The 72,089-nt window shown below is 49.9% G+C and overlaps 2 long non-coding RNA genes across 2 annotated transcripts; one reads left to right on the forward strand and one right to left on the reverse strand.

Annotated features, from left to right (window-relative positions):
* Positions 1-49,190: 49,190 nt before the first annotated feature.
* LOC117438616 (uncharacterized) lies at positions 49,191-50,739 on the reverse strand. Its single transcript, XR_004550914.1, has 3 exons — positions 50,596-50,739; positions 49,777-49,914; positions 49,191-49,467 (listed from the first exon to the last, which is right to left on the reverse strand). It is a non-coding gene; the product is annotated as an uncharacterized lncRNA (long non-coding RNA).
* Positions 50,740-51,541: 802 nt separating this feature from the next.
* LOC117438615 (uncharacterized) lies at positions 51,542-57,272 on the forward strand. The gene is made up of 3 exons (XR_004550913.1): positions 51,542-51,602; positions 54,495-54,617; positions 56,878-57,272. It is a non-coding gene; the product is annotated as an uncharacterized lncRNA (long non-coding RNA).
* Positions 57,273-72,089: the final 14,817 nt, after the last annotated feature.

The following is a 72,089-nucleotide window of genomic DNA, read 5'->3' on the forward strand; positions in this document are numbered from 1 at the left end:
ACCAACCTAGGGTTAAACTCATTCTAGTTCCAGTCCAATTCCATGGATACAAAGAGCAAAAACAGCAGAAGAGACTGAAAAGAGCCACGTATCAAACACATTAGAATCCCCTCAACAAACACTGTGAAGGAGGCCATGCTGCTGCCTTCCAAGGTCTTTGCATTTGGGAGGATGTGCAGGACAGGGCTTCAGCAGCCTGGGCTGTGTAGATTCTGCTCAGTGTTCACACAGAGAAATTCAATACCACTAACATTCTAGATGCCACATCACAGGATGAGTAGCTCTGGGAGAAGCCCACCAGGCAAACTCTCCCAGGTCCATGCTCACAGGATTTCAGCACACACCTCCAAGACAGTCCAGTGAGCCTTTACATTCTCTCACATTGTCCTAGAAATGGCTTAGTTGATGCAGTTCTGTCAGCTTTGCTGCAGCTACAGGGCTTGGGGAACATACCTTGCTGTGCGTTCTGGAAACTTGAGCATCCATCTCTGACAAAATAACCTCAATTTGCAGTCCATGGGAAGTTCTATACAGTGAAGTTTCCCATGAACTGGAAACTCTACTTTTGGGCCAGGAATAATATTTTATTATTTATTACACATGCTTATCACTGAGGAATTAAAGTTGATTTCTCCATTTTGACTACTATCTTACGCATCTATTTCTGCCAAGACAAATCTATTTTTTACTTGAAAAACTGAAGGACTTCACAATATTGCTGGATAACATAAGCATCTGACTTCCATGTTTTTCCCATTGGTACTTCAAAAAGGTGGAAAGATGCTACCATTTGTAATCCCCACCTTAAGAGCAAGTTCCATAAGGCAAAACAGGAAGGCTGCCACAAGGAAAACAACTGAAGATGGGCAATTTTGAAGTCAATTGTTTAGATCAAGAGATTTAAACTCTGACAATGCTGTATCACTGTAAACATTATGCTAACTTAGGAGTATGAGATCATGCATGGGCTGTTGTTGCTTTGTACAGTTTGAAGAATGTGATTAATTTGCAAATCGACAGAGGTACTCTAAGATAATTAGAGCCTTGGATAACCCTTAGTTTGAATATATTAGCCCTTCCTTTTTTCCAAGGTGGAATATATTGCCATCATTGTATTAAACCACAAGCAAAGTCTGCTGATGATAAGTGTAGTTAATAGCTTTAAACAGTAGCTGTAATTTATTTGATTTTGTAAAGTTTGCAAATAAACTCAAACCTACAATCAGCTGTCGTTTTGTAACTCTCATAGTTGTTTTCAACATAGGGTAAACACAATAAAAGTTTATAAATGTTCCCAGTTGTCAAAGTAGATGTTCCATCCCCATTAATGCAAGTTGTTTCTCTTTATCACATAGCTTCTTAGGCTTCAGCTCCACCCTCACACAAATGCTTATATATGGAAATATACCTACATCTTTAGTCAAGGATGAATTGCAAGGTTGGGTTTTTTTTTAACCAAATATTGGTTGTAATCATATTTGTCAGTATCTAGTCAGCCTCCCATTTAAAGCTGTCCTGATTCTGCTTTGGTGCTACCCATGAAATAAATGTTTCATAACTAACCTTTCAGGGTGATTCGATGGAGCCACATGGCTGTAAATGAGAAACTAATCATGAATAGCTCAATTTAAAAAAAAAAAAAAAGAAAACTACAAATAATCCAAATGCACAATGAACTTGGCAGCACCAACTCCAGCCTCTCAAAAATCCTAAGGGATGGCTGTGCTATTAACTACAAAACACCAGTGAGCCCTTCTTTGTTCAGTCTGCTATTTCTTGTAATAGAATTAGGATGTGCATTTTTCATGCTTAATGCTCCCAGGTTATTATGCATTCTCCAAATACTTACCTGTTGACATATTTTCTCTTAAGAACGATGCTGTTTGGCCTTTTCCTATTTCATCAAAACGGATCCTCAAGTGGTTAAAACCTGTTACGCTCAGCAGGCCACGCGATCTTTTAACTTCCTTAAGCACACCACACTTGCTGTATGATGAAGAGGCTTCGAGCAGCAGTGAGACCCAACAAATAACTCATTGTTTCAAGTTCTTTGCAGAACTAAAAATAAATTAACACTAAAACACTGACAATTTTTGTCACCTTTGCTTTATTACTTACAATGAATGGCAACTCCGGAGCTGGGGAACTGTAACAAAACCCAAAACTCATACTTCAGGAAAAAAAAAAGAGTTTCTCCTTCCTTGAATGGATTTCTTTGGTAGGAAACAACTGACCTGCTCCTTAATTCCTTTTTCACCATACAAAGTGCGATTCTTATAATTGGTGGGAAGAGTAACTACAGCAACTGACAAGAATTCAGCTTTCCTAACTTAAAAGAGAGATAGCTGCTTCTCCACTTTGCTAAAATATCAAATCACTTCAAAGAGTAAGAACGAAAGCAGGAAAAGATGGTGAGGGAATGGGGGGAATCAAGGCATGAGCTGCAAAGTAATAAAACCACTTAACTGAGAAGTAATGAGAATGTTTTAGGAAAGTAATATTACTAATCCCATCTTCCATTCTTGACCTTATGCTTTTATAGCCAGATTACTAACAGGGGGTCATGCTGGGTAGGCCACCAGCAGGCAGAAAGCTGCTGGGGCAGAGAAGTTGGGCAGGGAAATGGCCCTCCCCTGCTTACAGGGTGGCCTGGGGGTCCAGAGAGCTCCATTTCCCCCTCGGGTGCGGAGACGCTGGCTCTCACCCTCCTTACAGGGTTGCCACGCTCTCTGGGCAGCCAAAGGAGCAAGACGGCCAAAGGCCAAAACCAACAGTAGCAAAGACCTGAGCCCTGCTTACAGGGAGGTCGCCCAGCACACAACATTCCTCACGGCACCCCAAAGGTGCCATCATGCTCTTACGTGACCTCCCCCTGTGCCCACAGGGGGTCCCTTTGCCCAGGGTGCCTTTCTCGTGCCCCCTCTTCTGCCCCACGCCGCTCCTCGCCTCGCCGTTCCACACGACGCCTCTTCTCTCTTCTCTTGACACGCCGCCTCTTCTCTCTTGACACGCAGCCTCTTCTCTCTTCTCTTGACACGACGCCTCTTCTCTCTTCTCTGACAGTTTCTGCCAAGGAAGGAAAATGTCATTAGCTCTGGGAAGGGCCAACTCTTCTCCCTGAAGGAAACGTGGATCCATAGCCCTGGAGGGAGCTCCTCAAGGCACCACCAGCCCACCCACTCACCCACCCGCCCGCACACCCTCCCTCAATTTCAGCCTGGCTCACCGCACTGATGCGCCGCAGAGTTCTGGCCGGGGCTAGAGCCGGGCTCGCAGGCGGGCACCCTGGGCAAATCCGCTGGGCATGCAAAGCAACGGCCACAGAGGCTGCGCACCCCTGCTCACAGGGGGCCCGAGCCGTGGCCTGCACTGTAAAGCGCCCAGGACTCATGGCCGGGCCCTGACTTACAGGGTGGCCCTGGTCCTTAAGGCATTCGGAGGCTCCTTCTCTCCGACTGAGGGGCACCTTCACCCTCACCCCACTAGCGGGGCGGTCACCCCACACAGGCTGCCAGCTGAGGGAGCACAAAGGCTCCCAGACCCAGGACCTGCTTACAGGCTGGTCCACACCCAGGGAGCCGCAGAGCTCGGCCTTCCCCCTGCACCAACAGGAACGAGACTCCACAGCCAGGTACCGGAGCTTCAGAGCTAAAGGCCGGGGGACTGGCGGATACAGCCCCGAGCCTCTCAAAGACTAGGGCCAGACATTCCCAAATAAGCTCCAGGGAGCCCAAGGCTCCGACCTGCGTCCGAGTTACGGGCGGGCCTCCTGGCTGCACCACACCATCAACATTACCATTATCATTATCATTATCATTGTCATTATCATTGTCATTATCATTATCATCATTATCATCATCATCATCATCATCATTATCATTGTCATTATCATCATCATCATTTTCATCACGTTGTCCTTCAGGAGCCCAGCGCACAACCTCGACCCCAACCAGGGGGAGGTCAGCCCAGCCAAAGGTGGGCCTGCAACCTGTGGCACTGCATTTCCTCAACCTGCACCCTCTAAAGGGCGAGGGAGGGCTCGTTCCTGTGGGCTGGCTAAGAACAGCCTCCCATGCCCTGCTTAAAGCAGGCTGGGGCTGCTCCAGGGAACAAAGGGCTCCACAGATTGGGACTGTGCGTGGAAGCTGGAGACCTTCAACACGCCAAGGGGAAAATACTGCGACACACCCTGACAACAGGGGGTCACGCTGGCAGGTCACCAGCAGGACAGGCAGCCATGCAGGCAGAGACCCAGGTCCTGACTACAGGCAGGTCGCATTGCCTGCACCACAACTAAGTGGCTTGGCACCGTCCTTGGAAAGAAGGGGCGAGTCCAGACCGTCCCTCCGCTCATGGACTTAGAGGGGACCCCCCTGTTACTGCACAGATCCCTGCTCTCCCTCCAGGGAGGTTTAAGCTAAGCTGCAGCAATTAAAACAGGGGCCTAAAGGATAAGCTCACTCACTCCCTCACCACTCACACACATTGATTGACAAGGACAAGACACACAAAACAGAACGTCCCAAAAAGGGAGACGGTCTCTGTGCAGCCAATGTCTGGGGTTTCACCCTACTCACCAGCAAGAGAGGAAAGCCTCAGACCATGCCCAGGCCTGTGTGGAAGCCAGAGAACTTCAACAGGCCAAGGGGCAAATGCTGTGACACGCCCTGACAACAGGGGGTCACGCTGGGTAGGCCACCAGCAGGCAGAAAGCTGCTGGGGCAGAGAAGTTGGGCAGGGAAATGGCCCTCCCCTGCTTACAGGGTGGCCTGGGGGTCCAGAGAGCTCCATTTCCCCCTCGGGTGCGGAGACGCTGGCTCTCACCCTCCTTACAGGGTTGCCACGCTCTCCGGGCAGCCAAAGGAGCAACACGGCCAAAGGCCAAAACCAACAGTAGCAAAGACCTGAGCCCTGCTTACAGGGAGGTCGCCCAGCACACAACATTCCTCACGGCACCCCAAAGGTGCCATCATGCTCTTACGTGACCTCCCCCTGTGCCCACAGGGGGTCCCTTTGCCCAGGGTGCCTTTCTCGTGCCCCCTCTTCTGCCCCACGCCGCTCCTCGCCTCGCCGTTCCACACGACGCCTCTTCTCTCTTCTCTTGACACGACGCCTCTTCTCTCTTCTCTGACAGCTTCTGCCAAGGAAGGAAAATGTCATTAGCTCTGGGAAGGGCCAACTCTTCTCCCTGAAGGAAACGTGGATCCATAGCCCTGGAGGGAGCTCCTCAAGGCACCACCAGCCCACCCACTCACCCACCCGCCCGCACACCCTCCCTCAATTTCAGCCTGGCTCACCGCACTGATGCGCCGCAGAGTTCTGGCCGGGGCTAGAGCCGGGCTCGCAGGCGGGCACCCTGGGCAAATCCGCTGGGCATGCAAAGCAACGGCCACAGAGGCTGCGCACCCCTGCTCACAGGGGGCCCGAGCCGTGGCCTGCACTGTAAAGCGCCCAGGACTCATGGCCGGGCCCTGACTTACAGGGTGGCCCTGGTCCTTAAGGCATTCGGAGGCTCCTTCTCTCCGACTGAGGGGCACCTTCACCCTCACCCCACTAGCGGGGAGGTCACACCACACAGGCTGCCAGCTGAGGGAGCACAAAGGCTCCCAGACCCAGGACCTGCTTACAGGCTGGTCCACACCCAGGGAGCCGCAGAGCTCGGCCTTCCCCCTGCACCAACAGGAACGAGACTCCACAGCCAGGTACCGGAGCTTCAGAGCTAAAGGCCGGGGGACTGGCGGATACAGCCCCGAGCCTCTCAAAGACTAGGGCCAGACATTCCCAAATAAGCTCCAGGGAGCCCAAGGCTCCGACCTGCGTCCGAGTTACGGGCGGGCCTCCTGGCTGCACCACACCATCAACATTACCATTATCATTATCATTGTCATTATCATTGTCATTATCATTATCATCATCATCATCATCATTATCATTGTCATTATCATTATCATCATCATCATTTTCATCACGTAGTCCTTCAGGAGCCCAGCGCACAACCTCGACCCCAACCAGGGGGAGGTCAGCCCAGCCAAAGGTGGGCCTGCAACCTGTGGCACTGCATTTCCTCAACCTGCACCCTCTAAAGGGCGAGGGAGGGCTCGTTCCTGTGGGCTGGCTAAGAACAGCCTCCCATGCCCTGCTTAAAGCAGGCTGGGGCTGCTCCAGGGAACAAAGGGCTCCACAGATTGGGACTGTGCGTGGAAGCTGGAGACCTTCAATACGCCAAGGGGAAAATACTGCGACACACCCTGACAACAGGGGGTCACGCTGGCAGGTCACCAGCAGGACAGGCAGCCATGCAGGCAGAGACCCAGGTCCTGACTACAGGCAGGTCGCATTGCCTGCACCACAACTAAGTGGCTTGGCACCGTCCTTGGAAAGAAGGGGCGAGTCCAGACCGTCCCTCCGCTCATGGACTTAGAGGGGACCCCCCTGTTACTGCACAGATCCCTGCTCTCCCTCCAGGGAGGTTTAAGCTAAGCTGCAGCAATTAAAACAGGGGCCTAAAGGATAAGCTCGCTCACTCCCTCACCACTCACACACATTGATTGACAAGGACAAGACACACAAAACAGAACGTCCCAAAAAGGGAGACGGTCTCTGTGCAGCCAATGTCTGGGGTTTCACCCTACTCACCAGCAAGAGAGGAAAGCCTCAGACCATGCCCAGGCCTGTGTGGAAGCCAGAGAACTTCAACAGGCCAAGGGGCAAATGCTGTGACACGCCCTGACAACAGGGGGTCACGCTGGGTAGGCCACCAGCAGGCAGAAAGCTGCTGGGGCAGAGAAGTTGGGCAGGGAAATGGCCCTCCCCTGCTTACAGGGTGGCCTGGGGGTCCAGAGAGCTCCATTTCCCCCTCGGGTGCGGAGACGCTGGCTCTCACCCTCCTTACAGGGTTGCCACGCTCTCCGGGCAGCCAAAGGAGCAACACGGCCAAAGGCGAAAACCAACAGTAGCAAAGACCTGAGCCCTGCTTACAGGGAGGTCGCCCAGCACACAACATTCCTCACGGCACCCCAAAGGTGCCATCATGCTCTTACGTGACCTCCCCCTGTGCCCACAGGGGGTCCCTTTGCCCAGGGTGCCTTTCTCGTGCCCCCTCTTCTGCCCCACGCCGCTCCTCGCCTCGCCGTTCCACACGACGCCTCTTCTCTCTTCTCTTGACACGCCGCCTCTTCTCTCTTGACACGCAGCCTCTTCTCTCTTCTCTTGACACGACGCCTCTTCTCTCTTCTCTGACAGCTTCTGCCAAGGAAGGAAAATGTCATTAGCTCTGGGAAGGGCCAACTCTTCTCCCTGAAGGAAACGTGGATCCATAGCCCTGGAGGGAGCTCCTCAAGGCACCACCAGCCCACCCACTCACCCACCCCCCCCCACACCCACCCGCAATTTCAGCCTGGCTCACCGCACTGATGCGCCGCAGAGTTCTGGCCGGGGCTAGAGCCGGGCTCGCAGGCGGGCACCCTGGGCAAATCCGCTGGGCATGCAAAGCAACGGCCACAGAGGCTGCGCACCCCTGCTCACAGGGGGCCCGAGCCGTGGCCTGCACTGTAAACCGCCCAGGACTCACGGCCGGGCCCTGACTTACAGGGTGGCCCTGGTCCTTAAGGCATTCGGAGGCTCCTTCTCTCCGACTGAGGGGCACCTTCACCCTCACCCCACTAGCGGGGCGGTCACACCACACAGGCTGCCAGCTGAGGGAGCACAAAGGCTCCCAGGCCCAGGACCTGCTTACAGGCTGGTCCACACCCAGGGAGCCGCAGAGCTCGGCCTTCCCCCTGCACCAACAGGAACGAGACTCCACAGCCAGGTACCGGAGCTTCAGAGCTAAAGGCCGGGGGACTGGCGGATACAGCCCCGAGCCTCTCAAAGACTAGGGCCAGACATTCCCAAATAAGCTCCAGGGAGCCCAAGGCTCCAACCTGCGTCCGAGTTACGGGCGGGCCTCCTGGCTGCACCACACCATCAACATTACCATTATCATTATCATTGTCATTATCATTATCATCATTGTCATTATCATTATCATCATCATTATCATTGTCATTATCATTATCATCATCATCATCATCATTTTCATCACGTAGTCCTTCAGGAGCCCAGCGCACAACCTCGACCCCAACCAGGGGGAGGTCAGCCCAGCCAAAGGTGGGCCTGCAACCTGTGGCACTGCATTTCCTCAACCTGCACCCTCTAAAGGGCGAGGGAGGGCTCGTTCCTGTGGGCTGGCTAAGAACAGCCTCCCATGCCCTGCTTAAAGCAGGCTGGGGCTGCTCCAGGGAACAAAGGGCTCCACAGATTGGGACTGTGCGTGGAAGCTGGAGACCTTCAACACGCCAAGGGGAAAATACTGCGACACACCCTGACAACAGGGGGTCGCGCTGGCAGGTCACCAGCAGGACAGGCAGTCATGCAGGCAGAGACCCAGGTCCTGACTACAGGCAGGTCGCATTGCCTGCACCACAACTAAGTGGCTTGGCACCGTCCTTGGAAAGAAGGGGCGAGTCCAGACCGTCCCTCCGCTCATGGACTTAGAGGGGACCCCCCTGTTACTGCACAGATCCCTGCTCTCCCTCCAGGGAGGTTTAAGCTAAGCTGCAGCAATTAAAACAGGGGCCTAAAGGATAAGCTCGCTCACTCCCTCACCACTCACACACATTGATTGACAAGGACAAGACACACAAAACAGAACGTCCCAAAAAGGGAGACGGTCTCTGTGCAGCCAATGTCTGGGGTTTCACCCTACTCACCAGCAAGAGAGGAAAGCCTCAGACCATGCCCAGGCCTGTGTGGAAGCCAGAGAACTTCAACAGGCCAAGGGGCAAAAGCTGTGACACGCCCTGACAACAGGGGGTCACGCTGGGTAGGCCACCAGCAGGCAGAAAGCTGCTGGGGCAGAGAAGTTGGGCAGGGAAATGGCCCTCCCCTGCTTACAGGGTGGCCTGGGGGTCCAGAGAGCTCCATTTCCCCCTCGGGTGCGGAGACGCTGGCTCTCACCCTCCTTACAGGGTTGCCACGCTCTCCGGGCAGCCAAAGGAGCAACACGGCCAAAGGCCAAAACCAACAGTAGCAAAGACCTGAGCCCTGCTTACAGGGAGGTCGCCCAGCACACAACATTCCTCACGGCACCCCAAAGGTGCCATCATGCTCTTACGTGACCTCCCCCTGTGGGCACAGGGGGACCCTTTGCCCAGGGTGCCTTTCTCGTGCCCCCTCTTCTGCCCCACGCCGCTCCTCGCCTCGCCGTTCCACACGACGCCTCTTCTCTCTTCTCTTGACACGCCGCCTCTTCTCTCTTGACACGCAGCCTCTTCTCTCTTCTCTTGACACGACGCCTCTTCTCTCTTCTCTGACAGCTTCTGCCAAGGAAGGAAAATGTCATTAGCTCTGGGAAGGGCCAACTCTTCTCCCTGAAGGAAACGTGGATCCATAGCCCTGGAGGGAGCTCCTCAAGGCACCACCAGCCCACCCACTCACCCACCCGCCCGCACACCCTCCCTCAATTTCAGCCTGGCTCACCGCACTGATGCGCCGCAGAGTTCTGGCCGGGGCTAGAGCCGGGCTCGCAGGCGGGCACCCTGGGCAAATCCGCTGGGCATGCAAAGCAACGGCCACAGAGGCTGCGCACCCCTGCTCACAGGGGGCCCGAGCCGTGGCCTGCACTGTAAACCGCCCAGGACTCACGGCCGGGCCCTGACTTACAGGGTGGCCCTGGTCCTTAAGGCATTCGGAGGCTCCTTCTCTCCGACTGAGGGGCACCTTCACCCTCACCCCACTAGCGGGGCGGTCACACCACACAGGCTGCCAGCTGAGGGAGCACAAAGGCTCCCAGACCCAGGACCTGCTTACAGGCTGGTCCACACCCAGGGAGCCGCAGAGCTCGGCCTTCCCCCTGCACCAACAGGAACGAGACTCCACAGCCAGGTACCGGAGCTTCAGAGCTAAAGGCCGGGGGACTGGCGGATACAGCCCCGAGCCTCTCAAAGACTAGGGCCAGACATTCCCAAATAAGCTCCAGGGAGCCCAAGGCTCCGACCTGCGTCCGAGTTACGGGCGGGCCTCCTGGCTGCACCACACCATCAACATTACCATTATCATTATCATTGTCATTATCATTATCATCATTATCATCATCATCATCATCATCATTATCATTGTCATTATCATTATCATCATCATCATCATCATTTTCATCACGTTGTCCTTCAGGAGCCCAGCGCACAACCTCGACCCCAACCAGGGGGAGGTCAGCCCAGCCAAAGGTGGGCCTGCAACCTGTGGCACTGCATTTCCTCAACCTGCACCCTCTAAAGGGCGAGGGAGGGCTCGTTCCTGTGGGCTGGCTAAGAACAGCCTCCCATGCCCTGCTTAAAGCAGGCTGGGGCTGCTCCAGGGAACAAAGGGCTCCACAGATTGGGACTGTGCGTGTAAGCTGGAGACCTTCAACACGCCAAGGGGAAAATACTGCGACACACCCTGACAACAGGGGGTCACGCTGGCAGGTCACCAGCAGGACAGGCAGCCATGCAGGCAGAGACCCAGGTCCTGACTACAGGCAGGTCGCATTGCCTGCACCACAACTAAGTGGCTTGGCACCGTCCTTGGAAAGAAGGGGCGAGTCCAGGCCGTCCCTCCGCTCATGGACTTAGAGGGGACCCCCCTGTTACTGCACAGATCCCTGCTCTCCCTCCAGGGAGGTTTAAGCTAAGCTGCAGCAATTAAAACAGGGGCCTAAAGGATAAGCTCGCTCACTCACTCCCTCACCACTCACACACATTGATTGACAAGGACAAGACACACAAAACAGAACGTCCCAAAAAGGGAGACGGTCTCTGTGCAGCCAATGTCTGGGGTTTCACCCTACTCACCAGCAAGAGAGGAAAGCCTCAGACCATGCCCAGGCCTGTGTGGAAGCCAGAGAACGTCAACAGGCCAAGGGGCAAATGCTGTGACACACCCTGACAACAGGGGGTCACGCTGGGTAGGCCACCAGCAGGCAGAAAGCTGCTGGGGCAGAGAAGTTGGGCAGGGAAATGGCCCTCCCCTGCTTACAGGGTGGCCTGGGGGTCCAGAGAGCTCCATTTCCCCCTCGGGTGCGGAGACGCTGGCTCTCACCCTCCTTACAGGGTTGCCACGCTCTCCGGGCAGCCAAAGGAGCAACACGGCCAAAGGCCAAAACCAACAGTAGCAAAGACCTGAGCCCTGCTTACAGGGAGGTCGCCCAGCACACAACATTCCTCACGGCACCCCAAAGGTGCCATCATGCTCTTACGTGACCTCCCCCTGTGCCCACAGGGGGTCCCTTTGCCCAGGGTGCCTTTCTCGTGCCCCCTCTTCTGCCCCACGCCGCTCCTCGCCTCGCCGTTCCACACGACGCCTCTTCTCTCTTCTCTTGACACGCCGCCTCTTCTCTCTTGACACGCAGCCTCTTCTCTCTTCTCTTGACATGACGCCTCTTCTCTCTTCTCTGACAGCTTCTGCCAAGGAAGGAAAATGTCATTAGCTCTGGGAAGGGCCAACTCTTCTCCCTGAAGGAAACGTGGATCCATAGCCCTGGAGGGAGCTCCTCAAGGCACCACCAGCCCACCCACACACCCACCCGCCCGCACACCCACCCTCAATTTCAGCCTGGCTCACCGCACTGATGCGCCGCAGAGTTCTGGCCGGGGCTAGAGCCGGGCTCGCAGGCGGGCACCCTGGGCAAATCCGCTGGGCATGCAAAGCAACGGCCACAGAGGCTGCGCACCCCTGCTCACAGGGGGCCCGAGCCGTGGCCTGCACTGTAAAGCGCCCAGGACTCATGGCCGGGCCCTGACTTACAGGGTGGCCCTGGTCCTTAAGGCATTCGGAGGCTCCTTCTCTCCGACTGAGGGGCACCTTCACCCTCACCCCACTAGCGGGGCGGTCACCCCACACAGGCTGCCAGCTGAGGGAGCACAAAGGCTCCCAGACCCAGGACCTGCTTACAGGCTGGTCCACACCCAGGGAGCCGCAGAGCTCGGCCTTCCCCCTGCACCAACAGGAACGAGACTCCACAGCCAGGTACCGGAGCTTCAGAGCTAAAGGCCGGGGGACTGGCGGATACAGCCCCGAGCCTCTCAAAGACTAGGGCCAGACATTCCCAAATAAGCTCCAGGGAGCCCAAGGCTCCGACCTGCGTCCGAGTTACGGGCGGGCCTCCTGGCTGCACCACACCATCAACATTACCATTATCATTATCATTGTCATTATCATTGTCATTATCATTATCATCATCATTATCATTGTCATTATCATTATCATCATCATCATCATCATTTTCATCATTTTCATCACGTAGTCCTTCAGGAGCCCAGCGCACAACCTCGACCCCAACCAGGGGGAGGTCAGCCCAGCCAAAGGTGGGCCTGCAACCTGTGGCACTGCATTTCCTCAACCTGCACCCTCTAAAGGGCGAGGGAGGGCTCGTTCCTGTGGGCTGGCTAAGAACAGCCTCCCATGCCCTGCTTAAAGCAGGCTGGGGCTGCTCCAGGGAACAAAGGGCTCCACAGATTGGGACTGTGCGTGGAAGCTGGAGACCTTCAACACGCCAAGGGGAAAATACTGCGACACACCCTGACAACAGGGGGTCACGCTGGCAGGTCACCAGCAGGACAGGCAGCCATGCAGGCAGAGACCCAGGTCCTGACTACAGGCAGGTCGCATTGCCTGCACCACAACTAAGTGGCTTGGCACCGTTCTTGGAAAGAAGGGGCGAGTCCAGACCGTCCCTCCGCTCATGGACTTAGAGGGGACCCCCCTGTTACTGCACAGATCCCTGCTCTCCCTCCAGGGAGGTTTAAGCTAAGCTGCAGCAATTAAAACAGGGGCCTAAAGGATAAGCTCACTCACTCCCTCACCACTCACACACATTGATTGACAAGGACAAGACACACAAAACAGAACGTCCCAAAAAGGGAGACGGTCTCTGTGCAGCCAATGTCTGGGGTTTCACCCTACTCACCAGCAAGAGAGGAAAGCCTCAGACCATGCCCAGGCCTGTGTGGAAGCCAGAGAACTTCAACAGGCCAAGGGGCAAAAGCTGTGACACGCCCTGACAACAGGGGGTCACGCTGGGTAGGCCACCAGCAGGCAGAAAGCTGCTGGGGCAGAGAAGTTGGGCAGGGAAATGGCCCTCCCCTGCTTACAGGGTGGCCTGGGGGTCCAGAGAGCTCCATTTCCCCCTCGGGTGCGGAGACGCTGGCTCTCACCCTCCTTACAGGGTTGCCACGCTCTCCGGGCAGCCAAAGGAGCAACACGGCCAAAGGCCAAAACCAACAGTAGCAAAGACCTGAGCCCTGCTTACAGGGAGGTCGCCCAGCACACAACATTCCTCACGGCACCCCAAAGGTGCCATCATGCTCTTACGTGACCTCCCCCTGTGCCCACAGGGGGTCCCTTTGCCCAGGGTGCCTTTCTCGTGCCCCCTCTTCTGCCCCACGCCGCTCCTCGCCTCGCCGTTCCACACGACGCCTCTTCTCTCTTCTCTTGACACGCCGCCTCTTCTCTCTTGACACGCAGCCTCTTCTCTCTTCTCTTGACACGCTGCCTCTTCTCTCTTCTCTGACAGTTTCTGCCAAGGAAGGAAAATGTCATTAGCTCTGGGAAGGGCCAACTCTTCTCCCTGAAGGAAACGTGGATCCATAGCCCTGGAGGGAGCTCCTCAAGGCACCACCAGCCCACCCACTCACCCACCCGCCCGCACACCCTCCCTCAATTTCAGCCTGGCTCACCGCACTGATGCGCCGCAGAGTTCTGGCCGGGGCTAGAGCCGGGCTCGCAGGCGGGCACCCTGGGCAAATCCGCTGGGCATGCAAAGCAACGGCCACAGAGGCTGCGCACCCCTGCTCACAGGGGGCCCGAGCCGTGGCCTGCACTGTAAACCGCCCAGGACTCATGGCCGGGCCCTGACTTACAGGGTGGCCCTGGTCCTTAAGGCATTCGGAGGCTCCTTCTCTCCGACTGAGGGGCACCTTCACCCTCACCCCACTAGCGGGGCGGTCACCCCACACAGGCTGCCAGCTGAGGGAGCACAAAGGCTCCCAGACCCAGGACCTGCTTACAGGCTGGTCCACACCCAGGGAGCCGCAGAGCTCGGCCTTCCCCCTGCACCAACAGGAACGAGACTCCACAGCCAGGTACCGGAGCTTCAGAGCTAAAGGCCGGGGGACTGGCGGATACAGCCCCGAGCCTCTCAAAGACTAGGGCCAGACATTCCCAAATAAGCTCCAGGGAGCCCAAGGCTCCGACCTGCGTCCGAGTTACGGGCGGGCCTCCTGGCTGCACCACACCATCAACATTACCATTATCATTATCATTGTCATTATCATTGTCATTATCATTATCATCATCATTATCATTGTCATTATCATTATCATCATCATCATCATCATTTTCATCATTTTCATCACGTAGTCCTTCAGGAGCCCAGCGCACAACCTCGACCCCAACCAGGGGGAGGTCAGCCCAGCCAAAGGTGGGCCTGCAACCTGTGGCACTGCATTTCCTCAACCTGCACCCTCTAAAGGGCGAGGGAGGGCTCGTTCCTGTGGGCTGGCTAAGAACAGCCTCCCATGCCCTGCTTAAAGCAGGCTGGGGCTGCTCCAGGGAACAAAGGGCTCCACAGATTGGGACTGTGCGTGGAAGCTGGAGACCTTCAACACGCCAAGGGGAAAATACTGCGACACACCCTGACAACAGGGGGTCACGCTGGCAGGTCACCAGCAGGACAGGCAGCCATGCAGGCAGAGACCCAGGTCCTGACTACAGGCAGGTCGCATTGCCTGCACCACAACTAAGTGGCTTGGCACCGTTCTTGGAAAGAAGGGGCGAGTCCAGACCGTCCCTCCGCTCATGGACTTAGAGGGGACCCCCCTGTTACTGCACAGATCCCTGCTCTCCCTCCAGGGAGGTTTAAGCTAAGCTGCAGCAATTAAAACAGGGGCCTAAAGGATAAGCTCACTCACTCCCTCACCACTCACACACATTGATTGACAAGGACAAGACACACAAAACAGAACGTCCCAAAAAGGGAGACGGTCTCTGTGCAGCCAATGTCTGGGGTTTCACCCTACTCACCAGCAAGAGAGGAAAGCCTCAGACCATGCCCAGGCCTGTGTGGAAGCCAGAGAACTTCAACAGGCCAAGGGGCAAAAGCTGTGACACGCCCTGACAACAGGGGGTCACGCTGGGTAGGCCACCAGCAGGCAGAAAGCTGCTGGGGCAGAGAAGTTGGGCAGGGAAATGGCCCTCCCCTGCTTACAGGGTGGCCTGGGGGTCCAGAGAGCTCCATTTCCCCCTCGGGTGCGGAGACGCTGGCTCTCACCCTCCTTACAGGGTTGCCACGCTCTCCGGGCAGCCAAAGGAGCAACACGGCCAAAGGCCAAAACCAACAGTAGCAAAGACCTGAGCCCTGCTTACAGGGAGGTCGCCCAGCACACAACATTCCTCACGGCACCCCAAAGGTGCCATCATGCTCTTACGTGACCTCCCCCTGTGCCCACAGGGGGTCCCTTTGCCCAGGGTGCCTTTCTCGTGCCCCCTCTTCTGCCCCACGCCGCTCCTCGCCTCGCCGTTCCACACGACGCCTCTTCTCTCTTCTCTTGACACGCCGCCTCTTCTCTCTTGACACGCAGCCTCTTCTCTCTTCTCTTGACACGCTGCCTCTTCTCTCTTCTCTGACAGTTTCTGCCAAGGAAGGAAAATGTCATTAGCTCTGGGAAGGGCCAACTCTTCTCCCTGAAGGAAACGTGGATCCATAGCCCTGGAGGGAGCTCCTCAAGGCACCACCAGCCCACCCACTCACCCACCCGCCCGCACACCCTCCCTCAATTTCAGCCTGGCTCACCGCACTGATGCGCCGCAGAGTTCTGGCCGGGGCTAGAGCCGGGCTCGCAGGCGGGCACCCTGGGCAAATCCGCTGGGCATGCAAAGCAACGGCCACAGAGGCTGCGCACCCCTGCTCACAGGGGGCCCGAGCCGTGGCCTGCACTGTAAAGCGCCCAGGACTCATGGCCGGGCCCTGACTTACAGGGTGGCCCTGGTCCTTAAGGCATTCGGAGGCTCCTTCTCTCCGACTGAGGGGCACCTTCACCCTCACCCCACTAGCGGGGCGGTCACACCACACAGGCTGCCAGCTGAGGGAGCACAAAGGCTCCCAGACCCAGGACCTGCTTACAGGCTGGTCCACACCCAGGGAGCCGCAGAGCTCGGCCTTCCCCCTGCACCAACAGGAACGAGACTCCACAGCCAGGTACCGGAGCTTCAGAGCTAAAGGCCGGGGGACTGGCGGATACAGCCCCGAGCCTCTCAAAGACTAGGGCCAGACATTCCCAAATAAGCTCCAGGGAGCCCAAGGCTCCGACCTGCGTCCGAGTTACGGGCGGGCCTCCTGGCTGCACCACACCATCAACATTACCATTATTATTATCATTGTCATTATCATTGTCATTATCATTATCATCATCATTATCATTGTCATTATCATTATCATCATCATCATCATCATTTTCATCACGTAGTCCTTCAGGAGCCCAGCGCACAACCTCGACCCCAACCAGGGGGAGGTCAGCCCAGCCAAAGGTGGGCCTGCAACCTGTGGCACTGCATTTCCTCAACCTGCACCCTCTAAAGGGCGAGGCAGGGCTCGTTCCTGTGGGCTGGCTAAGAACAGCCTCCCATGCCCTGCTTAAAGCAGGCTGGGGCTGCTCCAGGGAACAAAGGGCTCCACAGATTGGGACTGTGCGTGGAAGCTGGAGACCTTCAACACGCCAAGGGGAAAATACTGCGACACACCCTGACAACAGGGGGTCACGCTGGCAGGTCACCAGCAGGACAGGCAGCCATGCAGGCAGAGACCCAGGTCCTGACTACAGGCAGGTCGCATTGCCTGCACCACAACTAAGTGGCTTGGCACCGTCCTTGGAAAGAAGGGGCGAGTCCAGACCGTCCCTCCGCTCATGGACTTAGAGGGGACCCCCCTGTTACTGCACAGATCCCTGCTCTCCCTCCAGGGAGGTTTAAGCTAAGCTGCAGCAATTAAAACAGGGGCCTAAAGGATAAGCTCACTCACTCCCTCACCACTCACACACATTGATTGACAAGGACAAGACACACAAAACAGAACGTCCCAAAAAGGGAGACGGTCTCTGTGCAGCCAATGTCTGGGGTTTCACCCTACTCACCAGCAAGAGAGGAAAGCCTCAGACCATGCCCAGGCCTGTGTGGAAGCCAGAGAACTTCAACAGGCCAAGGGGCAAAAGCTGTGACACGCCCTGACAACAGGGGGTCACGCTGGGTAGGCCACCAGCAGGCAGAAAGCTGCTGGGGCAGAGAAGTTGGGCAGGGAAATGGCCCTCCCCTGCTTACAGGGTGGCCTGGGGGTCCAGAGAGCTCCATTTCCCCCTCGGGTGCGGAGACGCTGGCTCTCACCCTCCTTACAGGGTTGCCACGCTCTCCGGGCAGCCAAAGGAGCAACACGGCCAAAGGCCAAAACCAACAGTAGCAAAGACCTGAGCCCTGCTTACAGGGAGGTCGCCCAGCACACAACATTCCTCACGGCACCCCAAAGGTGCCATCATGCTCTTACGTGACCTCCCCCTGTGCCCACAGGGGGTCCCTTTGCCCAGGGTGCCTTTCTCGTGCCCCCTCTTCTGCCCCACGTCGCTCCTCGCCTCGCCGTTCCACACGACGCCTCTTCTCTCTTCTCTTGACACGCCGCCTCTTCTCTCTTGACACGCAGCCTCTTCTCTCTTCTCTTGACATGATGCCTCTTCTCTCTTCTCTGACAGCTTCTGCCAAGGAAGGAAAATGTCATTAGCTCTGGGAAGGGCCAACTCTTCTCCCTGAAGGAAACGTGGATCCATAGCCCTGGAGGGAGCTCCTCAAGGCACCACCAGCCCACCCACTCACCCACCCGCCCGCACACCCTCCCTCAATTTCAGCCTGGCTCACCGCACTGATGCGCCGCAGAGTTCTGGCCGGGGCTAGAGCCGGGCTCGCAGGCGGGCACCCTGGGCAAATCCGCTGGGCATGCAAAGCAACGGCCACAGAGGCTGCGCACCCCTGCTCACAGGGGGCCCGAGCCGTGGCCTGCACTGTAAAGCGCCCAGGACTCATGGCCGGGCCCTGACTTACAGGGTGGCCCTGGTCCTTAAGGCATTCGGAGGCTCCTTCTCTCCGACTGAGGGGCACCTTCACCCTCACCCCACTAGCGGGGCGGTCACACCACACAGGCTGCCAGCTGAGGGAGCACAAAGGCTCCCAGACCCAGGACCTGCTTACAGGCTGGTCCACACCCAGGGAGCCGCAGAGCTCGGCCTTCCCCCTGCACCAACAGGAACGAGACTCCACAGCCAGGTACCGGAGCTTCAGAGCTAAAGGCCGGGGGACTGGCGGATACAGCCCCGAGCCTCTCAAAGACTAGGGCCAGACATTCCCAAATAAGCTCCAGGGAGCCCAAGGCTCCGACCTGCGTCCGAGTTACGGGCGGGCCTCCTGGCTGCACCACACCATCAACATTACCATTATCATTATCATTGTCATTATCATTATCATCATTATCATCATCATCATCATCATCATCATCATTATCATTGTCATTATCATTATCATCATCATCATCATCATTTTCATCACGTAGTCCTTCAGGAGCCCAGCGCACAACCTCGACCCCAACCAGGGGGAGGTCAGCCCAGCCAAAGGTGGGCCTGCAACCTGTGGCACTGCATTTCCTCAACCTGCAGCCTCTAAAGGGCGAGGGAGGGCTCGTTCCTGTGGGCTGGCTAAGAACAGCCTCCCATGCCCTGCTTAAAGCAGGCTGGGGCTGCTCCAGGGAACAAAGGGCTCCACAGATTGGGACTGTGCGTGGAAGCTGGAGACCTTCAACACGCCAAGGGGAAAATACTGCGACACACCCTGACAACAGGGGGTCACGCTGGCAGGTCACCAGCAGGACAGGCAGCCATGCAGGCAGAGACCCAGGTCCTGACTACAGGCAGGTCGCATTGCCTGCTCCACAACTAAGTGGCTTGGCACCGTCCTTGGAAAGAAGGGGCGAGTCCAGACCGTCCCTCCGCTCATGGACTTAGAGGGGACCCCCCTGTTACTGCACAGATCCCTGCTCTCACTCCAGGGAGGTTTAAGCTAAGCTGCAGCAATTAAAACAGGGGCCTAAAGGATAAGCTCACTCACTCCCTCACCACTCACACACATTGATTGACAAGGACAAGACACACAAAACAGAACGTCCCAAAAAGGGAGACGGTCTCTGTGCAGCCAATGTCTGGGGTTTCACCCTACTCACCAGCAAGAGAGGAAAGCCTCAGACCATGCCCAGGCCTGTGTGGAAGCCAGAGAACTTCAACAGGCCAAGGGGCAAAAGCTGTGACACGCCCTGACAACAGGGGGTCACGCTGGGTAGGCCACCAGCAGGCAGAAAGCTGCTGGGGCAGAGAAGTTGGGCAGGGAAATGGCCCTCCCCTGCTTACAGGGTGGCCTGGGGGTCCAGAGAGCTCCATTTCCCCCTCGGGTGCGGAGACGCTGGCTCTCACCCTCCTTACAGGGTTGCCACGCTCTCCGGGCAGCCAAAGGAGCAAGACGGCCAAAGGCCAAAACCAACAGTAGCAAAGACCTGAGCCCTGCTTACAGGGAGGTCGCCCAGCACACAACATTCCTCACGGCACCCCAAAGGTGCCATCATGCTCTTACGTGACCTCCCCCTGTGCCCACAGGGGGTCCCTTTGCCCAGGGTGCCTTTCTTGTGCCCCCTCTTCTGCCGGACGCTGTTCTTCTTCTTGCTCAATGTTGCTTTTTCTTTAAGTTCAGCTGCATTCTGTTTTGGAAAGACAACACCAGGTTCTCTCAGATGAGTATGTTTTAAAAGCTACTCTGAGGTAAAATATATTATTTGGAGTAATAATCTGATATCTATACACAAACAAGACATTAGTGCAGTGTAATGTTTCACCTTCCCTCTAGATTTGTCTCCCAACTTCCTTTTTTCCCCTCTGCCAGCACCTTTCCAATTTTTTCCAATGTCAGCTCTCTTTTTCACCATTTTGCCCTCCTCAAGCCAGCACACCTCCCCCCTTTCCCCTCACTTTCTCTTCAGTTATGCATGAGAATTCCTTTCTCATTCCCACTTCGATGGTGGTGGGAAAAGTCCTTCATACATCCCTCCTAAGTTGCTAAAAGCCTCTGCCTCCCACCACACCCATCCATTAATGTCTAAGGCACTAACGGCAAATGCGGGGGCTCCGTGCACCTCCTCTCTCCTCTGTTCCCCTCAGAGCTCTGAGGTAACCCTCTCCCGCTGCATTCATTTATAGCCCCCCCTTCCCGCCGAACGCTCTGATAGGCTGGCTTTCCTAGCCCGCGAAGAACCCAGCCAATGGCAGGGCGTCTCCTCCGGTGCCTTGCCTTTCCCGTCCCCCCCCCCCCCTCCCGCCTCATCCCCCCCTCCCGCCTCAACCGCCCCCCCTCCCGCCTTCCCTGTTGAAAGAGGCTAATGGCGGCTCAGTGCCGGCTGAGGGCGCTGCCGTGGGCAGAGACACCTCACGCTTTGGGTTTAGCCTGTCGTGTGTTTATGCCTTTGTAATAGGAAACACAAACCTCACTGTTTATTCCCTGTGTGTTTATTCCCTTCCTAACAGTGTTTGATAACACACCCCAGGGGGTTCCTCCACTCCACCGGTGTCTGAGGGAGCTAAGGGACAGCCATTTTGTGCAGCCTTTCATGGTGGCTGGTTATTTTGCAGGTACCAAACAAAACAGAATTCCAGATGTTCACTGTGATTAAGGGGTTTTATCTTTTATCAGTTCACTCCCAAAATTTAACCAAAAGCACTTCTTGCACACTTGATGGAGCCCTAAGAAGTTTCTGACTAACTCAATTATAGAATTTATCAAAGCCCTTTACAACCAAAAACTTTTCACCAAACCCTTCCACTATTATTTTTCTAGTGAGGAAAATGAGATAAATGCAGGTATGTTTGCATCCAAAATGCCTATAGGCATTTTTCTCTTGCACCTTGAGAGCCCCCAAGGAGGTGCAGAGTGGCCAATTAGCCAGCTGTGTATATAGGTAAGGAAGAAAAGAAGTTCACATAATAAAGCTAAATTATGTTTTGTTTCTTTTCTTACTTTTCACAGAAATAAATTAAAAAACAAAACAAAAAAAACATAGGTAAGAATCATTCTTAAAGTCAAATTGCTCAGAAAAAGCATCAGAAGACTGAAGACGAATCAGATTATAAACCACTTTGGTCAGTCCATCGCCTTAACTCCAACTCCTAGAGCCATTAACCACTGTATTTCAGATTGAGCTACAAGGTATCTGCAGATTGGCACTAACTGAGAAAGGAATCTTGCAAAGATAGTGCAAATGTAACAGAACTAGATTATTTATTTATATTTATAACATATTTATTATTATGAAGTTGATTCAGTGACAAGACACTGAAATCTTCCAGAGTGTGGCACTGGCAGGATGTATTTACCCCTACCTCTAATTTCTCATGAAATCAGAAAGCCATTATATCTCAGAATGCTCCAGTCCTATCAGGACCATCCACACTGTACCCACTTCACAGCAGACATTCACATAACTTTTACAAACCAGCAGTTAATTATGACTCACCATGCTTTTGGAGCAAGAAAATAATGTTGAGTCCATTTTATAGAAAAGTATATTGAGACTAAACTAAATCATTTGTCCAAAATCATCACTGGTACCAATCCCAAATCCTGCAGGCCTTGTGGCATTGGTTAATTGGGTTGGGCTGTGCTTTATCCGATTTCCTACTTTGACTTTATATAATGTGCTTCTATAAATCCTTGGCATACAAACCGAAAATCCAATCTCAGAGCAAACCAACAACCTCATTCAACAAACAAAAACCATTCACAAAATTGAATGTCCTTTACTCAGCTCCTATTAAACAACAACCCCACACTATATACTACAGAAACCCCTTAAATTTTGTCCAAACTTCACCCTTCTCTAGAGCTGGAAGCCAGCTCTGTTTCATACTCTAAAGAACCACACATTCAGATGAGCGTAATAAACTAGCAGGATTTGAAATGGCTGAGCTTGTTTTACAAGTGTACTAAAGGCAAGGTGTCATCTCATTATACCAGTGAAGAAAAACAGTGAAAACAAAATATCCTCACATTTAACTGCTCTTCTGGCTCCAGTCTTCAAGTACTCGTGTGTTTTATCCAACAGCAATATTAACTGCTGTGGGTATATAAGTGTTTTGTTGGATCATGACCTCAACATATTAGTCAACAACCACAAAAGGTACGAAAGATTATTCAGATTCAGACGATATGGCTGAACATAGGTTTCATGGTTTATGCAAGCCTGAATTACAAACATCTGAAGGGAGCTGTTCGGTTTAGAGACTTGCAGAGCTCAATTTAAAAATTATATCATAATTTTTGCATTAACAAAAAAGTGAAAGTGTAACACCTGTAATTTATTGCATACCTAAGCCTATTAAATATGCATAATGATTAAATTGGGAAAGAATAAAAGCTTCTTTGAACAACAAATTCATTATAAAAAGCAGCTCTCAGCCCAAGAATGGACTTCTGCACTCTAGCTATAAACTCATACAAATGACTCTCAAAACCAAGAATTCCATCACACCATGTGCCATGGTGGTTTTGAACTTCAAGCACCACTACCACGTAAGAATCCTTAAGAAAACAGCCCATCATTACATGGCAAGTAGAAAATCACCTGCTGACCAAGCTCTAATCTAATTCAAGCTTTTAGTTATATAATAAACTTTATTCCAGTGAATTAGGAATGGCTAAAATGGGGGAGGCAAGACATTTAAATACTGTGACAGGCAGGCATTGTAAGAGCTAAGAAACTACATTTACTTCTTTTCATCATAAGCAGATTAGGTGGGTGGGAAGTAAAAGCAGAGAGACAGAGGCAATATCTGAGACTACCAAGACCACCAAATACTATGTTCAACATGCCATATAATATAACAACTTACTACATCAGCACAATAAAAAGGAAATCTTAGAACTGTTAACATGTTGAATCTATCCATTGCAAAAGAAGATATGCAAATACCAGAACGATTTTTTAAAGCCTTACAGAACATTCAGCTCACAATGACACAAAGAACAGGGCTAGGCACACACATTTTGCTTCTTCAAAGCATAGATAATGTTATTTTTAAGTTAAGATAAAGCAAGCAGTGTCTTCCTCTCCCCCATAAGAACAAATACATGGTAATAGCCCAGGCTCAGAGTTGTGCAGTTCCCAACCATTGTCAAATCATTCAAAACATGTACCTCAGCAGACAGTGGTTTCTGACCACCTGTCTTGCACCAGAGATGTTTGTGGTACTTCTGGTGCACTGTATGATATTGTAAGTAAATGAAACAACGTGAATTAAAGTGAGGTAAAGGTACTTCTAAGAGACAAACATTCCTGGGGATAGGACATACGCTATCCATTTTTTCAGGAGATCCCTTGATGTGAAATGAGGGCAAAGGCAACCAAGAGATTGCAGGAGGGGGAAGACAAAGGAACTAGAGATATTACTGCTGACTATTCAACTGCTGAAACTGTTTTTCTTGCACCTTTTAGACCACAATCAGAAGGGGGGTGGAGAAAATCACTCCAAAATGGTGCCAAAGGAGTAAAAAAGCCAAGAACAATAACAAATCTGAAACTGTCCTTCACAGCCCCCTAGATCACTCTAAAGTTAACCATAAACAACAGATATCACACACACATTTGACACTTTCTTTACAGGATGACACTTAAAATAGGTACCCAAAAGCCAGTGAAGGTCTTTGGTTATGAGAGACCAAACTCAAAACTGTCATCTGTATTTCAATAAAATCGGCAAATTATCAGAGCTGAGAGTTGTTAATTTCTTATACGCATTAGGAAACTAACTAGTGGGTAGAAGAGAGACATCTTAGCCCTGATCTTGTTAAAGGAAGGCCAGAGTCTTGATTAGACACTGCCAAACTTGAACAGGAGGTTTCTTAATAGGACAGAAGGGAAAGAAAGAAGATTCCTTAGTTTTGTTGGTTACAGAGTCACTTATGCACCAAATTGTAAAGATCCAAGAAACAGAACTGAAAGTTGAACCAGTTCCCTAGGTGTTCTTTTCCATAAGAGCATGATATCAAAGTCCAGATCTTGCCAAGCAGGTCAATTTTGAGGAGCACACTTCAGTTTTGTGAACATAGAAGCATTTTAAGTACTCTTACAAATTCTTCAGTACACAGAAGAGGGTTTACTTAGCACAACCTCACAGCAGCCCATCTTTTCCCCATGTCACTTGACACTGGGAAGAGAATGGGATTCTTCTGCCATGACCAACTAATTGAGAGGCACAGATTTCATCTGTGCCCTCTGTTCTGCCAAGCCACTATAGCTCCTAATTCTGGAGCAATACAGCATAGCCTGAACTGGCTGTTACAGACATGGCAGTCAGTACAGCATTGGAGCAGTCTGTTTCCAGATTACAGCTCTAAAATATCAGCATTGTCCAACCAGTAATCTCTTCTGAGCTTTGTATACCAACAGGTATGAGACAACTTAGCACAGCCAGAGTGCAGACTGAAAGCTTAGCAAGGGTTTGTGTACAAAGCCAGACACTGTTGGACAAGATCAATTCAGAGGAAAGCAAGCCTTCCAGTAAGGGCTGTCTATCAGGTAAGCTCCCTACCCACAGAAGCTGTATTAACCAAAATGTTATTTATACTCCAGCAAAAACATCCACACAGTAATGAGAGGATGACACAGCAGTATCTGCATGAAACAACACCTCATAGTGAGGGATGCCAATCTTACATCTTTTCTAAAGGCCTTGGCTGCAAGTTTAAAATATTTGGAAGTGTAAATATTGTCTCTGCATTTTATGATGATGCGCGGATAGACTCCACAACTAGTTAAAGTTGTAAAGTAGGTATGCTTTTATTCAGCGCTGAGGTGCATGGGGATAGCTCCTGCAAAGCATGCACCCCTCAGGGTTGTTGTCCCTTTACATTTATTCTCTTAAGGTATACATAGACATGAGGTTGCTCAATCCGCCTATACATATGTATTATCTACCCCCGCTTCGTATTATAATGAGCCAGAAGGTCCTTTGCACTTCTGCAGTGCCCCTTCTGGTCATGGGCAGGGGTCTCAGGATGAAGTAAATGAGTCTTCCTCCTGTGGGCAGGGGTCTTCAAGATGAAGTAAATGAGTCTTCCTCTTCTTAACCTTTACACCTTTTAATCTTCAGACATGGATTTAGGGTTAGTCGGCGCCCAGTCTGCTTCTCCTGCCGCTTATCAGTAGGACCCAACACCTGTGCTTTTGTCATGGTCTTAAGGCTTGGTCACCCAGTCTGCCTCTCCTGCCGCCTATCAGCAGGACCTTTCATCTGCTTTTGTCAGTAGAATTAGCATCTGTTTCTTCCCCTCCAGCAGTAATCAATGCCTTGGCAAGATGGCAATGGCAGGTACTTAAGACAGACAACACTTTTGTTTAAGCAAAGGAATTCCTTTAACTCCCTTGTACAATTTTTCTGTATTACCTCCCTGTACATTGGTTACCCGTGTATCAGTCCCCCCTTTTTCTATAAAGTGAGTAAATTCTTTTACTCTATTATTTATGACAGACCTATCCATGTTCCTTCTATTGATTTAAAATTATACCTGGAGAAGGCCTTGGTTAAGTATATCTCTGAACCATCCAGTAACTCCTCATCCAATCCACTTCCAACAATTTTAAGCTTTTGCATACTCTCCTGCAGTTTTCCCAGCTTAGCATGGATTGATTCAGAATGGTCAGATTACGTTCATGCAGCACATACCTTTGAAATCCTCAAAACCTTTTCTACAAGACACCCACTGTATCTTGCAGGACTCAAACCACCAGATGCCTGCTGCCTAAAAAACGAAACTTTTTCTACAGGACACCCACTGTGTCTTGCAGGACCCTAACCACAAGATGCCCACTGCCTCCTGTGATTGTAAACCATAGGACACCCGCTGCCTCTCGTGCGTAAAACCTTTTGTACAAGACATCCACTGTGTCTTGCGGACCCAAACCACAAGATGCTCACTGTCCCCTGTGACTGTAAACCACAGGATGCCCGTTGCCTCTTGTGGGTGTACACCAAATGGACACTAGCAGTCAGGTATACACCTAATTAGGCCAAGCTTCATGTAGTATGCGCAGCACTTGTACTGCCCTTATCTCATTCAGGTAGTAAATGATACCTGGATTTATATTCTGAATACAATTGCAACATTGTGTTAACAAATTTGTCTGTTATTACCGCTCTATGTGATTTTCCAGGGAGCTTTTGGAGCCTTTTTTTAATCCAGACGCTTTGTTCTCTAATTTTGATAGTAGTGCAAGTTGTGAGTAATACTTGGAACGGCCCCTTCCACCTTGGTTCGAGATCTTCTTCCTCTGTGGTCTGAAAGATTTTATGTGTACATAATCTCCAGGTTGTATATTATGTACTGGACTCTCCAGTCCTCTGCTTCGAGTTCCAGCCACATGGTTTTCTTCTCCCACTTGGAGAGGCACTCCCTGTTGGACCCCATATGGTCTTCCATATAAAATTTTACATGGTCTAGCCTTTTCTTTCGACCGAGGTTTAGTTCAAAGCCTTAATAGAGCCAGTGGTAAGGCTTGGTACCAATATTAATTTATTTCCTGACATATTTTACCAGTCTGATGTTTTGATCAGATGAATCATCTTTTCTACTTGCCCACTGACCTGGGGCCTGTATGGTACATGTAGTTGCCAATCAGCTTCTAATTTTTGCTAGTTTCTTGTCGAGCCTCGGTCGGAAGAAATTGCCTCTGGTACTCCAAAACAAGGTATATCATACAACGATGTTCCAATTACTTGTCTTACATTATTTATTCTACAAGGGAATGCTTCTGACCACCCTGAAAAAGTATCGGTTAACACCAACAGATATTGGTAACCTGTTCTCGGTAACTCAGGAAAATTTATTTGCCCTCCTGAAGTATCTTCCAGAATTGATTACAGGGAATTAAAATTCGCCCATCATGTATCTGAACCCAACCCCCTTTTTTCCTGTCCTTTGAGATCTTCAATCAATTTTCTATCCTCCTTTGAATATCTAGGTTTAGATTTCTCAATTGTTAGTTTGCCACCAGGGATTCAGCTTCTTGTTTGGCTTCAATATTGGCCAAATTATTTCCAGTTTCCTGATCAGAATCACCAGCTTAAATTTAAAAACCAAAAAAACCATGAAGGAGATAACCAGTGGGCTTCTTTCTGTTCCAGAACTGCTAATACAACATGAGACACTAGTACAGTAATCTTTTGTCCCAAGGTAAATTTGCAAGCCTTTTCAATGTTCATGACAACTGCAGCCACAGCCCTTGGGCATCTGGGCTATCCTTTGCTTGCTTCATCCAGCTGTTTTGAAAAATGCACCACTGTCTTCTTATAGGGTCCTAGTTTCTGAGCAAGGACCAAAGCTATTCCCTCTTCATAGGAATATAGCCAAAATGATTTAGTCACATCCGGAAGTCACAGAGCTGCAGTTCTCATTAGCTCTGTTTTAAAGCCCTCCTCTACAGAATCAGTCTATTCCAAAGAGAGAGGTTTCTTTTAACAGTTCATATAGTGGTCTTACCAGAACACCATAATCATGTATCCATGTCTGCATCATCCAGTCATTCCCAGGTACGTACTCCTTGATGGCTGATGGTCGTGATGTTTGATAAATGGCTTCTTTTCTAGCAGTTGCAACTTCTATGTTCTCCTGTTGTTTCATATCCTAGGTAGGAAACTCAGGTTTGAATTAGTTTGGCCTTTTGTCTGGATACCTGATAATCATTCAGTCCCAGAAAATTCAACAATCCCACCATTAACGAGACATATTCTTCCTTTGTTCCTGTAGCAATTAATAGGTCATTCACATATTGTAAGAGAGTCCCTCTAAGTGGTGGATTCCATGTTTCTAGTTCCAGTGTTAACTGATTTCAAAACTCGTCGGACTGGTTTTAAACCCTTCAGGTAATACTGTCCAAATTAGTTGAGTTTTCCTTACAGTGCCAGGATTTTCCTTATTCAAAAGCCAATAAATTCTGGTTTTCTTTGGCCAATATTAAGCAAAGAAAGAGTCCTTTAAATCCAAGACAGCAAACCATTTGATTATTATTCAATTTAGTAACAAATGCCTATACCCCCCTTCCTTGGCAGTTCTGTAAAGTCAATCTGCCATTGTTGGCCTGGTCCATTTGTTCCCTTTTAGATTTTTCCAGACTGCAGGGTCACTTATATTACTCTCCATTGCCTCCCAGGGCCATCTCTCTCCCCGGTTAGTTCCCCCAAAAACACAACAGTTACATTCAATGTTTTACAAAGAGATTTTTTTTAGCAATTGTGGGAATTTCATATTGGACTCCAGTTTCCATTTCATGATAATACATGATGTTGTATTGACTCTTTATATTTTTCTTTGATCTTAATACTAATAATCACATTTGGGTCTTCTCCAGTTTAAGTCCAATTTTAGTTACTTTTTTTTTCTGTTTCCAATTTTTCAGTTAAATTTCAGTTAAATTTACTGGCTTGCAGGCACGGGTTGTACAGCTATTCCTGCTATTAAATTTCATAGAGTAGTCATATCTCCAGCCTGCAGTATTCCAGCATACACAAGACCATCCTTTTCTTCCACAGAGGTGTGATGACTGATATCTATCCGTTTGACTAGGTACATCATCAGGATTTATGTGACATTGGTATCCACCTGGGCAAATATATTTTGGTTGGCTACTATAGTACCACCTCCACTCTAAACTTCCACAATTAGTATCTAAATTATCATCTATAATATCACATGCATCAAAAATTATTGACAGTGAGGTACTCAAATTGGCTATAACTTCATTATAACTTATTCCAATTAACCTTCTTTCTTCTGAATTTGTTCTCACTGAGTTTGATTATATATGCAACTGCCTATCTTTGTTCCTTTGCATTCAATAAACAGTGTGATAGACCAAGGTTTTAGAGGTTATCCTCCTTCTTCTAGTTGTGGTAATGCATTCAACTACAGTTGTTGTGAATGTTTTTAAAAGCCACGGCATTTTCCCATATGGTTCCTATCAGAACCGACACCAAAAGAGGTCCAGTCAGGATCATAGTGCTCAGCGGTCACAGCCCCAGGGGTTGCAGCCCTTGGCAGACCTTTTCAGCTGCAGCACCGACTCCCTCCGGTCTTGCCCTCTCTGGTAGGTTAAAGGTATACCCCACAACAACTATTCCAACGAGGTGGTAATTTCACACCGAATGCAAAAAGAACTGTAATTGATTTCTCAAAAACTATTCGTGGTCTCCCCTACCAGTAATAATATACTTCAAACAATTGGGACACTTGGCTCTTAAAATAATTTCAGCTATATCTGCATTTCCCATATCAAATTTACAGGAGTCAATATGAATTCCTTCAGTTACTTATCCAAGTCCTCTTGAGGGTCAGCTTGGTGTCTCCGGGTTCAGTCACAACTTTCTATTCTTTCCTTTTATTCATGACGCATGTGTCCACCTTTTTTCAGCAGTTCTTATCGCCGTTTCTGTAGTTAAAAGAACAAGAAATGGTCCCTCCCAACGAGGGGATAAACTCTCTTCTTTTTCAGCTTTTATGCCATTTTAGTTCTAATTCATTCACTGCAGCCGCCCCATGGCACTCCCCTCCAGGCAGTTTCACTTCCAGGGTCCAGACTCCCCATAGCACACACACCGATCTGGTTCCACAGAAGAGCCTACTCCCCCACCTCTGCTCAACATTCCTTCTCCACCAGTTTCAAAGCAACCGCTTTCTTTTTATCCACTTTCCATGTTTCCTCCTTTACTCCCAGTCCGCATTTATCAACATGTCTGTTTCCACTTGTTTGTCAATCCCGGCACCCATCCCATACTCAAACACAGGAGCTGCTCGAGCTCCCTCCTTAACTTTAAACATCTTTCCCCAGTATCACAATCTGAACAACATCTCTTTAGCTTTTAGTTTTTCCTGTCCTTTTCCAAAGCCAAAATTAAGGGATCAGGAAGAGGTATATTAATTTTGCACTCTGTCACATCTGCATACATTACTTCATTCCATTTTCCTTGTCACCTCAAAACAACATTAATTATAACAATGTATCATAATTCAAAGTTCCATTTTTGGGCCATTTTCCTTGATCTTCCAAAGTATATGAAGGTCAGCATTGGTTACAATATTTTACCAACGTTTTCTTGTTTACAGAGGCCCCAGAAGATCCTCTCAGTTTTTTCCAATGTGCCAAAATGTAACCCAATGGGCTTTTCTTCAGAATTTCCTTGTTTTGACCGGCTCCCATTTCAGCCAATCTTTTACAAATCTCTATAGCTTCTTTCTCAGTGCTCTGCAAATGCACTTATGAAAATATGAGAGCACCTACACATAAGTTTTACGATATTAAGGGGATCAGTACAATATCTCTGAGTTCTGCAGATCAGCTCCCCTGTTGTTAGATCATAGTTTCAGTTACAGCAAAATTTCCTTTGCAATCATGCCTCTTAATTTTTTTTTTTTGACATTTTTACAATTTTTTTTTCCAGTTTGTGTTTTTTCTTCTTTTTTTTTTTCTTTTTTTTTAATCTTATACACAGGACAGAGACAGGACCACAAAACATAGACACTTCGTCCGTCTCCGGCCGCTCTCCTCGCGGAGACACGGAACCGCGGATTGGGACTCCACACTCGCTTCGTAGCTATGCTACGTCTCAGTCACACAGAAACACAAAGTTACACATGGGATCCCCCACTCACACTATGGTTCCGCTTACCCTCCTCACGGTTCTCAGAATTTGAGATACAGCAGAAACCTGGTGGGTTCGCTTACCCTTCACCTGCCCCCCTAGCAGGTCCGTCCTGGCTCCCAAAACTTGGGATACAGCGAAAACCCGGGCTCACCCGATCCGCTCCCAGGATCGCTAGCAGCCGCTCTGTCGGTCGGCGAGCCCCCCGCTTGCAAGCCATACCAACCAAGGGGAACTTCGCTGTGCGCCAGACGTCTCTGCGCGCCTTACCAGCAGCCCCGGGCCACGCGTACGCCTTACAGGCCACCTAAATTACCAAAACCTAAATTACCAAAACCCAAATTACCAAAACCCCAAGCATACCGTTTCTCCGCAGCCGGCACAGGTTGTTGTCTGTCCCCGCAGTGAGCAGATGAGAAGTGGAGGTCCTCCAGGCAAACAGCCTGTGGCGCCGAGGATGTCCACCCCTTGGCCGATCCTGCAGCCGGACAGAGGCCTCCTGGCTGGCTCGCCAAATTGATGCGCGGATAGACTCCACAACTAGTTAAAGTTGTAAAGTAGGTATGCTTTTATTCAGCGCTGAGGTGCATGGGGATAGCTCCTGCAAAGCATGCACCCCTCAGGGTTGTTGTCCCTTTACATTTATTCTCTTAAGGTATACATAGACATGAGGTTGCTCAATCCGCCTATACATATGTATTATCTACCCCCGCTTCGTATTATAATGAGCCAGAAGGTCCTTTGCACTTCTGCAGTGCCCCTTCTGGTCATGGGCAGGGGTCTCAGGATGAAGTAAATGAGTCTTCCTCCTGTGGGCAGGGGTCTTCAAGATGAAGTAAATGAGTCTTCCTCTTCTTAACCTTTACACCTTTTAATCTTCAGACATGGATTTAGGGTTAGTCGGCGCCCAGTCTGCTTCTCCTGCCGCTTATCAGTAGGACCCAACACCTGTGCTTTTGTCATGGTCTTAAGGCTTGGTCACCCAGTCTGCCTCTCCTGCCGCCTATCAGCAGGACCTTTCATCTGCTTTTGTCAGTAGAATTAGCATCTGTTTCTTCCCCTCCAGCAGTAATCAATGCCTTGGCAAGATGGCAATGGCAGGTACTTAAGACAGACAACACTTTTGTTTAAGCAAAGGAATTCCTTTAACTCCCTTGTACAATTTTTCTGTATTACCTCCCTGTACATTGGTTACCCGTGTATCAATGACACAATAAAAAGTGGTTTAATACAGCAATAAAAGCTCAAATATGCCTTGACAAAGTTATTTTAAACACAGTTCGAAAGCTCATAGCTTCAAGTTTTATACAGATATAATGTCAGAAAGGCCTTGACACAAGTCCATTTAAAATGAAAGTAAAGTATTCTGCATATCAAGACTTACTAAACAAATCTCAAGGTTTTTATGGCACTAATGAATGAGTATGAGCACATTGGGACTGTTGAGTTGATGCGCGGATAGACTCCACACTCGCTTCGTAGCTATGCTACATCTCAGCCACACAGAAACACAAACTTACACATGGGATCCCACACACTCCCACTATGGTTCCGCTTACCCTTCTCCTGCTTCTTATGGTCATGGTCCTCAGAACTTCTTACGGTCATGGTTCTCAGAACTGAGATGCAGCAGAACCCTGGTGGGTTCGCTTACCCTTCACCTGCTTCCCTTGGCAGGTCCGGGCTCCCAAAACTCGGGATGCAGGAAAACCCGGGCTCACCCGATCCGCTCCCAGGATCGCTGGCAGCCGCTCTATCGGCCGGGGAGCCCCCCGCTTGCAAGCCACCTCCCAAGGGGAACTTCGCTGTGCGCCAGACGTCTCTGCACGCCTTACCAGCACCCCGGGACACACGTACGCCTTACAGGCCCCCTAAGTTACCATAACCCCAAGCATACCGTTTCTCCGCAGCCGGCACAGGTCCTTGTCTGTCCCCGCAGTGAGCAGACGGGAAGCGGAGCTCCTCCAGGCAAGCAGCGGTGGCACCGAGGATGTGCACCCCTCGGCCGATCCTGCAGCCGGACAGAGGCCTCCTGCCTGGCTCGCCGAAGTGATGTGCGGATAGACTCCGCAACTAGTTAAAGGTGTAAAGTAGGTATGCTTTTATTCAGCGCTGAGGTGCATGGGGATAGCTCCTCCAAAGCATGCACACCTCAGGGGTGTTCTCCCTTTACATTTATTCCCTTAAGGTATACACAGACATGAGGTTGCTCAATCCGCCTATACATATTTATTATCTATCCCAGCTTGGTATTATAATGAGCCGGAAGGTCCTTCGCACCTGCGCAGTGCCCCTTCTGATCATGGGCAGGGGTCTCAGGATGAAGTAAATGAGTCTTCCTCTTGTGGGCAGGGGTCTTCAAGATGAAGTAAATGAGTCTTCCTCTCAAACATCACACCTTTTAACCTCCAGACATGCCCTTAGGGTCTGGTTGGTGCCCAGTCTGCTTCTCCCCCACTTCTCAGTAAGACCAAACACCTGTGCTTTTGTCATGGTCCTAAGATTTGGTCGGCGCCCAGTCTGCCTCTCCCCCCCTTATCAGTAGAAGCAATCATCTGCTTTTGTCCCTTGTCAGTAGAACTGGCATCTGCTTCTCCCCCTCCAGCAGTGATCAATGCCTTGGCAAGATGGCAATGACAGGTACTTAGGACAGACAATACTTCTGTTTAAGCAAAGGAGTTCCTTTAACCCCCTTGTACGATTTCTCTGTATTACCCCCCTGTTACATTGGTTACCCCTGTATCAGAGTCATTTGCATTAAAGCTATATATTGCAGATGCAAAAGCAGAAAGTGGCATATGCCTTAGTACTGAAAATGGGGTTTAGGACTACCTGGAATAACAGGCCTGCAAATGGGGAATTTTTTGTGGTTCAACCAAGGGCATTTACAACAGTGACCTAGGACACAAACGATATCAAACCATTTAAAGGATTAGAAGCAGCATGCACTACATTGTGCCTGTCAAAACCTTACACAACCAAAACAATGAAAAACTATAGTGAGTTAAACTTGTTTGAAACAAGTTGTTTCAAAGCAAATAAACATCAGCAAATATACATGAACCTCACACCCTCTGTAATGAGATTTAACTTGCAGTTTTCCCAGCCACTGCATGGAAGGCCAGGGGTCCATGCCCTACCCAAGCCAAGTTCATGGCATTAATTACCTCACATAGCAGCAGGGGCACCCAGCTGTCCCCCATTCATCAGGGCCAACCCCAAGGCGAGGGGAATTGCCAGCACACAAGCTGCAGTAGTAGCCACAAAGTCATGGCCAAAGCACACACCACTTCAGCTAAGCAGGACAAGGATGGGCAATTATCTGTGAAAGGTCCATCCCCAGGAAGGCTGATGATGGCAACGATTATGGCTCTAGAAAACAACTAAGCTCAAGGTTAAGAGCCTGGGGAAAGCATTTCTCCTCAGAGCACCCACTCAACTGCATAGAAACTAGACTAGCCAAACCTTTACATTTTAATTGAAATGAGGCAGGCACTGCTCTCACAAGCAGCTGAGTTGACAAGTCCAACAGGACAGTGGGAGTCATCTGTTTCTTTGGCACCAGCACCCCCAAAGCTACACCACTTACATCACCCTCCCCACATAGATCCCGATACTACCTTAGAGCTGCTGCTGCAGCACCAAGCATATGGACTAGGAAAAGGCAATTTTTTTTCCTAAGCCACCACAATTAATTCCAGAACTGTTAAACCTACAGGACAATGAGCCACAGAGGATGCTTAAACATCTAGTGTGCAGAATATAATAGCACAGGTTTGGCTTTTGGAAAGTAGTTCAATTTGACTTTGAAAAATCACAATGAACAGAAGTTAAAGCACAGAAGACAAGTTTTACAGCTTATGTAATTTGTCCAGGAATCTGCACTTCCATTTGCCTATGGTTTTGTTCCTTTTAATGTGGAAAATAAAAGGTGCTTATCTCATTTTAATCACTTTTTGGTGCAGAGAAGCCTGATACCAACTGTTCCTGCACTTCTCTGGCATGAAGTACTTTTCCCTTACCAGGATCAGTCAGCACACTTCCAGGGAGTCAAGACAGTAATACAGCAAGATAAAAATAAAATACACAGCACCCCCAAATCACAGGCAAGTAATTGGCAGAAATAAGACTCAGTCTTCTGAGTTAGACACTGTGGAGCCCACTTGTTAATTAAAACAGGTTAGGTGAATGATTTAGGTAAGTAATTCAGAAGAAGTATGAACCTTCCTAATCCTTTGTTCAAAATCAGAGCTGAAATTTCTGGAGACTCAAAGAAGCTAACTTTAGTCACACCTAGTGCTATGCATGCAGACATACACATGTGCACACCCTGAGCTCTCCACTTCTTCTACCCTTCCACATTTAACAAGCAGTAGAAGTGTCAGAATAATGTTGAAGGGTAACGCTTGTATCAATAAGACATTTGCCACTCCATGCTGCCTTCAGTACTACCAAGTTTATTGTTCAGGGTCAGAATCCCAGAAATAGCCGCCTGTTTTTTGAAAGTGATAACTAAGAGTGATCCAAGTAATAAGGGATAAGGTTTTGTTGTCAACCCAAAAAAACAATTTTGATTAATTCCAATTTGTACTTGACTCTTCAAAATGCCATTCAGGATGCACAAAAACTTAGGAGAATCTTTCTTTAAAAGAAAGTACTTTTGACACCTCTAACCACATGATTTTTAACACTTCAAATGTGAAACAATGCCCATTTTGAAAACACTGCTCAACAATTACCTTACTTGCTTTTCATCAGCATTAACACCTGCTCAAAAGAGCAATAGATGACCAGAACTCCTGTCCTTACTATGACTTGTATGCCACCTCCAGTCCAACAGCTGTATAAAGCACTTATGCAGCAGCCCTGGGATCAAGGTGGCAGACCCTGCCAGCATGAGCACTGGGCTAGTGCCATGATAACAAACCTGCTAGCTAGAGCAGTCTCACAGCTCATCTTCCTGAGCAGAGCAATGTCCTTCTGCCTATATAACATCCATGTAAAAATGCTTGCAGCAAAACCCCAGTCTAACATACATTAGGAGCTTATCTACTCATGGCATGCTCAGGAAAGTCAAGGCAAATCAGCTGAAGGCCCAGAGTTAAAGCCAAGAAATTAGAGTAATATTAGATGATAGCTACTTCTAAGAGGGAATACTGAGATGCTACTTTAAAGCAATATACCCTTATTTCAGAAGTCAGTTCATTTAGTTTCTCTTTTCAAAGGATGAATGTGAACAGGAAGACAGAAAAGAGAGCAGTAAAGGCACAGTAAAGACCAGTCTTTCAGAAATAGTCATATATATATCATCCAAAGAAACATCATTATATGTAACTTCCACTAAAAAAACAGAAAACAATAAAGTTCCAAGAGACTGGGAGGTTTTATCTTGAAGCAATGTGCATTCATACCCAACACCAAATCTGAGAGAAAGAAGTTTGGGAACCTCTTTTGGAAACCCTTGAGAACGCTCTCTGTTCTAGCACCTCTGTTGTCACTGTGGTAGGTCTATGTTCCTGTTCTCCTAAAATCAGAATTACAAAGCTACATTATTGCAATTTACCACCACTAACTCCAGTAGGTCTCACTTCAGTACATCAGCCACTGGTTTTTCAGTCTGGAACAGCAGCATTATGAATCAGAGACCTGACATCTTGCACAAGGCAAAGTACCATTTAGATTTAAAACAAAACCCAGAACTAAAAAAAAAACATTAAAACACAAAATGTGCAAATGTGTCAAATATTATACACCCATTACATGGAACCTTGGACATGGAGACAACTTGATGCAGCTCACTACTGTCACATGTCCCTAAAGAACCTCCTGAGCTCATTTCCCAAATGCTTCTTTAAACTCTTTCATCTCTTGATGCTCAGATTCTTCACCTACAACAACAGCAAATTAAGTCAGAGAACTCCTTGCAGAGAAAGGAGATCCGTGTCTTTTAAACTTTTACTGGTGTGCATTATTTAACTACTCCTGAGCCAAGAGCTAAACCTTATAAAGACCTTCCAAGCCTTGTGGAGTCTGCTCTCCATAGCAAAATCATCCTACACATACCAGGAGTTAAACCTCCAAATTTTTCTTCTCTTGAGATTTTATATGTTTAAAATGAGATGATCTAAGCTTAGTTCTAAGTATTCTGAAATCAGTTAAAAGGCACAATCCATTAGAAGAAAAACATTCAAACTGCAAAGTAAAACCAAGGCTGGCTTCTGCACAGGTTTCTACGTGATTCTGTTTTGGTCAACTAACTTGAAATTCATACACCATTTGGTGCAAAATGGGACAGTAAGTATTCAATTAGACCCTGAAACTGTGCATAAATGTAAGATGATGCATCAGTTTCACTTCCTCACTGAACTGGTCTCCTATATGTGATTCATTTGTGGAGATAAATATTGCAGAGGAAAAACTTGATAGAATTCTTCCACCCTCCAAATAAAACATAAAGACAAGAACATGGAAATAACCCTGGCCTGTTATTTTGGTCACAGGTCTACTTTACTTCTTTCATCTGCATAAAATGCTATGAATTAATCTGTTTATAATTGCACAGATGGAAAATCCAACACCTAATTAATGAATCTATTTGAACAGCATTTAAACTACTGCTTTTATATAAAAAGTCTTATGTTTCCCCCCTCTCCCTCCCAAAAGGCTACACACTGCCTCCTTGCTCATCTGCAAGGAATTTACAGGTGTTAAATCAGCCACAGCAGCCTTCCCTTTTGCTCCCTGAATGCTATCAAAACGTATTGAGAATTACAATAGAAACATATTGAGAATTACAGAGGAAAAGTTTATTAGAAACTTAAACATAAGCACTAGGAAGTTCAAACAGAAGATTTTCCCCTAGTTTATACCAAGATCAGGCTGCATGCAAAATTACACAAAAATCAAAGCGCTTTGCTTCTTCAGAAAAGAAATAAACCTTAAAAACCCTTAAAATGTGGCTATACATTTATAAATAACCAGGTCCCCTATTATAGTCAATATCTTGTAGATCTGATGTTGAAGTGATAAGATATTCACAAAAGGACAAAAATTCCAGTGATTTGTACTTCTGAAGCAATTTGCCAGGTTCCCCATGTAAACCCATCCTATAAATAGAGGTATTCTAATGGAAAAAGAGTTTCCCAAGTATCCACTCCAGCCTAAAGACAAGTTCTCTCAGTGTCAGCTTACCACAAATAAATGATTGAGTTTAGCTCATAAATGTCACCTGAAAGCAAATTTAAGATTGCTGCCTCCAATTTCCATACTAAAATGGCAAGTTCCATGTTAAAGGCCACTGCCTGACACACAGGAAGAACCTTCTCCCAGTTTCACAACAAAGCTTTGACACACAGGTACTTCAATTAACTAGGCAAGGATCTAATTACACTCCTTATAGAAAGGCTGATGCACAGAGATTTATGTATTTCATTTTACAGTAACCAAAACTTAAAGCTATCCATACACCTCAGAAACCATCATTGTTAAATTTTCCTCTCAAACATTTTTCTACCACAGCTTCCTTTCACTAGTATCTGAATGTTTGCTTTTAATATCCTTGCAGCTCCTGCTTAGTCTTATTCTGAAGGGCTTTTAGCACCTGATAGTTGTAGCAACCCTGAGGAGCACTAGAGCACACAAACACACAAACTAGCTTCCAAATGCATTTGAGACACATCAATAGAAGTTATGTTTGTAAATATACATAGAAACATTTAAACATGTTCAGCATACTGCTTTAAACAGTAAAGTCTTATCAGTAAAAGCAATAAGGCTCAACACTTACCTTGCTTTAGCTGCATTACAGATGACTGCTTGAGGCTGGCTGAAGCTCCTGGTAATGGATTTTGAATGGAGTTCTCTTTCTCCACCTCCTGTTTCAGAAGCCTCTTACTCTCTTTCGATGTACATCTTCCCATGTCTCTCCAATTAGCCAGTTAACACAGTCAAATTGGGAGTTGTATCAGCCTCAGCAGGACTCCCCCCACAAGCTTGATATGAAACATTGCAATTAAAAGTCATTTCCGAGTCCACACATACAGCAGAGAAAGGGCACACCAGCCCCACATACTTTGCCTTGCAGTGGTGCTTCTGTGGCAGCACTTCATGGCACTTGGAAAACAGACACAATTTGCTCCAGAATCTTCACAAGCAGGGACAGAGCTGAAGAGCAGCATTCCTTCTACAGAGCCCAAAGAGCAACTGAGGCCCAGAGCTGGGTTTAAATCCTGGGTGTGGTTTGATGCACAGGTGAGGCTGTTTAGGGTCATTAAGGCTTACTAATGCCCTCAGTGCCTTAACGAGTTCTATTCTCAGGGCACATTAACACAGAGTGAGGTGTGATTGCAGTGTTGTGATGGGGTTTTGTTCCCCCAGTGTGGGGGGGAATTATAAATTTGATTTGCAGTGTTAAGACTGGAAGGTTGGAACTCGATGAGCTCAAGGTTCTTTCCAATCCATACATTCTGTGGTTCTATGTATCAGCATAACTACTGAACATCAAAAAGGTATAAACTCAATATCATCTTTACAACTAGGGCTCCACTGAATATTGAAGCCACAATAGAGGATTACATGTGTTTTACTGTTCCTGTTTTCCTGCAGAAGCCATCAGTGCTGGATGCACACATGGATCAGATGTGCAAGGAGTGCATGGAGGGTTCGAGCCCATCCCAGTGTAGCAGCTACCTGTGGGAGCCCTTTTCTGAACTGGTGGTCCAGAATGTGTCCTGTCCTCTCTAGGACCGTGAGGTGAGAGATACCCTAGGCTGTAGTGGCTGTATTTAGGCAGTCGTGTGGAGGTAGTGCTGATCAATTTTCATGAATGTTTCTGTAAATGCTCCTTCTGCTTATATACTGTGAAAAGCTTAATGGTGCATTTTACTTCAGTCTCTGCTGTCTGCCTTCATGTCTGCCCTCAACAGTTATGGAGGCAGGGGGGTAGGGAGTCACCCTCAGTGAAACACTGTAAATAGCAATTTTTAGAGGAACAAGCTATTATACAAAGGTCACGGAACTTTGTAAAGATCATAATTGCCTCAAGGCTTCATTAACCTTTACAAAATAGTGGTTGCTGGATTACACAACATACGATTAAATGACCATTACTATCCAGAGCAATTAATGAAAGTAACAACCTCAAGGTACCATAAATCACATAGATGCTACACAGTATTGGTCTCTAAGCACAAGCCTTATTCCAGCAAATGGGGTTGAAATAAGGTGTTCTGCAAATGACAAAGACTACATTCTATAGAGTGCGCTATCTAGGCAACATACTTACCTCTATTAGTGCCTGACATAACATTATGGTGACATTGAGTGGAATATCCAGTCCCTACAGCATTCTCCTTTTTCTGCAGGTATTCCAGAAACTATGAGTCTCACGAATAATAGCCACTTAAAGTAATGGGACTCTGTCTCTTTTGTTTGAAGAGATACTAGAGAATGGAAATCTGTTTTTTCCCCAAAATCTTTTCAGGCTTTAAGCTGACAATCCATATTCTAGTAAACAGGCACACAAAAGCAAGGTTAAAACCTTTTTAATCCACCTCACTAAAATAATCTTGTCCAGTTTCCAAGAAATGAAACTTACCTTCTATTATTAACCAAAATGGAAAAGCTGATCCCGTTTCAGCATTGTTATTTCTGACGATGTTGAATGTGTCTTTGCAACAAGCCATCCATCACCTTTCCTAATAAAACTTATAAAATAACTTAATAAAATAATGTGTTGCATTGGAAAAGCATATGCTTTATTAACTGGACTTGTTGACAGTCTGTGGTACTAATTGCTACAGTATCAAAGTAATTCTCAAACATGAGTTAATTAACTTATGCAGTACTGCTTTATTGGTGTAGAATTACACTCACATGAAAAGCAAAAATAATGGAGTCATGTAGTATCTACTGATTTTGGATGCACCTTATATCATGTTTTTTGAACAACTGAAGACCTTTAAATATGAATATTTAAAGAGGTACATGCTGTTGCACCTTTAAATATGAATACTTAAAGAGGTACATGCTGTTGCTTGTGACCTCATATGAAGTCATAGGTACCAAGCATGGAATGGTCAATTTTAGCTGGTGAAATGTCTCACTGCAACTGAAGAATAGTGCCTATAAATAGTAGAGGAAATAAACATTTTTTCATTCTGAGAATATTTCTGTAATAAAGAATCTGATGTAGCCTACATCCTTGTTCATTTGTATTCCATCTGAGTCAAAGTCAGTTAGATTGACTTGAATAGGAGGTGTATAATCTGCATTTTACTAAAAAAAACCAACCCAAAAACCAAAAACCAAACCACAAATCTTTCAGTTTTCATGGTAATTAACAATCTTTCATATTTCCTAAGTTTTGTTTCAATCCTTCCTTTACAGCACAGAAGTACAGGAGGTGATGGGAGAGCATGTTGGCTGAAGAACCTAAAGGCTGAGCTTTTGAAAGCAGTCGAAAGAGTGAGCACGGGAAGGCTGAGGGTGAGGCAGAGGGCTGGAAAAGCATGGTACCTTGATGAATCCTGGCATTTACTGTTGTGGATTATGGTATTGCTATGTAACAGGCAATGCTGCTTCTGCTCTGTGTTCACCATACAGTCTTGAAAAGGAAAAATGATAAATCCTGAAAGGTAAAAATCCATGTGCCATAGGATTCTCCACATGACAAACAAAGATTGTTCTTGGTTTGCAATACACTTTGGAAGTACAACAAAAAGACAAATGTGGTGAGTTGGTTTATATTTTTGGGTTTGCTCCCTTCAACCTCTCCCCGCTGGTGCTTCAAAGTGCAAGATAAAACTAATAGAGGCAGTCTTGCTTATGGTGTTACCATCACCATAGATCCATATGGATAGTTAACCATTGTCAAACTTCTTTTTTTCTACAATTTTATTAAATATAGCCATGTTTATCACCATTTACTCTATCAGCTGATATGGGAAAATGCAGATCATAAATCATATGCCTTTTCATTTACTGCCTTTATAATACATCCCTAATTTTCTGTTGTTTACTGCTGAAATAAGATCTTCCGGTGTCTCTCTTATAACAGCAGGTGGGTGTATATATCTCTTTTATAATAACATCTATTATATTAATATTAATATTGCTATTACAGTAGTAGCAATAGTAAGTATCTCCCTTATAATATCAGGTGAAAGTGTTTTTCTGGGAACACTTCCTTTCTTCTCACTTTCTTTGGGTTGGCCTTTCTGGTTTATGTACAACTTTACTTGGACTTCTTTTTTTTTTCATGGGGTTTTTTATATAACAAAATGCAACTTATCTGGAAAAAGGTTTAAGGTATTTAATAAAGATTTCTATTTTTAATAGGTCTCAAATGTAGCTGGACTACACTCATACCTATAAAAGCATTAGCAAAACAGCTTGCTCTTTTTGTTGTTGTTGTTTTCAAGGTTGGCTAAAACATTTAGAGGGGAATTACTACCTGCTCATCTCTAAAAGCAAGCAAGAAAGGTGAACTGGTTGCATAGCAACAGCTTCGACAAATAACCAGGCATTCTCAGATCTTAGACAATATTATAAAGAAGAAATGCGATTTGAGCCATGCTGAATATATTACAGACAACTTATTATAGAGCCCACTGATACAAGAGCCATTTCCCCTAAGCATGTTCACAGCAAAGAAAGTAACCTGAAATTTGACTTCTTGATAGCTTTGAGATCCAAAATGTGAGCTATCCGAAACTGTAATGCTGGTTTATTATCATTACTTGTTCTATAATGGGACAACTGCAAACCTACCTTCAGATAACGCTCTCTAGATTTCCATGAAAATCCCTTGAATAGAATCACTTCCAGAGAAAGTGTGCTTTATAGCTTAACTTACTTTAACCTACTTAACTTGTGACTGTTATTTTATAGCTACCTTAGAGCACCTAAGATTCAGACAGATTGGTAGTATCTTAAGTCCATTGGGTCAAGTTAAAATTAACATTTGAAAAAGCAAAAATGCCATTTAGCCCCACAGTCCCCAGAAAGGTACACTGGTGCCAAATCCCAGTACCACCAGTCTCTTTACACAGTTAAATACTTAACAACTGGTTTCTACACTGTATGTCTTTGTACTCTGCCATTTATCTTTCCCCCTGTGATTGTTGTGGTGCTCACTGTATGAAACAGGCATTTCATACTTGCAGGGTGGCTGGTTCATCTCCGTTGTTAGCTGTCTTTTCTGGAGCAGCTATTTTCTTTGTCCCTGCAGTTGTACAATTTTGGGATGTCAGGAGTTAAATTACGTAGCTCTAACATGTTTCTGATTTTTATTTTGCTGAAGAAGATGGTCTCTAGGCCCACATTTCAAAACTGCATTCATAAATATTTGGTTAAAGGTAATTCTTTTCCTTATTTCTGCTTCTTGCCTGTCCTGTCCTTAAACCCTCTGTCAAAATTCACGCACTATCCACCATACTAATTTCAGATCAATAGCACAAGACTGTGCTATTGATGGATTACTTTTATATGTTTGGACATGAATTTCTAATCTGTAAGCCATTAATGTTTTCTTCCCTTCCTTAATTAAGGAAAATTAAAGTACCCAGAAATAGTTGATGTTTAATTCAGTTTTCTTTAGTGAAAAGGCTCACACTGCAAGTCAGACTGAAGTACTGAAGTTCAAGTAAATATTATTACTTGTGTTTGTTTATTTTATGGAGCTGTCATTTGGCACAGAAGGGAAGACAGGATGGTGAAAAAAAATGGGAGAAAAAGATGCTGTTTTAGTACAAGAGAAGGGGTAAGTCTGGCTTTTTAAATATTCCCTTCTGAGCTCTCTGTGAGGCTCATATTAGCATGCTGTGGTAACAAGGGGTTTTAGTTTTCACAGAAGTTGGTGCTGCCTTGAAGTAATTAATTGGCAGAGAAACTACTTAGTGTTATCTGGGGTATTGTACATCTATTGCAGTAATGTCTCAGATTTCATGTTTCTTAATATGATTTATTCCCCCTTACCGATCTAATGAGCCTTAGCAAACAAATGCCATCAACCTTCCTGGCATGGATGGTGACCACTAAGATAAAATACTAGTCTTCCCAAATTTCCAGAAATTCCCAGCTTCAAGACAGCTTATCATTAGAATTATATCACAGTTCAGATTCTGAATGTTAACTAGTGCCTAACAGTATCTTAGAAAACAGGTGTCCCCCAGTCACACACTGCTGCCAGCCTGAACTTATTGTGGCTGGTGATCTGCCTAACTGTGACTTCTACTCATGGGCCACTGTGAGTGGACATCCCAGGTAGAGTCAAAGTGACTGTTAATGGGTAAGATGCTGCTAATCCTAGGAGCAGTGTGCATTCTTAATGTCTATTAGTCTTGAACTATTACTAATTACTATTACGAATACAGAAGTAAAGAACAGAATAACTAGAAATTCACCATAAAGAGTTGATGGGTTCGTTGGTGTTTTGGGTTTTTGCTTTTATTTTTTCATCAGAACTCTTGAAATCTTACATTTTTTTCTAAACTTCTCTGTGCTCCTATCAGCAAATTAATGACAGCAAAACCTGTCACGTGAAAATACTGGTTTGAAAGTTCATTATTCCATAGTAATGATAGAAAAACTCTTGTAAAAATTCTACTCAGAAACAAATATTTGTAGCCTACTCTAAAACACTGTTGCAATCATCGATATTTGCAGTGCAGAAGCTGTGACAGAGGATTTATTATGCTTGAGCTATGAATAAGCAAAGTAATTTAGTTGAACTTTTATTGACATCTTGCCAGTGCATGCGCTCATTAATGTGATTTGTCTGTTAAGCTTGTACCTTACTAGCTAATTTAATACTTAAATAGTAATAAAAATTACCTACACGGTAATCCTTGGAGTTAAGTTGCTATGGGAGGGAACATTTCTCATACACTAATGATGTGCCCCAAAACTGTATAATCCCTAAATTAAAGGGTCATCAGAAATAGCTTTGATTACAGGAAGTCTGTCAGTAGATATGCTATTGTATTTCCAGAAAAGGCAGAAACAGAAGTTGTTAAATCCATGGAGGACTAATGGAGACAGTGTATGTGAGTGACATGGCAGGAGCCACATACTTATCCATACTTCCCAGTGTGAGGCTAGGATAAATAGACTGACCAGTGTCAAACAAGGAAGCTAGTTAACTGCTCAAATATATGAATGCTCCTCAGCTATTCCCAGCCACATAACAAATACCTGATGTAAGTTCAGGGTAAATGGTTCTGGAAATAAATTTATAAACCTGTATCTACATCTTAAATGACTTCAGCATGGAAACATTGAGGCTGTCCAATGTTTCCTGTATGTTACCTAGCCTGTGGTGACTAGAAAACAATGGGCCTTAGGAAGCCACTTTCATCAGAATGACTGTCTCTGTTAACCCACAAAGAGGGAAAAAATCAGAGAATTAAAAAGATTGCCTGAACCTTCAAGTCCATCCAGCTGACTTCAATGATGCTATGTCCTGCTCCAGAGTTTATCTCTACAGAGTCCAAATGTTACTGTTCTCTCTCCTTTGTACTTCAGAGTTCACACTTGGATCATTTTCTATTTGCAACCTGCCACTCAATAGATTGGATTAAGGAGTCTTTGTGGTTTGTGATTTTATTTAATCAGCTGAAGAAATTGTAAACATGTCACTTTCACAAATTAAAGAGAAAAATACAACAGCAGCACTAAAAAAAGTAACTATGGCACTAGAAACAGGTTTTCTTCTAATGGAGGCAGCCTTGGTGCTTTCTACAGAGCCCTGGGCAGCATGCATGTCAGTCGCCTGTTCCTCTTTCGTAGCACTAGTTTCACTGCAGAAAGGCACCTCTTAAAAACCACGCAAAAGCAAGTATCTTCTTATTTACTATTTTCCTATTTACTACTTTGTAACACAAAATGCCTGTGCAATTGTATCAAGGAATTAAAGATGTGCCAGAAGCTGGGGTTCAGAAACAAATGTCAGCTCTAAACTTAGTTCTCTAAACTGTTAGAACTGGTGAATCAAAAAGGCACAGTGAAGGAGCAAAGTTTCTCACACAGCAATGTGTAAACATCCCCTGTCCCTGTGGCTGGGGATACCTGTGAGGCATATGACAATTACTGTGCTATCCTCTAGTCACTAAAGGCAGATAAAATAGACTTTATTTTACAATAAAGGTTTATCCCAGACCTTTGCAAGACACAGAACTTCTTTAAACCACCTCTGAGTCAGTTATGAACTCCTTGAGCAGGACTGAAGAGCTTTGCCACAGCCAGTGATGCCAGCATTTTTCTCCAAGGAAATTACAGACTGTTTGTGTCCAAACTCAGGACAGCCTGTTCACATATAAGTAGGATAAAGGGCAGACAGTGCAATCAAACACCTTCCTTCAGTTGGTTACTGTGTGAAACAGCTTAAGTCAGCATGTTGATGACAAAATTCAATGATTCCCTCATTCAGGTCACTAAGGCAGCCTTCTCTGACTACAATAAAAAAGACACTGCATATATTTCAGGTCTTTTTTTTCTTTCAAATACACACTAAAGGAGAAAGCTTGGCCTAAGGAGATGATACTCTACACATCCTTAGGCTAGGTCTTGTTTACCATGAAGATAGAAGCTCTACTCTTCATAATAGTAGTGACATGGGATTCCCTCTGTGATGATGGTTATAGGAGAGCTTGGGGTGCAGAGAGCAGACCCCACAACAACAGAAACCTCTCTTGCAATGAAGTTTCCCCTCCTCCATTCAATTAAAAGTTCAGCAGGATTGCACAAAAGTAGTCCTCAGAGACTTAATGGGATAAAGATTAGGAGACAGCTCTGAGTAGCTTGCAGGATTCTTGTTTGTTTTCATTATCATCTAAATCCACCCTAGAAAATCTGTATCTTTACTTTGCTGCTGTCCTATAATACTGTGCACCAGCATCTTTTAGAGAAGTCAAAATATATTTTCCCATGAACAGATGATCTTGCAACAGATGTTGCTATAAGCGTAGTATCAACTTACACTTTGCTTTAGTACCACCTATTGACTGCTATAGAAAAATATTCCAATTTAATAGCGGAACTTGGATACCTTCAAAACCTCTAGTACAAGTGTACTAGCTTTCCCAAAAGAAAAAGGATCATTTATCTTTGTCTCTTGGAGCTACTCCTACTGTTCAAAACCTCTCTGCCTGGAATGAAGCTGTAAATTGCACATACCATCAGTTCCTTTTATAGAAGTTAGCAAGTTTTGGCCCAGCAAGGCATTCCTCTCTCTCATCCGCTAATAAACACATCAACTTCAAATAAAATGCAAGATACTTTGACACTTGATTGCGACTTCAAGTCTAAGCCCATCACAGCACCAAACTGAGAGCATGAGGATTTTCACAGTTTGTAACATAAATTGACATACGGACAACTGGAGATTTTGTGAACCCGTCTGACTTTCTTACATGAGACAAGATGTAGAATGGTATTTGATTCTAAGCAGTGCATTGAGAGCATAACATCTGACAGAGCTAGAGCAAGATTTAAATATTTAAAGTGATACAAAAGGCATGTTTTTCCCCCATGTTTTTTAAAAAGTAAAAACAGAGTCTGAGAGATACCTTATAACCAGCCCAATTTAACCACCCTTCAGACTCCAGTCCTTGTTGCCTTTTCCCCAGGATTACTGACTTACATCCCATTTACATTCAATCCCCATGCTCAAATTGTGACTGACATTTCTTGTTTCTGGACCGACCAAAGTTGTATCTTGGCTGAGAGGTTACATAAAGTTTTAGTTAGGATATGTATTTAATTCACATGCTCATTGCTTAGACCAAGCTGGAAATGGATGATGAGCACGGAGAAAAGACTGCTTTTGGCTCATCATATCACCTTGTATTGCTGCATACGTAATGGTGTGTAATCTGGAGTGTACCTGAAGACAAACATGTGCCTTTGAAGATGTAGTTTCAGATCTAGAAAATGCTACAGCAGCTTGGTAATGGGAGCAGTTCCCTTTCTTCAACCTGCCTTGTAAAGCAACACACAACTACTGGCTTTAGTTTTTGAAAAAGACAGAGGTTACTTCTATAAGGTACAATTTGAATTATCCCAGAGAAAACTGAGGTGGAGGAGCTTCATAAAACCTGTAATATGAACGCATGTGAAAATGGTGGGGGAGAGAGAAAAAATCCCACAAGATGGTAGTCTACTGCAAGTAACCAAGACCTGTGGCATTTGTAATAAATGAAATACAGATCCCAGTCTGCATTTCCACCCACTGCATTTTTTTCAGGGTCAACATTTAAATTAAGCCCGTATCTGGAGATGAATAATGAGATAGGTACCATTGTAGAATAAGAAAGAGCTAAGTCTGTGCAGAGTTCATCATCAAACTCTGTTCTGCATGGTCTCTGTTCTGCATGTTCACTGTTCTGCATGGTCACTGATTATTCAAACATGCCCAGAAGAGCAAACAAACATAACAAAAACATGGCTACAGGGAACATCTTCATAAATGGTTATTAACTAAGATACAGCGCATGCTGTGCTCCTTATTACAGGACCATACCTGAGAGCCCCGAACCGCACTCAAACACCTGCAGCCCCACGAGCCTCCTCCGGGAGCGCTCGGAGGCAGGAGCAGAGGGATCGGCTCTGCCTTTTCTTACCCACGCACCGAGGTGGAACCAAGAGAGGCCACAAGCCTCCCATGGCATCAGGCAGCGTTCCTGCCAAGTGCAGGAGTTACAGGAAAGGGAAGATCCCAGCAGAGGCTGTGACGGGACTGACAATACCCCGAAGGCAAACAGGAGGGCACCTGTGCCTTGCTGTGCCCAGCGGCGAATCCACTCGCCTCTATGTGCCCCACCACACAACACAGCCTCTAACCTTCCCTTTGCACACCAATGGGCTGCTGGCCTTGTGGCAACAAGCACAAAGGGTCCCGAGTGTGCTGTGGGCAAGAAAGCTGCTGAGGGCTGGAGCAGCCATGCTGGGCAAGCCCGGGGCAGAGGAGCTGCTGCTACACCCGCACCAGCCAGAGCACCAGGGATGGGCACACAGGGGGTGAGAACAGCCCCTTTCCTGCACATCCTTAAGGGGCAGCACACAGCTCCCAGCTGAGCCTGGGCATGGGAAGGGCAAACAGCCCTTTCTACCTACAGCCCATGTGCCCCATGGTACAGCCAGGGCCTAGAGAAGCAGTGTGACCATGGAGTGCAGTCACTCCCATGGCAGCAGGTGCTCTGCAGCCTCTTACACACGAGGAACCACAGCAGCTTGTTCTCAGCTGGTTTTATTCCAGCTCTGTCACAAGTGCAGAAGTTTCTCAGCTGTTCCTGTGATTCTCATCTGCACGTGCAGCCCAAGCACCAGTCTGGAACAGGACCCTGCCCATGTAGCCCTGGGAGACTGCAGGACCAAGCTGGACAGGAGCCCAAGAGCTGCCATAAGCCCTTGTCTGCTTCCCACACATCCAAACCTTAAGCCCCCAGATTAATCTTCCCAAGGAATAAGAGTGGCACCAAGTGGGCTATTAGGAGATAACCCACTGTTGCCTTCCTTCCTTGCAGCACAGCTCAGGGGACAGGCTTCCTCTCACTGTGCCTTGCATCCCAGCACACAGACGTGCCTCACCCAGAGCTCCACTGGGGTCTCACGAGAAGAAACTCCCATCACCTCCAGCATCCTGAAATAAAGCAGAAGAAGAGTCTCATTCTGCTCAGCCATCTCCCACCTGACATAGTGTGACACCCACAGCCAGAGATGAACCAGACTGGTTTGTGCTGGAAGGGACCTTAAACCTTACCCAGCTCCAACCCCTGCCACAGGCAGGGACCCCTTCCACTGGAGCAGCTGCTCCAAGCCCTGTGTCCAACCTGGCCTTGAGCACTGCCAGGGATGGGGCAGCCACAGCTTCTCTGGGCACCCTGTGCCAGCACCTCAGCACCCTCACAGGGAACAGCTTCTGCCTCAGAGCATCTCAGAGGTTTCTCACCTCTTTTCTGCCTCTTGGAGAAGGGATTTCGCGGCTTCAGGGTCACTCTTCATAAAGGTTTGATATGGAGAAGATGACTCCAGGTAACCCACCACACCAGCGACAGTCATGGGGATGGTATCAAAGATATCGGTAATTCTGGGACACATGGGGGAGAAAGCAGCACTGGCAAGTTACATCTTAGAGGCAGGGGAACAAGGACAACAGACTGACAAGGTGGTGAATATCTGATACCATGAAATACCAACAGATGGAAACAACATCCAGCTGTGGCATTTGGTAGGTCAGAAGCTCCAACTGATGCACTACTAGAGCAGAGATGGTCATTAGGACCATCTAACATAGTCTGTGACCTGATCAGCCCTTTCAACACAGGCCTATTCCCCTCCAGGAGCCAGGACACCAAGACGTCTGCACCACCACTGCCAACATGTCCTTTATGCTGCAGAGTCGGCCCCTGCCCCAGGCCCTGGTGGGAAGGGGGCACTGGATCCCTGCAATTCTTGTCAGGTTCTTTCACTCACTGCATTGTTCCCCTTCCTCCATGAAGTGATCAGCCCAGACCCTCAGATTACCATAACTCACCATAAAGAAACCCCTAACCCCGTTCTCCTTGAGCAGGAAGGGCTCTTGCACCCCTCGGACCTCACACGCTGGCCAGCACAGACCCACATCCAATGCAGCAGAAGTGGAAGTGCAGCCACAGTGCATGTGCTGGAAGCTCTGGCAAACCCAGCTCTGACCGAACTGGTGGCAGGGAGAGGAGCGGAGATGCCACCTCCACGCACTGCTGGTGCTGCACTGAGGGGTTCTGCTCACCTCTGCTTGTCTGGGAATGGCAAAGCCTCAAAGATCTCCTTGTAGTCCTCCAAGACAAGTTTTATCCTGTGATGGGAGTGTTTTAAAAGCAGGTCCCAGAACTGTAAAGGCAGTGCATTAGAAACCGACCACAGCCCTGCTGGAAGCTCTCAGCCTCACCTGGCCCTAGATCTGATGCACTCATAAACATTTTCTTAAACACTCCTGGCATTAAAATACACCAAAATCTTTCTTAGCATCAAGAACTTGAGAATACTCTTTTATTATAGAGATGAGGGTCTGCCACGGAAAGGACTCAGTCAGAGACCAATATGATCAGACAAGAAGCCCTTTATTGCAAAGCATTAACTCCTTATATACTATTGCTTACACACACCTACAGTAATCTGGCATATCATGATTGGATACTTGTCTTGAAGACCCTTAGTGACTAACATAGAATTGGTTAAGCACAGGTGTGAGAACTTGACCTCGAACGCTTGCCAACAGTCCACAGTTCGCATCACTCAGTGAATTACAGCTTCTTCTTATCTTGCTTGCTTAGGCTTCCTCAGGCCTCCCACGGCCTTGCTGTATCCCTCGGAGTTATTCAGAGTTCATGTACCAAATATCCATTCTCCTGTGAGAACTGTCTCCACACCAGGTTATAGTAAGTGGCCTTTGTATGTTCCTGTATGGCCAGGAGCAGGGTCTGGACTTTTGTGCACAAGGAGCTTTCCCCAAGCTCCGGGTGTTGTGCCCGGGAGGAAGCAGGAGGGAGAGATCAGAGGCTCAGATGGGTACGGGGGTGGCGGCTGCGGATGATGGGGCTGTGGGGACGCCGCGGTCAGGGGAGGAGCAGGCGGGCGATAGGACCCGGGCGGCATCGCCGAGAGGGGCGGGGCCTGGCTAATTAGGGGGCGGGGTATGTTGGTTGTGGGCGGGGTCACGGGGTGACAACGCGCCACCTGTATAAAAGGCGAGCACCGGGTAAGCCGGGGCGTGTCTCCGGCGGCTCCTCCATTGGGGTGAGTGTGGGGTCCTGGTGCATCCGGTTCTCCGTGTCCCGGAGCCATCCCCGGCCCCTTCCCGAGAGCTCCCGGCGGCTCCAGCGGGCGCTGCTGCTCCGCAGAGCCGGGACCGACACCGGGGAGGGGCCCCGGGCTCCGGCGGCCGAGTGCTGGGAGCGGAGCCCGAGGGCTGAGCCTGGGCTGGGGCCGCGCTCGGAGCTGGGCAAGGGAGTCCTGAGCGTTGGAGTCTGGAAACCAAGCGGGGCCGGTTCGGGGTCAGAACCAGGGACCGGGGGCTGGGGGCTGGACCCGGGGTCACTAAAACCGGGTTTGGGGCTCGGCAATGGAGACCAAGCCCCACGTGTGGGAGTCTGGAGCCCGGCTCATGGGGTCAGTTGCGGGGCTCAGAGAGAGCCCGAGCTGCCCAAAGCAGGTTCCGAGCTTAGACCCAGAGCCCCGTGCATGGAAGTCTCCGCATGAGCCCTCCCTGGGCTGGTGCCGGGGCTCAGGCACAGAGCGGCTCCTGCCTTCTGCCGCTGAACCCCAGCCCCGGCTGCACCGGGCTCCGGCTGCCGCTGAGGCCGTTCTGCGTCCCGGGGAGAAGGCTCTGCCGGAGCCGCAGGCGGCGTTAACCGGGAAGGGAGGAGCGGTGCGGGGGGAACCGGGTGGAACCGGCGCTGGGGCTGCGGCTGCAGGGAGGGGGGAGGGAGAGGAGAGAGGCGCGGGCGGGCACGGGAGCAGCGGCTGCGGATGCCGCGGGCGGGCGGTGGGAGCCGGGGCGGCCCCGGCGGCTCCGTTCGCACACAGGGAGCGGGTTCCTGGGGCCCTGAGAGCGCTCAGTGCGGCCGTACGGAGATGGACTCGGATGCTGCGGGCACCGTTCCGGAGGGCCCCGTGTGCAGGAGTTGTCGTTTGCATTGGGTCGTCATGAACCCACTGGGTTGTTGGTGCTGGCTTCAGGTCCAGCGTGAGCAGTGAGGTGAGTGGGAGCAGTGTGCTCCCAGGTGGGCTTGGTTACCCTCGGCAGCACCAGCAGGTTCTGTTGATTGTCCTGGGAGGGCTGTGCTTGCAGAGGAATGTGTGCAGGAGCTGGGTTCATTGCATCGTGTTTTCCTGAGATGGGAAGGATGAGTTTGGCTTTGCTTTGGGAAGAAGCAGGTCTGGTTTTGTTGGGGTGCTGGCGTCTGATGTCCATGGGCTTCTCCTTGACTTCTGCACCTGCTGCCTTGAGCCTTCTGTGTGCTTTGAGGCAGAGTTTAGCGCTGCCTTCTTCCTTGAGGACTTGGAACAACAGCCTGGCAGGGAAAGGAGGTAGGGAGAAGGGGAAGGAATTTGCCTGCTGCCCTTACAGTGGGATGCAGGAAGAAAGTTGTCTCTTTGCTGAAGGTCTTGAACCTCTGAATTGCTGCTGAGTCCTGAGGGTACCCGGTGATGGTGCCCCTTTGGGAGCAGGGTTTGTCTGTGCCCTGTGCTATGGGTGGCCAGCAGGCTCTGTGCTTTAGAGAAGTTGCTTGCTATGTTTTAGAGCCTGCTTGTGCTGCCTGTGGTTGATGCTTGCATTGGCACCAGGCCATGACCAAATGCTCGCTGTGTCTTTGTTGAGAGATGCTTTTTGCTTTGCTGAGTGATCCCTGTTCCTTGCACTGAAACATGGAGGACTCTAAAACAATGACATTGGACTCTGTGCCTGTGGTGTTTGCTCTCCGCACTGACTGCTGGCCCCCAAACTCCTTTTGCTTGACCTCTACTGTAAGTAGTCTGTATGGTCTTTGGACTGTGCCTTGTTTACAGCATGCAGCAATAACATGAGGTGTGTCTAACAGTGATGTTATGTTTCAAAGCATTGCATGTGCGTGGCTGCTGTCACTGTCACCATTTACAAGGAGGGAGAAAGAAGCCCAGATCAGAGAGAGAACAAGATCAGAGCTTCCCAATGAGTCTGTAGAGGAGCTGAGCCTGAGCCCTTTCCATGGGTCCTGTGCCTCCTCTGCTCTCCCTCATCTGCTGCCCGAGGCTGGGATAGCCCAGAGCAAAGAGAATGACTCCTGGGGTCCCCAGGTGCTGTAGAAACAAGTGCCTGGGCCCGAGGGCTGATGAGCTCCTACCCACACCTGATCTCAGCCTACCCAGAGCCCCCTTGCTGTGTCTGTGAGAGGGGAAACTGAGGCACGGAGCTGCTGGGTCATCTGCAGGGTCCCTGCTGGTGCAAGCATCAGGGAGATGCCTGTTGGAGGCTGCAGTGCTTGTAATGAAAGGTACTGGAGGCAGAGAAGGTGCTTGCTGCAGTTGGGCATTACTGGCATTCACGTCCCTCTTTTTCTTTATATATTCTGCAGGAGCTTCTTCTCATATCTCGTGGTTCGCAGCATCCCACCCCTAAATGCCTTTCCTGCTTTCCCTTTGTGGTGTCTGCTGGCTGAGGGAGGAAGCTGTATTGGCACTGCTGTTCTCAAAGGGAGGGTTGCGATGCTATTTGGGAAGCTAACAAAAGCTTAAGGGCAAATCCTACTTCAGGATGTGCAGCAGGCAAGAAGGCCGGTCTGGATGCAGCCTGGAAGCTGGTGGATGTTGTGGATTGTCCAAGAGATGGGAGTGGGTTTTGGCTGAGGAATTGTTGGAGGATCCTGATGGACTTTCTGTGTGTGCTGGGCAATCTGTTCCCTGTGTCTGCACAGTTGGGGTTTTACAGAAGCTGCATCCTGTAGAGTGTAGTTGAGTTACATATGAATGATCCCTGCTGCTGGGCCTGAGAGGTTCGTGTCTGTCCAAAAGAGCCTTTCCCTCTTGTTGCACTCCCTGATGCTTCCAAGAGCTTTGGTGATGCTGAATTGTACCTGCAAATAGGTTTAGAGCACTCCAGCAAGGCTTTTGCTGGGCTAATGTTGTCAATGCTTGTTTGTGTTCCCTCAGCCTTGATGCTGGTCCTGTCTGCACGTGATCCTCCAGAGCAAGACCAGAGGCAATCCAGGGAAGACTGCTGGGATGAATACCTTCCATCCTCACCCTATGTACCAGAAATGGGATCGTCTGACAGTAAGTGACACCTCTATGCTTTCACACATCATCCATAAGTGTAAAATGGCTTTAGTTCCAAGTTACCCCCATGTATTACCCAGAAGCAGCTGAGAAATTGTGGTTTAGCTCTGAATGGACATATTGGTGAGAGATCTGAGGCACGTTTCTCTCTAGAAAATGCCTGTGTTCGTATCAGCCTCAGCTCTGTCTGCAAAGGATGCTGTTCCTTATGCTGCTGCTGAAGTGTGTTTGGGAGAGATCCCAAGCAAGGCTGGCTCTGTCTATATAACAAGCAGAATTTGTCTGGGACCATTTTATTAACTGGAAAAGCTTCTGGAGAAAGATCTGGGTGTATTGGGAATATGATGGGAGATGTAAAGGTCTTTGCTGGTGTTTACTGGTGCTTGGATGTGTGTGGTAGAAGGAGAGCAGGAAGAAGTCCTGTAGTGGTGTGAGCTGAAGCAAGGGAGATGGGTGCTTGGTGACTTGGAAATGACTTTGAGTTCTTCAAGCTTGTTCTGAAGGAGGTCTCATTGCTCTCTTTGGTTAAGGAAGGGGTTTCTGTGAGCCTGGGAAGAACATTTCTAACCCTTGCAGGAGCTGGTAACCCCTGATGTGAAGTGTGGCAGCTCCCTGTCCACCTTCCTTTTGCTGGGGGTTCAGTGGCCAGTGCAGGCTGTAAGGGTTGTGTTGGTCAGGGACATGTTTTGTGCTGGTTCAGCTGGAGGCTGAGTTGGGAGGAGGGAAATGGATGGAGGGAGTGCTCATGAGCAAGCAAAGGGCTGATGCCATCTGCTTTTAGGGATGGTGCAAACAAGGTGAGGAATGGTGTTTGGTGGCTGATTGTTGTGTGGGTTTGGGTTTGATGCTCTGTGTTTGGAGGCTTCCTCTACTCTGGTTCTAGCAGTTTGTGTAATGCTGTTTCCAGGGGAACATGGAGGATTATGCTCTTCCCTAACCTTTAAATGACTTGGGGTTTTACTGAGCACGTCAGGGTTGGAGTCACACCATGAGGGGGAGCTAGAATGTAATAGGAAGGAATACACCTTTCTTGTGGAGTAGTCAGGCTGGTGAGTGTAAAACCAATGTTGTTGAGAACAGAGGAATGAATGGAGGCAATGGGGAAGGAAATTAGCACTTTCTTGTTCTTCCCCCTCCCTTTAAAAAGAGAAAAGAACTTAAAACCCCTTAAAATTCCTTCCAGAACTTGAAATTTCACAGCAATATTTAAATGCCATGATCAGGTTTGCAAAGATGAAAGGGAATAACCAAGTGGAAAGTGATGGCAATGGATGGATGCTGTGGTGGGGCAGTGTGGTGAGGGAGAGTCAGCTGGGTTGAGGTGCCTGTAACCCTAAAGCGCATTGATGGGGCACATGAATGTGTCCTCTGGGCCTTGGCAGTTCCCAGAGTGCTTCCCTTGAGGTGGAAGTGATTGAATCTTTAAAGGTAATAATGAAAGAGCCAAGTGTCAATGAGAGCTTCTGGCAGAGTGTGATGGGGCTGTGGTCCTGGGGGGGGATGCTCACTGAGGTGACTGAAGTCAAGAGTACCAACTGAGTGTGGGCAGTGGGCAGGAGCCCTTGTTATTGTGGAAGGCATTGATATGGGAAGGAAAAAGGGGATGGAAGAATTCACTGGTGAGGAGGGGATGTGGGACAGATGAGCAGTGTTTTGTAGCTGTTCCAGCTGTGTGCTTGGTTGCAGGGCAATGAGCCCATTCAGTTTAGCAGGGGCTTCAGCAGTTGATTAATTCATGTGGTCTGGATTTGTGAAATTCACTTTTCACCTTTGTGCTGTCCAAGTCTGTGCCAGAGCCAGGTTATTCTGTGTACACCTCAAGCTCGCATCAGAGATGAGAGGCGCTTGGGGCTGGGCTGTGTATGAAGGTGCTGTGAATGCAGAGATTGCCACTGTTGGAGGGCTGTTGGCATCCCCATTTTTCACACCAACCAATCGAGGCCCAGGGAGAAAACAAGCCCAGGGAGCCCCAAACTGGCCACATGTGCTGGTGCTGAGCCCTGGGCTTGTGCTGTTGTGACTGGGATGCCCCTTTGAGGTGATGGCCGAAGGTACGTCCTTTCTCCTTGCCCTATGTCCAGGCCCTAATGGCCTGAAGTCACTGTCCCTTGAGGTTCTGTGCCTTCAGTGGAGTCTCCATGTGATTTGCCCACAGTGTTCCAGCAGTTACATCCTCCCCTAGGTGTAAGGTTGCATTTTGGCTTTAGTTGTGGGCTCCTTCCACCTTATGGGACATTTCCTTTTGCAATCCCTGCAGGTGATTTCCTCTTGTTAAAGGCAGTTTCCATCACTGTGCCATAGATGTGCAAGGCTGGGTGAGCACCAGAGCGGTGTGCTGGGATAGCCCGGAGGACGCGCTCTCTCTTGTGCTCCAGCACAGGAGGAGCCGTGGGAAGCCTGAAGAAATCTGGGATTAGAGCTCGGAGCAAAACTTCCTTCCCAGCAGCTTTTCCCTGCAGAAAGAGGAGGCTTTTGGCAAGAGACCCTGACGTGTGATGCATCAGTGCAGTGCTAAAGAAAAGGGGGAAAAGACGCTACGTTATTCCCCCCTCCTTCCCTCTGCCTCTTCCCAGCAAATTGGGAATCTATGGAATTGTGATCATATGGGGTGAAAACTAATAAAAGGATTAATAAAGTGAGATGATATTCTGACTGGGCAGCTGTTTTGTTGGCACTGGTTTCATGTGTGTGTGTTGGAATTGGGATGGGGGGAATAACGTAGCATCTGGGCTGGTGTAATGACAGTAAAGCAGGCAAGGATGGCCCAATGAGATGGGATTTAGAGCAGCTCCATAGACTGGACATGGAAATAACACCATGTTCCAGAGAGTGAATGGGAGAGCGGTGGCACTGCCTGACCTGCCAGGTCCATGCAACCCCAAATAACCCCTTTGTGTAAAGGGGATCATCTCCCCATGGCTCTGCTGAGCTCCTTCCCTATGGCTGAGGCCGCATCGTGTGCATGGGCTGTGGGGTGCTTGGCAGAAGTGAGGACAAGCACTGGGTTTCTCCAGTGCAGGGCTCAGCACTGATGGTGCTGCTGCACCTCTTTGTCCCTGTCCCTCCTCCTGCTGACAGTGTGGTCCTTATGTTTCAGTCAGAGGAGGAATCTGCGTAGCTTGAGAGGGGAGAGGGAAACAGATCTGAGCTTGCAGAAGAGAGGTGGGATGTGTCAGGGCCTCCTGAATCCCAGTGTCAGCCGTTAGAGAGGGGCTTTGCTAACCAGTAACTGAACCTCCATGGTGTCTGTCCTGTGTGCTGATCCTGGAAGCCATCCCTTGGGTCACGCTGTGTGCCCACATCTCATGTGGGTCCTTGTGAAGGCCTCCTTGGAGGAGCAGAAAGCAGCAGGGGCTTGAGTGCAGCTGAGGGCAGCAGCCCCTTAGTGTCTGTATGAGCCAGAGCACCCTGGCTGTGCTGCCCTGCTTGCACCCGAGGGTGCTGTGGTGGCCCAAGGCCCACGTGTGTGAGCAGAGCTGCTCTGCAGTGCCTGTGATGATGAGGCCTGGGCACTGCTCACACCCCTGGCTCTTAGATCCCAGTCTCCAAACCCCAGGAGCACCATCCCAGCTTCTCCTCATGCCTCAGCATCCCTGCAGGCGAGCTCTCCTTCCCATAGCCGCTGTGCTCCATGTCCCAGCTCCATCCTTGGCTCTGTGAGGGTCTTGTTGGGATCATAGGGGTGGGATGCTCTGCTTCTCTGCAGGCTGGAAGTTTGCCCGTGGCCCCCTTTGCCTTTGGAGCTGCAGCTTCTGCTTCTCATTAGCTCAATAGGAATATGGATCAGCAGTGTTCAGTGCTAATGGATGTTGTGAACTGAACCAGGCTGAAGATGAGATGAGAGCACATCCTCACTTGTAGGCACAGGGAACCCCTCCAACCAGGGCAGGCTGAGAGCTGACAGAGACCCTCAGCACAGGCCCTGTTTAGAATGAATGGCTCAGACCATTAAAGGAACCCTTTACCGCATCCCTTTCCTTGCGGTGCTCTGTGAAGGGAGTCCCTGCAGGCCTGAGGGCAGAGTTTGCCGTCCCTGGGCTGGGCTTGGATGGCGGATCCGAGCTGGGGCTGTGGCGTTTTCCTGCTGTCTGAGGAAGCAAAGCGGGGCTCGAGGGAGCGGCAGAGGGGGCAGAGCGGCCGGGGCAGGAGGGAGCTCCGGGCTCAGGAGCAGTCGAGAGCAGCACGGGAGGGAGCGGAGGAGAGCCGGGAATGCTGCGGCTCTAGAGCCGGGAATGCTGCGGCTGTAGAGCAGGGAATGCTGCGGCTCCAGAGCCGGGAATGCTGCGGCTCCAGAGCAGGGAATGCTGCGGCTCTAGAGCCGGGAATGCTGCGGCTCCAGAGCAGGGAATGCTGCGGCTCCAGAGCAGGGAATGCTGCGGCTCTAGAGCGGGAATGCTGCGGCTCCAGAGCCAGGAATGCTGCGGCTCCAGAGCAGGGAATGCTGCGGCTCTAGAGCCGGGAATGCTGCGGCTCCAGAGCAGGGAATGCTGCGGCTCTAGAGCAGGGAATGCTGCGGCTCCAGAGCAGGGAATGCTGCGGCTCTAGAGCAGGGAATGCTGCGGCTCCAGAGCCGGGAATGCTGCGGCTCTAGAGCAGGGAATGCTGTGGCTCCAGAGCAGGAAGGGTCCGAGCGGGTGGGAAGGGAGCAGGCGGGGCAGGAGCCGGTGCTGGGGGCGGGAGGTGTCCGAGGAGCTGTCACCTTTGCACAGTGCTCCAGGTGGGATCGTCCCTCCTGTGGGCAGCGCCCGTCTCTATGGGGCCGTGTCCCTGGAGCAGGGGTGGGCGAGTGCCTCTCATCCCTCGCTCTGTAGCCCGCAGGGAGCCCCGTGTCAGCTCAGCCTAGCGAGGGTGTCGGGAGAGGTGTCCCCATCTCAAGGCACAGCAGCTCTGCGGGATGTGCTTGTCAGGGCAGGTCCGGGAGTGCTTTATGTGCAGGCAGCTCATGGTATGTGCAGGGCACCGCAGGTTGGCTTGAGCTGCACGGATGTGTTTGGGGCTGGCTCCATCCCTCCTGCCTGCGCTGCACGTGCCTGGCTCCCACCCGCTCATCCCATGGGATTAAACCTGCTGAAGGGAAAGCCAGCGCACCCTCGAGATGCTGTTGTCCTCGACAGCCTGGCTGGTAGGATCTGTACTAATGTACCCAAGGCCTTTAGGTGCTCTTCTGCAAGCCCTGGTGACGCCAGAGGCAACAGTGGCTGTTGAGGCAGGTTATGGGGCTGCATCTGCCCCCTGTGTCAGCATCCTTTGCTAAGGAAGGGTTTAGAGCTGCTGAATGTATTGGTGTGGATGGGTGTTTGCTGACTGGGAACACTGTGGCCAAAGTGGAGTTTTCCTGTGCGGGAGCCAAAGCGTTTCTGTGCCTGGGGGCAGCAGAGGCTCACGTCTGTGTCCAGGCTCTCGTCTTTGCATCTCCCCCTGTACGTGTGGGTGAGGAGTTAGGGCATGGGAAAGGGATGGTGGCTGTGAGCTGGGAGAGAGCAGGGAAGTTCCAACTTACACCCACCCCCCATGTGTGACCCCGAGTGGCCCTGTCCTAGGGGTACTGGAGGGCATTCAGCCAGTGCCGGTCCTGGGGCCAGGCTGGATGGGGCCAGTCTTGGCCCTGCTCTGAGCAGGAGCACCCTGAATGTCTGGGGTTGTTTGAGCTGTGCTGAGCCCCCTCCTTTCCTGGCAGTGCTGCCTTGGGCTGGGAGCACGTCTGTGAGGTGAGGGTGTGAGAAGAGGGTAACGTCTGTGCTGTCTATGGGGTTTTATTCCCTGCCATCCCAGGCTGGCGTAGGCTCTCAGGGAGCAGCAGGAGGTGTGGAGCAGGGCTCATCCCGCAGGGCACCCAGGGAGAGGGGCACAGCTGTGATGTTGCTGGTCCTGCATCACTCTCCTCCTGCCCCACAGCTTCCGTAGGCAGCAGCACCCCTAGGACAGGCAGGCTCCCTCTGGAGCAGGGCTGCACATCCCGGGTCCCCACAGATGCTGCCCTTTAGGTCCAGCTCCGCTTTGTGAGGAGCGCTGGTTTGCAGGCCTGTGAGTGAGTGTCAAGTGCCCGGCAGTGGAGGGGTTTTCTGGGATGACTTTGCTGGTTTCAGGTGTTCTGGTACCTGCTGAGGTGCTGTCACTGACAGGGCGAGGTGCAGGGATGCTGGCAATAGGGGATAACGTCATGTCCTGGTCCCAGGCAGGAAGGGCCATCAGAGCTCCTTGGAGTCAAGTGGCACCGCTCTGAGCATTAAATACATATCCAGCAGCGCACACTTCCCATGCATCCCCTCATGAAGGACTTACTTAACCAGGCCCCCTTGCTGTGTCAGTCTGTGTGCTTCTGTACCCGTGTGTCAAGGGGCTGGGCTCTTTACTGCCTTGCAGGCTGCATCTGGCTGCAGAGACCGTTCTGTGTCCCCACTGTGCCCTGTCCCACTGAGCCAGGGAGGGAGGCGGTTGGGAATGCAGGTGGGTGATGGCCTGGTTTAGACTGGGATAGAGCTCGTTTGCTTCCCATGAGCTGGCTCAGCGCTGCACTTCGGGTTTTGTCTGAGACTGATGCTGATAACATCAGACTGATGCTGATAACATCAGATAGAGCTCATTTGCTTCCCCCGAGCTGGTGCAGTGCTGTGCTTTGGGTTTTGTCTGAGACTGATGCTGATAACATCAGCAGTGAGGTTTTAGCTCTTGCTGTGTGGTACTTAGCCCAATCCCAGGACTTGTCAGACTCTTGTGCTGTGCCAGTGATGAGGGGCACTGGAAGCTGGGAGGGAGCAGAGCCAGGACACCTGTCCCAAAGGAGCCAAAGGATCATCCCATCCCACAGCACGTCATGCCCAGGATAGGAACTGGGGGGAGTTACCTGGAAGGCAGCGATTGCTGCTTGGGTCGGGCTGGTATCGGTTGGTGTCTGCTGAGCCATTGCATTGTGCATCACTTGTGTTCATTGGTTTTAACCTTCCCTTTTGTCCCCTTTAGCTTTACATTCTGTCCCCTTGTTACTTCCCTTATCATTATTAGTAGTAGGACTTGTGTTATCATGTATTTAATTTATATTAAGCATTTTCTGTTGTATATTGTTAAGTTCTGGGCCCCTCACTACAAGGGAGACATGAAGGGGACTTGGCTGGTGGGAAGGGCAGGAGCACAGCACATTGCACTCTAAGCATCATCTTGTGCCTTTGAACCCTGCAGGTGCCCAATGGGCTGGAGGCTGTGAGCATGGAGAGCAAGGGCTGCCTGAGCAGCGGACGGTGAAGAGACAGATGGGACATCGTTGGAACGCAGGCCCAAGGAGAGGCCCCGTGCAGGTAAGGACACACTGGGGACACAGTGTAGGGTATTTGCAGGTTGTCCTCTTGGCAGGGATCCAGGCAGTAGTTAAGGGGTGCAGGCAGTGGCAGGAGGGGAAGTGTAGGTGTCAGGCTGGGTAGCTGCAGGTGCAATTTGCCTATTGCAGGTTTCAGGTTGGGAAGCATAGGGGTTAGATGGTATAACAAAGGTGTTAGTTTGGGTAGTGCTGGTGTCACTTTGGGTATTACAGGTGTTAGGTTGGATCCTGTAGGTGGCACTTTGGGAACCAGAGGTGTCAGGCTGGGTAGAGTAGGTGGCACTTGAGGTGGCATTAGGTTGGCTGTCATAGGTGTTAGATTGGGTAGTGTCAGTGTTACTTTGGGTGTCATAGGTGTTAGGTTGGGTATCATAGTGTTAGGCTGGGTATTGTGGGTGGCACTTTGTGTATTACAGTTGTCAGGTTGGATCCTGTGGTAGGTGGCACTTTGGGAACCGCAGGTGTTAGGTTGGGCAGCAGAGGTGGTACATTGGGCATTGGAGGTGTCAGGCTGGGTAGAGTAGGTGGCACTTGAGGTGGCATTAGGTTGGCTGTCATAGGTGTTAGATTGGGTAGTGTCAGTGTTACTTTGGGTGTCATAGGTGTTAGGTTGGGTATCATAGTGTTAGGCTGGGTATTGTGGGTGGCACTTTGTGTATTACAGTTGTCAGGTTGGATCCTGTGGTAGGTGGCACTTTGGGAACCGCAGGTGTTAGGTTGGGCAGCAGAGGTGGTACATTGGGCATTGGAGGTGTCAGGCTGGGTAGAGTAGGTGGCACTTGAAGTGGTGTTAGGTTGGATATCATTGGTGTTAGCTTGGCTGCTGTGGGTGGCACTTTGGGAACCAGAGGGGTTATGTTGGCTGTTGTAGGTGGCACTTGGGGTACTGTAGCTGTTAGGCTGGGTATCATAAGCAGCACTTTGGGTAGTGTAGGTATCAGGCTTGGTACTATGGGTGGCACTTTGGGAACCAATTGTGTTAATTTGGGTAGCAAAGGTGACACTTCTGACTCAGGGTTAGCACAGCTTTATTAGACTAACCAGTCTAACCCCCCTATCTGAGGTGCTTGGAAGTTGGACAACTTGGGTTGCACTTTGTGTACTGTAGGTGTTAGGTTGGGGGGGTGGGAGGGGGGGTGGGAGGCGGGTAGGAAAAGGGGTAGAGGGTGGGGGGGGGCGGGGGGGGACGGAGGGGGGGGGGGGGGGGGGGAGGGGAGGGGGGGGGGGGGGGGGGGGGGGGGGGGGGGGGGGGGGTGGGGGGGGTGGGGGGGGTGGGAGGGGGGTGGGAGGGGTGGGGGGGGGGGGGGGCGGGGGGGGGGGGGGGGGGGGAACCAGGGGGACCCGGACACTCTGTCCTCCAGATAAGACATCTCTATATATACAAAGGACAGCAGTACAGCAGTCCCCTCCTCCCCCCCCCCCCCCCCCCCACCCCCCACCCTCCCCCCACCCCCCCAGGAGGGAGTTAGGGGGGGAGGGAGGCCTCCCTCCCCCCCTAACTCCCTCCCTCCCTCCCCAGAGGGCTTAGGGGGGGCAGGGAGGGGCTTAGTGGAAGCCCCTCCCTGCCCCCCCTAAGCCCTCCCCCATCCCCTCCCCTAACCCCTTCCGTCCCCCCAACCCCTTCCCTCTGCTCTGGAGGGGAGGGGCTAGGGGGAGGGAGGGGGTTCTTATACCTGTCCAGAGTCCATCCCAAACGTCGTATCCCTTCTGGAATCGCAGCTCTCTTCAGGGACCATCCCGGGGTGCTCGACCTGTCCCTGCAAGAAGAACACCCATCACCACCAATCTCTTCATGCGTCTGCTGTTGGCCACCTTTCCTACCCACCACCAGCCCAACCTGCTTCCTCCCCACACATCTTGGCCTTGTGGCACTCCTAGCCCCACACTGTGGCCATGCTGCATCCTTCTATCTGTCCTGTATCATCTTCTGCTTCTCCACTGGTATGTGGAGCATGGGCAGACTGTGCCTGTTCTCTCCTCAGGGCCTTTGCTTCCCTGGCTTTTCCCAGCTGGCTCCCACATGTACACAGCTGTGCAGATCCTTCCCAAATAACAGCCTTCATCCTGTGGGATGGAATAAACCTCCTTTCCACACACAGACTTCAATGGCTGCCTCCTGCATCTTCTTTGTCCTCCTCCTCCTAAGAACCCCCTCACACCATGAGCACAAAACATCACCTTGCACCTGGCAGTCCACACACCTGGATGATGCCATCTCCCATGTCAGCCTTTAGTGCTGAGCAAGAGTTGTCCAACTTCCAAGCACCTCTGATGGAGCCAGTCTAATAAAGCTGTGCTAACCCTGAGTCAAAAGTGCCACCTTTGCTACCCAAATTAACACAATTGGTTCCCAAAGTGCCACCCATAGTACCAAGCCTGATACCTCACTACCCAAAGTGCCGTTTACTGTACCCAGCCTAACAGCTACAGTACCCCAAGTGCCACCTACAACACCCAACCTAACCCCTCTGGTTCCCAAAGTGCCACCCACAGCAGCCATGCTAACACCAATGATATCCAACCTAACACCACTTCAAGTGCCACCTACTCTACCCAGCCTGACACCTCCAATGCCCAATGTACCACCTCTGCTGCCCAACCTAACACCTGCGGTTCCCAAAGTGCCACCTACCACAGGATCCAACCTGACAACTGTAATACACAAAGTGCCACCCACAATACCCAGCCTAACACTATGATACCCAACCTAACACCTATGACACCCAAAGTAACACTGACACTACCCAATCTAACACCTATGACAGCCAACCTAATGCCACCTCAAGTGCCACCTATGCTACACAACCTAACACCTCTGGTTCCCAAAGTGCCACCTACCACAGGATCCAACCTGACAACTGTAATACACAAAGTGCCACCCACAATACCCAGCCTAACACTATGATACCCAACCTAACACCTATGACACCCAAAGTAACACTGACACTACCCAATCTAACACCTATGACAGCCAACCTAATGCCACCTCAAGTGCCACCTACTCTACCCAGCCTGACACCTCCAATGCCCAATGTACCACCTCTGCTGCCCAACCTAACACCTGCGGTTCCCAAAGTGCCACCTACCACAGGATCCAACCTGACAACTGTAATACACAAAGTGCCACCCACAATACCCAGCCTAACACTATGATACCCAACCTAACACCTATGACACCCAAAGTAACACTGACACTACCCAATCTAACACCTATGACAGCCAACCTAATGCCACCTCAAGTGCCACCTACTCTACCCAGCCTGACACCTCTGGTTCCCAAAGTGCCACCCTACAGGATCCAACCTAACACCTGTAATACCCAAAGTGACACCAGCACTACCCAAACTAACACCTTTGTTATACCATCTAACCCCTATGCTTCCCAACCTGAAACCTGCAATAGGCAAATTGCACCTGCAGCTACCCAGCCTGACACCTACACTTCCCCTCCTGCCACTGCCTGCACCCCTTAACTACTGCCTGGATCCCTGCCAAGAGGACAACCTGCAAATACCCTACACTGTGTCCCCAGTGTGTCCTTACCTGCACGGGGCCTCTCCTTGGGCCTGCGTTCCAACGATGTCCCATCTGTCTCTTCACCGTCCGCTGCTCAGGCAGCCCTTGCTCTCCATGCTCACAGCCTCCAGCCCATTGGGCACCTGCAGGGTTCAAAGGCACAAGATGATGCTTAGAGTGCAATGTGCTGTGCTCCTGCCCTTCCCACCAGCCAAGTCCCCTTCATGTCTCCCTTGTAGTGAGGGGCCCAGAACTTAACAATATACAACAGAAAATGCTTAATATAAATTAAATACATGATAACACAAGTCCTACTACTAATAATGATAAGGGAAGTAACAAGGGGACAGAATGTAAAGCTAAAGGGGACAAAAGGGAAGGTTAAAACCAATGAACACAAGTGATGCACAATGCAATGGCTCAGCAGCCACCAACCGATACCAGCCCGACCCAAGCAGCGATCGCTGCCTTCCAGGTAACTCCCCCCAGTTCCTATCCTGGGCATGACGTGCTGTGGGATGGGATGATCCTTTGGCTCCTTTGGGACAGGTGTCCTGGCTCTGCTCCCTCCCAGCTTCCAGTGCCCCTCCTCACTGGCACAGCACAAGAGTCTGACAAGTCCTGGGATCGGGCTAAGTACCACACAGGAAGAGCTAAAACCTCACTGCTGATGTTATCAGCATCAGTCTCAGACAAAACCCGAAGTGCAGCGCTGAGCCAGCTCATGGGAAGCAAACGAGCTCTATCCCAGTCTAAACCAGGCCATCACCCACCTGCATTCCCAACCGCCTCCCTCCCTGGCTCAGTGGGACAGGGCACAGTGGGGACACAGAACGGTCTCTGCAGCCAGATGCAGCCTGCAAGGCAGTAAAGAGCCCAGCCCCTTGACACACGGGTACAGAAGCACACAGACTGACACAGCAAGGGGGCCTGGTTAAGTAAGTCCTTCATGAGGGGATGCATGGGAAGTGTGCGCTGCTGGATATGTATTTAATGCTCAGAGCGGTGCCACTTGACTCCAAGGAGCTCTGATGGCCCTTCCTGCCTGGGACCAGGACATGACGTTATCCCCTATTGCCAGCATCCCTGCACCTCGCCCTGTCAGTGACAGCACCTCAGCAGGTACCAGAACACCTGAAACCAGCAAAGTCATCCCAGAAAACCCCTCCACTGCCGGGCACTTGACACTCACTCACAGGCCTGCAAACCAGCGCTCCTCACAAAGCGGAGCTGGACCTAAAGGGCAGCATCTGTGGGGACCCGGGATGTGCAGCCCTGCTCCAGAGGGAGCCTGCCTGTCCTAGGGGTGCTGCTGCCTACGGAAGCTGTGGGGCAGGAGGAGAGTGATGCAGGACCAGCAACATCACAGCCGTGCCCCTCTCCCTGGGTGCCCTGCGGGATGAGCCCTGCTCCACACCTCATGCTGCTCCCTGAGAGCCTACGCCAGCCTTGGATGGCAGGGAATAAAACCCCATAGACAGCACAGACGTTACCCTCTTCTCACACCCTCACCTCACAGACGTGCTCCCAGCCCAAGGCAGCACTGCCAGGAAAGGAGGGGGCTCAGCACAGCTCAAACAACCCCAGACATTCAGGGTGCTCCTGCTCAGAGCAGGGCCAGGACTGGCCCCATCCAGCCTGGCCCCAGGACCGGCACTGGCTGAATGCTCTCCAGTACCCCTAGGACAGGGCCACTCGGGGGTCACACATGGGGGGTGGGTGTAAGTTGGAACTTCCCTGCTCTCTCCCAGCTCACAGCCACCATCCCTTTCCCATGCCCTAACTCCTCACCCACACGTACAGGGGGAGATGCAAAGACGAGAGCCTGGACACAGACGTGAGCCTCTGCTGCCCCCAGGCACAGAAACGCTTTGGCTCCCGCACAGGAAAACTCCACTTTGGCCACAGTGTTCCCAGTCAGCAAACACCCATCCACACCAATACATTCAGCAGCTCTAAACCCTTCCTTAGCAAAGGATGCTGACACAGGGGGCAGATGCAGCCCTATAACCTGCCACCACAGCCACTGTTCCCTCTGGGGTTACCAGGGCTTGCAGAAGAGCACCTAAAGACCTTGGGTACATTAGTACAGATCCTACCAGCCAGGCTGTCGAGGACAACAGCATCTCGAGGGTGCGCTGGCTTTCCCTTCAGCAGGTTTAATCCCATGGGATGAGCGGGTGGGAGCCAGGCACGTGCAGCGCAGGCAGGAGGGATGGAGCCAGCCCCAAACACATCCGTGCAGCTCAAGCCAACCTGCGGTGCCCTGCACATACCATGAGCTGCCTGCACATAAAGCACTCACGGACCTGCCCTGACAAGCACATCCCGCAGAGCTGCTGTGCCTTGAGATGGGGACACCTCTCCCGACACCCTCGCTAGGCTGAGCTGACACGGGGCTCCCTGCGGGCTACAGAGCGGCGGATGAGAGGCACTCGCCCACCCCTGCTCCAGGGACACGGCCCCATAGAGACGGGCGCTGCCCACAGGAGGGACGATCCCACCTGGAGCACTGTGCAAAGGTGACAGCTCCTCGGACACCTCCCGCCCCCAGCACCGGCTCCTGCCCCGCCTGCTCACTTCCCAGCCGCTCGGACCCTTCCTGCTCTGGAGCCGCAGCATTCCCTGCTCTAGAGCCGCAGCATTCCCGGCTCTGGAGCCGCAGCATTCCCTGCTCTGGAGCCGCAGCATTCCCGGCTCTAGAGCCGCAGCATTCCCTGCTCTGGAGCCGCAGCATTCCCGGCTCTGGAGACGCAGCATTCCCGGCTCTCCTCCGCTCCCTCCCGTGCTGCTCTCGACTGCTCCTGAGCCCGGAGCTCCCTCCTGCCCCGGCCGCTCTGCCCCCTCTGCCGCTCCCTCGAGCCCCGCTTTGTTTTCTCATACAGCTGGAAAATACCACAGCCCCAGCTCGGATCCGCCATCCAAGCCCAGCCCAGGGACGGCAAACTCTGCCCTCAGGCCTGCAGGGACTCCCTTCACAGAGCACCGCAAGGAAAGGGATGCGGTAAAGGGTTCCTTTAACGGTCTGAGCCATTCATTCTAAACAGGGCCTGTGCTGAGGGTCTCTGTCAGCTCTCAGCCTGCCCTGGTTGGAGGGGTTCCCTGTGCCTACAAGTGAGGATGTGCTCTCATCTCATCTTCAGCCTGGTTCAGTTCACAACACCCATTAGCACTGAACACTGCTGATCCATATTCCTATTGAGCTAATGAGAAGCAGAAGCTGCAGCTCCAAAGGCAAAGGGGGCCACGGGCAAACTTCCAGCCTGCAGAGAAGCAGAGCATCCCACCCCTATGATCCCAACAAGACCCTCACAGAGCCAAGAATGGAGCTGGGACATGGAGCACAGCGGCTATGGGAAGGAGAGCTCGCCTGCAGGGATGCTGAGGCATGAGGAGAAGCTGGGATGGTGCTCCTGGGGTTTGGAGACTGGGATCTAAGAGCCAGGGGTGTGAGCAGTGCCCAGGCCTCATCATCACAGGCACTGCAGAGCAGCTCTGCTCACACACGTGGGCCTTGGGCCACCACAGCACCCTCGGGTGCAAGCAGGGCAGCACAGCCAGGGTGCTCTGGCTCATACAGACACTAAGGGGCTGCTGCCCTCAGCTGCACTCAAGCCCCTGCTGCTTTCTGCTCCTCCAAGGAGGCCTTCACAAGGACCCACATGAGATGTGGGCACACAGCGTGACCCAAGGGATGGCTTCCAGGATCAGCACACAGGACAGACACCATGGAGGTTCAGTTACTGGTTAGCAAAGCCCCTCTCTAACGGCTGACACTGGGATTCAGGAGGCCCTGACACATCCCACCTCTCTTCTGCAAGCTCAGATCTGTTTCCCTCTCCCCTCTCAAGCTACACAGATTCCTCCTCTGACTGAAACATAAGGACCACACTGTCAGCAGGAGGAGGGACAGGGACAAAGAGGTGCAGCAGCACCATCAGTGCTGAGCCCTGCACTGGAGAAACCCAGTGCTTGTCCTCACTTCTGCCAAGCACCCCACAGCCCATGCACACGATGCGGCCTCAGCCATAGGGAAGGAGCTCAGCAGAGCCATGGGGAGATGATCCCCTTTACACAAAGGGGTTATTTGGGGTTGCATGGACCTGGCAGGTCAGGCAGTGCCACCGCTCTCCCATTCACTCTCTGGAACATGGTGTTATTTCCATGTCCAGTCTATGGAGCTGCTCTAAATCCCATCTCATTGGGCCATCCTTGCCTGCTTTACTGTCATTACACCAGCCCAGATGCTACGTTATTCCCCCCATCCCAATTCCAACACACACACATGAAACCAGTGCCAACAAAACAGCTGCCCAGTCAGAATATCATCTCACTTTATTAATCCTTTTATTAGTTTTCAGCCCATATGATCACAATTCCATAGATTCCCAATTTGCTGGGAAGAGGCAGAGGGAAGGAGGGGGAATAACGTAGCGTCTTTTCCCCCTTTTCTTTAGCACTGCACTGATGCATCACACGTCAGGGTCTCTTGCCAAAAGCCTCCTCTTTCTGCAGGGAAAAGCTGCTGGGAAGGAAGTTTTGCTCCGAGCTCTAATCCCAGATTTCTTCAGGCTTCCCACGGCTCCTCCTGTGCTGGAGCACAAGAGAGAGCGCGTCCTCCGGGCTATCCCAGCACACCGCTCTGGTGCTCACCCAGCCTTGCACATCTATGGCACAGTGATGGAAACTGCCTTTAACAAGAGGAAATCACCTGCAGGGATTGCAAAAGGAAATGTCCCATAAGGTGGAAGGAGCCCACAACTAAAGCCAAAATGCAACCTTACACCTAGGGGAGGATGTAACTGCTGGAACACTGTGGGCAAATCACATGGAGACTCCACTGAAGGCACAGAACCTCAAGGGACAGTGACTTCAGGCCATTAGGGCCTGGACATAGGGCAAGGAGAAAGGACGTACCTTCGGCCATCACCTCAAAGGGGCATCCCAGTCACAACAGCACAAGCCCAGGGCTCAGCACCAGCACCTGTGGCCAGTCTGGGGCTCCCCGGGCTTGTTTTCTCCCTGGGCCTTGATTGGTTGGTGTGAAAAATGGGGATGCCAACAGCCCTCCAACAGTGGCAATCTCTGCATTCACAGCACCTTCATACACAGCCCAGCCCCAAGCGCCTCTCATCTCTGATGCGAGCTTGAGGTGTACACAGAATAACCTGGCTCTGGCACAGACTTTGACAGCACAAAGGTGAAAAGTGAATTTCACAAATCCAGACCACATGAATTAATCAACTGCTGAAGCCCCTGCTAAACTGAATGGGCTCATTGCCCTGCAACCAAGCACACAGCTGGAACAGCTACAAAACACTGCTCATCTGTCCCACATCCCCTCCTCACCAGTGAATTCTTCCATCCCCTTTTTCCTTCCCATATCAATGCCTTCCACAATAACAAGGGCTCCTGCCCACTGCCCACACTCAATTGGTACTCTTGACTTCAGTCACCTCAGTGAGCATCTCCCCCCAGGACCACAGCCCCATCACACTCTGCCAGAAGCTCTCATTGACACTTGGCTCTTTCATTATTACCTTTAAAGATTCAATCACTTCCACCTCAAGGGAAGCACTCTGGGAACTGCCAAGGCCCAGAGGACACATTCATGTGCCCCATCAATGTGCTTTAGGGTTACAGGCACCTCAACCCAGCTGACTCTCCCTCACCACACTGCCCCACCACAGCATCCATCCATTGCCATCACTTTCCACTTGGTTATTCCCTTTCATCTTTGCAAACCTGATCATGGCATTTAAATATTGCTGTGAAATTTCAAGTTCTGGAAGGAATTTTAAGGGGTTTTAAGTTCTTTTCTCTTTTTAAAGGGAGGGGGAAGAACAAGAAAGTGCTAATTTCCTTCCCCATTGCCTCCATTCATTCCTCTGTTCTCAACAACATTGGTTTTACACTCACCAGCCTGACTACTCCACAAGAAAGGTGTATTCCTTCCTATTACATTCTAGCTCCCCCTCATGGTGTGACTCCAACCCTGACGTGCTCAGTAAAACCCCAAGTCATTTAAAGGTTAGGGAAGAGCATAATCCTCCATGTTCCCCTGGAAACAGCATTACACAAACTGCTAGAACCAGAGTAGAGGAAGCCTCCAAACACAGAGCATCAAACCCAAACCCACACAACAATCAGCCACCAAACACCATTCCTCACCTTGTTTGCACCATCCCTAAAAGCAGATGGCATCAGCCCTTTGCTTGCTCATGAGCACTCCCTCCATCCATTTCCCTCCTCCCAACTCAGCCTCCAGCTGAACCAGCACAAAACATGTCCCTGACCAACACAACCCTTACAGCCTGCACTGGCCACTGAACCCCCAGCAAAAGGAAGGTGGACAGGGAGCTGCCACACTTCACATCAGGGGTTACCAGCTCCTGCAAGGGTTAGAAATGTTCTTCCCAGGCTCACAGAAACCCCTTCCTTAACCAAAGAGAGCAATGAGACCTCCTTCAGAACAAGCTTGAAGAACTCAAAGTCATTTCCAAGTCACCAAGCACCCATCTCCCTTGCTTCAGCTCGCACCACTACAGGACTTCTTCCTGCTCTCCTTCTACCACACACATCCAAGCACCAGTAAACACCAGCAAAGACCTTTACATCTCCCATCATATTCCCAATACACC

Source organism: Melopsittacus undulatus, unplaced genomic scaffold (genome assembly GCF_012275295.1).
Source record: "Melopsittacus undulatus isolate bMelUnd1 unplaced genomic scaffold, bMelUnd1.mat.Z mat_scaffold_4_arrow_ctg1A, whole genome shotgun sequence".
NCBI classification, from domain to species: domain Eukaryota; kingdom Metazoa; phylum Chordata; class Aves; order Psittaciformes; family Psittaculidae; genus Melopsittacus; species Melopsittacus undulatus.